Genomic DNA, 63,254 nt, shown 5'->3' with positions numbered 1-63,254 from the left:
CAAACTTTTGTTTAAAAACATACAAATGTACACGGCCTGTTGTAGTGGAACATGTGTAAATCCAATAACGACAATAAAGGCATATGTTATGTGCACTGAACAATTTTAGCTAATATATGTAATTATCTCTATATAAACGATCTTCTACACATATCACAATCGGTAATTTAGTTGAAGTATACGCATTCCTATCACCATGAATACAAAAGCAAATTGCTATAATAAGCATGAACAAATAAATAACAGAGACATCAATATTGCAGAGGGAGATATTTCTTGAACTCTCTGTATCCAGTACTCATAATAACATGATGATTAATAATGCAAACTTGATTTGTACAAAGTTGTATATGCCAGATTAGAATGCAAACACTAAGCAAAATCAGAAACAGAGATACACCCATGAAATGAAAGTCTGAACTGGCTAACATGTAAAGTCATTTGCCCAGCAATAGGCTAATAGCTGTATTTTAATTGCAAAGTAGACTGATATCAAAAAAATAAATCTACATAAAACAAGATAAAGTAATCCATAATATGAAAATGAAGGGTTACATATAACAATTCTTAGCAGTAAAAAATCAAAAACCATGCCCTTGGTTATTTAATCTCAGGCTCAACAAAAGAACAATAATCAATGCCACTTTCCAAAGTAAATTTTGAAAACTAATCCGAGCATACACAGCAATATAATCAGAGCATTGCTGGTGGTGATCCTGGCATCTATAACAGATCAGTACTTGGAGAAACATTTACATTTCATATCTTTGATGATAAGTGGACCTCTACCACTCGGGAAGGGACAGTTTACTGCCCCTGTTGTAGTAATATATGCACTGCACAATTTTACCATACAAGTATAGTAAGGGGCAATTATACATTATCTGGGTTGTCTGTGCTTTTGGTGGTTTTTATTCAAAATTAATTCCAATTAAGTTTATCCTGCAACAATATGAACATTATGATTCTGATTGGTGATAATAACTTACATTACTGTTAGTGTGAATTCTCTCGAGAATTTTTCCTTTTGCTTTTGGCTAGAATATCTTAACCAGGAGTCTCAGTTACCTGCCCTCACATTCTGATCTCTCACTTATCTTCAGGGGCAGGATAACAACCCAAATGACCTTTCTTATTCTTTTGCTCTCTCGTTAACTTAAAGTATTGTTTCACAAAATAAAACTTAATGCCTACTGTTGAGTTTTTAATCTCTTCAATTGCATGCCTCTTTTATCATATCCTGCCAAACCAAATCAGTTACCATGAACCTTTTATGTCTTCAAAACATGCTTAAAAATTTATGTCTTCAAAACATGCTTAAAAATTTGGATTTGTTTTCTCTTCATGGGACGAGCTTGTTTTTTCTTGATGGGACGATCTAGTGGTTGACACAATGGGATATATTATCCCCTTTATCCAGTTTCAAAATTTCAAATCCTCTTTTCAGTGGTTGGCACAATGGGATGTTATCCTCTCCACCCGATTTCAAATCACACAGGGGCATCTTTAGCTCCTTGTGATAAGGCTCAAAGAGTAGGCTCCCCCACTGTCGTGGAGTCTCAAATCTTGCTAAATCAAAAATTCCTGGTATATTTGGCTATTGAATATACCCTTGGCATTATAATGGCAATCCCTAGATTTGATCTTAGGCCTCACCTAGAAATTGTACTCACTTTTGAAAAATCATCATTTCAATTAAATCTGTAAATTAAGTGATTATTAATTTGCAGAAACTGGCCACTCAATTGAGAGGAAAACCAGTGTTACCGAAAATTGACAACAGATTGGTGCTGTTCATGTCTACCATTGAAACTGATCTCTGATTTAATGTGTATACCGTCATCTCAAACTGATGTTCCATTCAACAGTTTTCTTTAATGGAGCACACCCTCTTGAAATCTCCTCCAATGTGCTTCCAACAATTTGTTTTGAGAAACTGACTGATGCTTCTTCCTTTTGCGTTCCATTCAGTTATTTTAATTAGATGGGATTTATATTCCCTCCATACAACGAGAAATATTAGTACCCAGGGAATAACCAAATGTCACATATAGTGAAAATTGAAATGATTCAAGAACAGGTGAGTTTTTCATCAACGTGAATCAGCCATTTACTGTGTGTCAGTTCAACTGAAATTCAGAACTTTAATCATGGTTCTTTTTGGATCTATGACAATTTTATATTCGACCATGTCCCAAGGGTTTTCAGGGTCTCTGGAAGAACCAATATGACATAAATGGTTAAACGAGCTGTGATAATCATGTCCATTGATGCACAACAATGGGAAGCCCGTTCACTTTGTATGCCTCTGAATGTTTCAAAGATCCCACTGTCCTCATTTCATATAGCATTGGGAAGCACAATTTCTTTGGTCATTCTGGAACCTTGCAAAAATTCTGTTACAGTGATTCAGACTTCCAATAGAATGTCAGAGTTGCCATAATACACTAGTTCTTATCACACCAATATGACACTGGTATCGTTAAGTTGTTTCCTGCAACATCATATGCAGAGATGCATAGACTTTCTAGTCAACCAAGAGATTAATGATGCCAATCATTTTACAGTGCTGGATTGTAGTTTATATTGCTGATGGTTGTGCCTACCGAGAGTTTCATAGCATGAGGGTACTGTCAAGGAAGCATTATCTTCCTCAATAATTACAAAATTACTTCCTTATCAACAATTCCAGAGTTTATTAGGTTTTGTAATATATTGTCTGCCTTGACAGCTTCAAATGCTATATTTTAGACATTTCTGTGCCTCTCAATCTCCACCTGAATTATGGTGTGCTATCAATCCACACTTCTTTTAAGGCCTGAAAATATGGATGGAAAAAGAGGTTTGATATAGATTTGACGACAATGCTGACAGAATAGACTAGAAACAGTGCAGTACTCCTAGAAACTTGCTTGGAGAATCACAGGTCATCAGCAGCCAAAGTTCAGGAACAAGTGGGAATTGTGTATAATTAATGAAAACAAGAAAAACTCAGAATTTGAAATAATTAAGAGTTCATGAATTTTTCCCTTAATAATATTAACAGAACTGTTTCAATGGTCGCAAAAATGCAGAGCTTTTGATATTACAAAGACCAAGTTGGTTTGTGCCTGCAAAGGAACCACAAGCATAGTTAAACATACAAATAGAAGGAAACCAGTTTCAATGCCCTAACTAGCCAACAAATTTCACCAACCACTAAGAAGTTCAAGTTATTCAAAACTGTCCCAAGAGATTCACACATAATTATGTTCCCTGTCAACCTTTTAAATGCTCAATAAATCAAAGCTGGAGGGCCAAATCAGGCTGTGAATCAACCAGCATTCCAGAAGACTGCCTAACTGGAGACCTTGGAGACTGTTTTTCTACATTCAAATCTGGTGGAATCGAATTTGAAAATTCAGATGTCTGTTGAGAAGGCTGTTTTGAAGGTAAAGACTTCCATAGTTGTTTTTGAGATTGGGATGTATCAGCTCCCATTGGTATCTGCCTGCAATTAAAAGGACTCTGTGTGGTTGAATTCGGCAATTCTAACATCGAGTTTACACCTCCCTGAGAAGTGGCATGAGATGACAGATTCTGAGGATGCATCCAGCTCAGCTGTGAACGCATATACAGAGGCATGTCCATGGGTGCCTGCTGTTGAATAAATTGAGGAACACTACTAGAAATGCCTGATAGTTTTGTATCACCATATGGTTCCCTGGCCACACAATTGGAATTACCATCCAACCTTCTATCAAAACCAGTGCTGCCAGAAGTTGTCGTCTAGACACTTGAAACAGGTTGCACATGTTCAGCTGGTTTGGCAGATGCCCATTGCATAAGTCGGTTACTTCTGGAGACAATCTCAAGCAATTTTGACTGGGATACATTTGAGGTAAATTTTGCACCTGCCAGATTGACTTCACTGGATTTAGCAATTGATGAAGCTGATTTCAACTCACTCTGTTTGACTCCTTGCAAAGGCGTTTGAAAATTTATATTGTTGGCTGACTGTGAACTCATAGATAGAGGAACATGTAACCCAGTAGATTGAGACAGAGATACTAGTCCTGTAGATTGAGCAACTGTTGCAACTGTAGATTGAGCCAAGGTCTGTTGATCCTTGATCTCCTCACGCAATAACAAAGCACCAGGAGGAGCTTCAGCTGTAACAAAAAAGAAAAAAACACGTTGTTATGCAATCGCATACCCACCATGGCCTTATATAACAAAACGAGCCAATTATATATATATACTCTTTGTCAGCTCAAAATTTATAACCATATTGTGTATGTAATTGTGGTTATCCATATATCAGTTTAAGTTGAAGTAACCATTTTTCCTTTTTCTGTTACTAGTCTCATAATTCAAGAATGCTTACACAGCCTTGTGAATGATCCGCATTAAGTAGCCAGAACTTATTATTATTAAAAAATGTTAATGGAAACCTCTAATTTATTGCAGTGTAATAGAAAAGAGCATACAGTTTGTATATAGAGATTTATAAGCATACTGATGCACTTTTACTGTTCAGCTTTTACTGTGTATGTAATTGTGGTTATCCATATATCAGTTTAACTTGAAGTTTGTTTTATCATATGCAATTACAAGAATATAAGAAGTTAACAATGAATATGGGAGTGAATCCAATTAACATAAAGGCTATCAATATTCTCCTTCAAAACACATAAACAAAAATGCAGTCCTTGAGGAAAAAGTTGAAAATCCTAGGAATTGAACATGTACAAACAACAAAACTTTTACAAGTAGAAAAAGAAAAGGCGCAACTGCTAGAAGAGTTTATACGAAGAAACAATGAAATTGAATATCTGCAAGAGAAGATTTAGCATTTAGAACTATCTCAGAAGGCTCATGTCTGTGTTGCTTCCACTTCAAATGCCATATATACTTAGGATCTTGTAGAACAAATGTCCAAAGCATTATCAGATCTTAGATTATTTGAAATAGAATTGAGGAAACATGGGCACTCTAGTAGAGGCAAAAGTACAATTTAATATCAAAGAAAGGCATCTCAATTCATAAAATGAAAGAAATAAAAAATTGATACATGAAAAATAAGTCTCTCAAGAAGAAATCAATAAATTGAAGGCCAAATTGAAAGAAACTTCTCCCTGTTGGAAGCAAAGTGGAAAGTTTTGGAAGAAATCATACAGGTGATGCACTCAGTTTTGAAATATATTTGCATTGTGGAAGAACAAAAATATCTACTAGGAAAGTCATATACAGTCATCAAAATAATTAATAATGAGTTGGAAAACAAAGTCCTAACAACAAAATAAATGATAAAATATTTAAATGATAAAACTCCAAATGAGCTTAGGGCACTAGATGAAGTTGACAAAACATATTTCATAGTAGAAGTAAAAAAGGTTATCAAGAAAAACTTCTTTACATCTGTAATTGCATATGATTTTCCCTTCAATATAGCTATTTGTTTTATGATATTTCTGGAGTTCCTGTATTAAACTGTTTACTGAGATTGTAGCTTGTTTCCAGGGATTTTGATCATGTTGATTTCACGCTGCACTCCATTTTTTACGCCTACGGGTGGTTCTTCGTATTGGAGGAACCATGAATAGACTTTGAAGCTCTCAATCAGCAAAGCTTCAAATATTTCCTGTCAAATCAAGGGTACAGTTCCTCATGTCAAAGGATTAGTGCCATTGCAAAATTCTGCAAATCCTTTGATATCATCAGCAAGACTGCCTGCAAGATGAATAGTAGAGATGAAAAGTCACATCCTTGTCCTATATAAATATTTGTAAAGCTTATTTTCTGTTGGAAAGTCCAGTATCCTCAACTAAACTAACCATTTGAAATCATCTATAGTTTAGATGATCTCTTTTTATCTGTCATGATTTGTTGTTTATGGTTAATTCAATAACCAATATCTTTTTCCTCCTCCATTGCGGATGCAAGTATCATTAAGGGCTAATAGTAGTATTGTCAAAGAACTGAGCTATTACTGTCAAAGAACTGAATTCTAAATTTACAATGGCAGGTATGGGAAGTAAAGCTTTGGAAAATCTCTGCCTCGTTTTCCTCACAAATAGATCCTTCCAATTTGCCTGAGAAATCCCTTATGGCAGTTTCAAGGGTAACATTCTTATCTGGTATGCCGGTTCCAGAATCTGCACAAGGGGCTACTGATCATTCACATAAGTTTATGTGAAACCAAAATTTTATCTATTAAGTAGATGCTTATCCTCACTTTCAAGTTGACAATCCAGAATTTCGTTACAGGCAGATTTCTGAATGGAAAAATGCTTTTATTTTTTTCAGCATGTTTGTGAAGTCTGTGAAGAGATTGCGAGTAATGAAGAGTTCAGATGCTCGTCGTCTAGGTGAGAATTTTTCGTCTAAGCAAACAGGACCCAGTGATCCAACTGCCTAATGCTGCTGGAATCAAGAGGGGAACCCTAGCAAGTTTATCTCACAGTAACCCTAAGAAAGAAGATGAACCCAATGTTCCTTTTCTCTGAGAGAGTTCATGTGCCAGATTTCGCAGCAGACAAATAGCAGACTTGTCAAATGTAGTCAGAGAAATACCTGTGATCGCAGAGCAGTCGTAGAGCACGTAGCAGAGGACATGCGAAGCAGGATGCAGCGGTTGTTAGCAGCGGTTGTTAGCAACGGATGCGCAGAGCAGGTTGCAGAGCCATCGGCGTTCGAAAATCAATTTTAATGAAATGGGCGCGAGGGAAGAGTTTCATTTGAACATAGATCCCGTGCGCTGACGTGGATAGCGGGAACGGAGGGACGGGGCGGGCGGGCCCTCGTTGGTGGGTCCCGGGTATGTCACCGGAAACGGGAGGTCGCCGGCCGGAGTCATGTATGCATCCTATGCCATCCTGCCTGACGTGCTGCCCATACATAGCTGGTAAGGGCATTAATGGCACAATATATGGCTGGTTAGCCCTTGCCCTAATAGTAGTATTGTCAAAGAACTGAGCTATTACTGTCAAAGAACTGAATTCTAAATTTACAATGGCAGGTATGGGAAGTGAAGCTTTGGAAAATCTCTGCCTCGTTTTCCTCACAAATAGATCCTTCCAATTTGCCTGAGAAATCCCTTATGGCAGTTTCAAGGGTAACATTCTTATCTGGTATGCCGGTTCCAGAATCTGCACAAGGGGCTACTGATCATTCACATAAGTTTATGTGAAACCAAAATTTTATCTATTAAGTAGATGCTTATCCTCACTTTCAAGTTGACAATCCAGAATTTCGTTACAGGCAGATTTCTGAATGGAAAAATGCTTTTATTTTTTTCAGCATGTTTGTGAAGTCTGTGAAGAGATTGCGAGTAATGAAGAGTTCAGATGCTCGTCGTCTAGGTGAGAATTTTTCGTCTAAGCAAACAGGACCCAGTGATCCAACTGCCTAATGCTGCTGGAATCAAGAGGGGAACCCTAGCAAGTTTATCTCACAGTAACCCTAAGAAAGAAGATGAACCCAATGTTCCTTTTCTCTGAGAGAGTTCATGTGCCAGATTTCGCAGCAGACAAATAGCAGACTTGTCAAATGTAGTCAGAGAAATACCTGTGATCGCAGAGCAGTCGTAGAGCACGTAGCAGAGGACATGCGAAGCAGGATGCAGCGGTTGTTAGCAGCGGTTGTTAGCAACGGATGCGCAGAGCAGGTTGCAGAGCCATCGGCGTTCGAAAATCAATTTTAATGAAATGGGCGCGAGGGAAGAGTTTCATTTGAACATAGATCCCGTGCGCTGACGTGGATAGCGGGAACGGAGGGACGGGGCGGGCGGGCCCTCGTTGGTGGGTCCCGGGTATGTCACCGGAAACGGGAGGTCGCCGGCCGGAGTCATGTATGCATCCTATGCCATCCTGCCTGACGTGCTGCCCATACATAGCTGGCAAGGGCATTAATGGCACAATATATGGCTGGTTAGCCCTTGCCGTTAAACAATTCCAGCACGGGGAACGATAACAAACGAAAGAATAAACGCTTTGGGAATGTCCACTACGCTTTCGTTGGGAGCAACCGCTAAAGAATATGAGTGACTGAACAATTATTAAAAGCAACCGATCAATGGGCAATTTGGTTTATCCCAATCTCCAATTGCTTGAGATGATTCATGGATGCAGCTTAACGTACAGATATCAACTGGTATGAACAACCAGGTGTTAAAACCCAGAGATTAATGGTATGATACTTCAGCCATGTCGTGGAACCAAATTGGTAGCTCTCTGAAGGCGAGATGGTATGTCGCTTATCCAATTCTGCCCATCAATGAAACCGGTGGTCAAAAACGGTGCAACCTCCTGATCGCTTAGATCCCGTGACCATGAAACTCTTCCTTTATCTTTTGCTCCAGGTCCAGAGCATTTGTACATCCCATAGAACACAGTCCTACACAGAAAATAAATTAGAACAATAATGTTATTAGAATTGAACGCTAGCATTCCACCTATGGACGTGCGTTAAATTTTCTGGAGTGCGGAGAACAATAGCTTACGATTGTCTGGTGGGATCATTCCAATTATCCCAACCTTCTAGGAAGATGATGTCAACAATGTAAGTGTAAGCAAACACAACTCTCGAATAACTTCCCCATGCCCTGCCGAGGTACATTAATCCATTGCCCGTAATCTTGCAATTTAGAAAGACGTAGCCTGTGTCGTCACTAGGAGAGGATCTACTCTGAGCTGTAATTGCACCATTTAGCTTAGGGATTGTATGTAGATGGCATTTCTGCGAATAAACATTCAACCATTGTTGAAAATGTAATTTCAACGCAGCCGTACTGCGCTCCCCAAAACCGCCAGCATGAAACCACAAACCAGCTTGAGGGATATCGCACCGCCATCCAGCGAAAAGCAGTTTCCGTATTTTTGGCTCCGATGCGATTTGGTGAAGACGAGTGGCTCTCACCTGACATCAGCATCTCTGACATATCGAGAGGTAAAGCTCAGCATTAAAGTGGCTTCCGATATCGTTATCCACCGTCGGATTTACTCCATCGCTCTCCACCGTTGGTCCACCAAAGCTGCATACGAGGTGCATTAAAAGGCTTGCGTGGATTAAATTTTTGAGTTTGACCGCCAATAATAATGTAGTTAATGTGCCCGTAGAAGTATTGGTAGGTGATTTAAATTTTAATGTTTTTATATGTATCGGAGGTATGGTGCATTTAAAGAAAGGCATGGGTGTTAAAAATATTTACGGCACGTAAAAGTAATCGTGTTTTTTTTTATTTTGTTTTCAAAAAATGAAAAGGGCTCGTGCATTGACTATTGTAAAAGGAACGAAGGAGCAGTGAAAAACGTGCTCTGCATCTTTGTTTTGTTTGGCACATGGGACATAATGTTTTTGTGTTGGCCATCGTAAAATAGAGGTGTAGCGAAAAACATGTGTGGTTTTGCACAGCAGTGCATAAGGAAAATGGTGGAGCGCATTTGTATGCATATGTAAATTTTTATTACAGCAGTAAAGTGTTTTTCACTGCAGTGAATGTAAAAGGGGATTTACAGCAGTAAACCCAGCTCAGTGAATTCTCAGGTGAAAGTAGAGTAAATGTTTTTGTTGAATGTTTTTCTTGTGGTGAATCCCTCTCACAGGATGAATATGTATGAGGCAATATATTTTTGAATAGAAATGTTATTATGGTGGTGAAATCCTCTGTTCCTCAGTAATTTTTATAAAGCTTCCCTGTGCACAAAAGATCCTGGAAAGGTAGAAACAGAGCATTGCCTCTGTTGTGTTTTATATTGTTTGTTTTTGGTATTTTGCATCAAAAATACCCAACAGTGGTATCAGAGCAGGACCAGGCTCTTTAAAGAAGTTAAAGAAGCTGAAGGGAGAAGGTTGTTGCTGCAGCAAAACTTCTCAGGCAGACAGAAGACTCAGACATCAAAGGATTCAGGTATTTCAAAAGTTTTTTTTGTGTTGCTGAAGAAACAGTCAGTTGTTTTTAAACATACACAGTCAAGGAATGGCTAGCACAAGCACTGGTATGGGTATGTTTAACACCCAGCTCCCACAGTTTAATGGGAAGAACTATGACTACTGGTCAATAACTATGAGAGCCCTGTTTGCCTCTCAAGATTTATGGAAAATAGTTGAAGATGGTTTTGAAGAACCAGCAGATGAAACTGAGTTCAATGCATTAACTCAGGGAGAGAGAGATCTCCTGAAGAGCAATAGGAAGAAGGATGCAAAGACCATTTTATTGTTGCATCTAGCAGTAGACCAGAGTATATTTCCAAGGATAGCAGCAGCTAAAACATCAAATGAAGCATGGCAAACCCTCAAGACAGCCTATCAAGGCATGGAGAGAGTGAAGACAGCAAAACTACAATTGCTGAGAAAGAATTTTGAAAACTTGAACATGAAGGAATCAGACAACATTGAATCATTCTTCACTCATGTGATTGGTGTAATCACACAAATGAGAACTCATGGAGAAACAATTGAAGATAGAAGAATAGTGGAGAAAATATTGAGGGTCTTACCCTCAAGGTTTGATGCCATAGTCACCACCATTGAAGAGACAAAGGATCTCTCAAACTATTCAGTTGATGAGCTACATGCATCACTGATAACACATGAGCAGAGGTTGAGTAGGAATGAAAACTCATCTCTTGAGCAAGCCTTCAAGACCCAGATGTCCTTTGGAAGAGGAAGAGGTCAAGGCAGAGGAAACAAAAGAGGAAGAGGCAGAAGCCAGAACAGAGGTGGAAGGAACAGCCCATCAAATGCACAAGGAAGAGGCAGCAATCCAAATCAGAACCAAGGTCAAGGCAGCAGCCAACAAAGAGATCAGTATCAGGCTCAAGGACAAAGGTATGATAAATCTAATGTTCAGTGCTATTACTGCAAAAAGTATGGACATTATGCTAGTGATTGTAGAAAGAAACAACATGATAAGAACAACAGAAAAAATGCAAATGTTACAAGAGAAAACAACAGTCAAGAAAATGTCCTGTTAGCTTGTAACATGGCTGAAACACATAGTGAAGACATATGGTTTTTAGACTCAGGTTGCAGCAACCATATGACAGGAAACATTGCCCTCTTCTCAGCCTTAAATCAAAACTTGAAGTCAGAGGTCACACTAGGAACTGATAGTAAAGTGTCTGTTATGGGAAAAGGGGAGGTAAAAATATTTACAAAACAAGGAGAAAGGAAAACCATAGCAGATGTCTACTATGTCCCCAGAATGAGATGTAACCTCTTGAGTATTGGACAGCTTGTCCAAAAGGGTTACAATGTTTACTTTGTAAATGATGTGTGCACCATCATGGATATACCACCCAGCAAAAGATGCATTGCTGAAGTGAAGATGACAAGGAACAGGATGTTCCCTCTCCGGATCAGGGCAGACATGAAGAACAAAAGGGAAATGGCATCAGTCACCCAAGAGGCCTTCCAAAGCGTGCCAAAGGATGAGAACTGGTTATGGCACTTGAGATTCGGGCATCTAAATTTTGGAGGTCTAAACTTATTGAGCAGAAAAGGAATGGTAAAGGGATTACCATTGATAGAGAAACCGGACAGCCTATGTGAAGGCTGCATTTTGGGAAAACAACACAGAGAAAGTTTTCCATCAGGGAAGAGCATAAGGGCAAAGACACCCTTAGAGATTATCCATTCAGATTTGTGTGGACCAATGCAAGCTCCATCATTAGCTGACAGCCTATATTTCTTGACATTCATTGATGATTTTACAAGAAAGACTTTGATATATTTCCTCAAGAACAAAAGTGAAGTCTTTGAGAAATTCCAAAATTTCAAAGCACTTGTGGAGAACCAAAGCGGGCTGCACATAAAAGTATTGAGAACTGATAGAGGAGGTGAGTATATCTCAAATGAATTCCTAAAGTTTTGTAGAGAAAATGGAATACATAAACAGTTCACAACTCGGTACACTCCGCAGCAAAATGGAGTTGCTGAAAGGAAAAACAGAACCATCATGGAGATGGCAAATGAGTATTGGGCTGAAGCTGTACATTGTGCAGTTTATATTTTGAACAGGTGTCCTACAAAAGCAGTCATGAACAAAGTGCCAGAAGAGGCATGGAGTGGGAGAAAGCAAGGAGTCACCCACATGAGAGTTTTTGGGTGTGTGGCCTATGCACATATTCCGGATCAGCTAAGGAGGAAGTTGGACAGCAAATGGGAGAAATGCATCTTCATTGGATACAGTGATGAATCCAAAGCCTACAGGCTGTACATTCCATCGACCAAGAAGTTCTTTGTCAGCAGGGATGTTCAATTCATTGAAGAGGAAGCTTGGGATGGAAGCATAGAGAAAACAGTGAATGTTAAAAATTGTTTGTCTCATGATGAAGATGAAGAGGAGGTGGCTGAAATGAATCCCCAAACAGTAGCGCCAACACAAGGACAGCAAGGTACACCATTGAGGATCAATGAGAGTGCTTTTCCAAGCACACCACAAGGAGGAAATTCAAGTGCATCTTCAAGCACTTGCACACCAAGTGAAAGAGGTAAGAAGTTTAGAAATTTAAGTGACATTTATGATGAAGGAATGAATTCTTTGTTTGCCTTGTATTGTCATGTTGATGATCCTATTCATTTCGAAGATGCAATTAAAGATAGGAAATGGATAGAAGCTATGGATGAGGAGATGAATGCCATAGAGAGAAACAAAACATGGGATTTGGTTGAGCTACCAAAAGGGAAAGAAGTCATTGGTGTGAAATGGGTCTACAAGACCAAGAGCAATGCTGAAGGCAAGATAGAAAGGCACAAGGCAAGGCTGGTTGTCAAGGGGTACAAGCAGCAGTATGGGAGAGATTATGAGGAGACTTTCGCACCGGTTGCAAGGATGGAAACCGTGAGAGCAGTGTTGTCCATAGTAGCACAAAACAAATGGAAAGTCTACCAAATGGATGTGAAATCAACATTCCTAAATGGAGTGTTAATGGAAGAGGTCTATGTGGAACAGCCTCTCGGATATGAGAAGAAAGGTGAAGAGCACAAAGTGTGCAAATTGAAGAAAGCTCTTTATGGGCTGAAGCAAGCGCCAAGAGCATGGTACAGCAGAATAGATTCATATCTATTGGATAATGAATTTGACAAGTGTGAAGGAGAGCCCACAGTCTACATCAAGGAAAAAGATGGTAAAATTTTAATTGTTGTCTTGTATGTAGATGATGTTATTTTCACTGGAAATGATATTTATTTTATTGAGAATTTTAAATCAGTCATGAAGGATGAATTTGAAATGACTGACATGGGTTTGTTGAGATACTTCTTAGGCATAGAAGTAGATCAAAATGAAAAAGGAATTTTTATATCTCAAGCAAGATATGTAAATCAAGTTTTGGGCAGATTTAAGATGGAAGAATGCAAGGCAGCAATCACTCCCACGGTGATGGGATTAAAGCTCAGCAGAGAGAACAGCAGCAAGGATTTTGATCCTAGCCTGTACAAAAGCATAGTGGGCAGCCTTATGTATTTAACAGCGACTAGGCCTGATTTAATGTATGCTGTTAGTTTAATTTCTAGGTTCATGGAGAGGCCGAAGGAGACACATTGGCAGGCAGCAAAGAGAATTTTGAGGTATGTCAAAAGTACCAAAATGTTTGGAATTTTATATCATGCCTCAGAACATTCAGATTTGGTTGGATACACTGACAGTGATTGGGCTGGAAGTGTAGATGATCGGAAAAGCACTTCCGGTTATGTTTTTCATATGGGTTCAGGAGCCATTTCATGGGCTTCTAAGAAGCAGTCCATTGTAGCATTGTCTACAGCAGAGGCTGAATATGTGGCAGCTACAGCAGCAACATGTCAAGCAGTGTGGATGAGAAGAATGTTGAGAAGCTTAGGCCAAGAGCAGGCAAAAGCGACAGTGATCTTTTGTGACAATAGCTCAGCTATTGCATTGTCAAAGAATTCAGTGTTTCATAAGAGAACGAAACACATTGATACAAGGTTTCACTACATCAGAGAATTGGTGAACAATGGAGAAATTGTCTTAGAACATTGCAGGACTCAAGAACAGGTTGCAGACATCTTGACAAAGCCACTGGATCAGAAGAGCTTTGAATTTTTGAGGAAGTGTCTCGGTATGACCGAATGTCCAGCAGTTGAAATTAAAGGGGAGTGTTGAAAATGTAATTTCAACGCAGCTGTACTGCGCTCCCCAAAACCGCCAGCATGAAACCACAAACCAGCTTGAGGGATATCGCACCGCCATCCAGCGAAAAGCAGTTTCCGTATTTTTGGCTCCGATGCGATTTGGTGAAGACGCGTGGCTCTCACCTGACATCAGCATCTCTGACATATCGGGAGGTAAAGCTCAGCATTAAAGTGGCTTCCGATATCGTTATCCACCGTCGGATTTACTCCATCGCTCTCCACCGTTGGTCCACCAAAGCTGCATACGAGGTGCATTAAAAGGCTTGCGTGGATTAAATTTTTGAGTTTGACGGCCAATAATAATGTAGTTAATGTGCCCGTAGAAGTATTGGTAGGTGATTTAAATTTTAATGTTTTTATATGTATCGGAGGTATGGTGCATTTAAAGAAAGGCATGGGTGTTAAAAATATTTACGGCACGTAAAAGTAATCGTGTTTTTTTTATTTTGTTTTCAAAAAATGAAAAGGGCTCGTGCATTGACTATTGTAAAAGGAACGAAGGAGCAGTGAAAAACGTGCTCTGCATCTTTGTTTTGTTTGGCACATGGGACATAATGTTTTTGTGTTGGCCATCGTAAAATAGAGGTGTAGCGAAAAACCATGTGTGGTTTTGCACAGCAGTGCATAAGGAAAATGGTGGAGCGCATTTGTATGCATATGTAAATTTTTATTACAGCAGTAAAGTGTTTTTCACTGCAGTGAATGTAAAAGGGGATTTACAGCAGTAAACCCAGCTCAGTGAATTCTCAGGTGAATGTAGAATGTAGAGTAAATGTTTTTGTTGAATGTTTTTCTTGTGGTGAATCCCTCTCAGTAACAGAGGATGAATATGTATGAGGCAATATATTTTTGAATAGAAATGTTATTATGGTGGTGAAATCCTTTGTTCCTCAATAATTTTTATAAAGCTTCCTTGTGCACAAAAGATCCTGGAAAGGTAGAAACAGAGCATTGCCTCTGTTGTGTTTTATATTGTTTGTTTTTTGTATTTTGCATCAAAAATACCCAACAACCATCACAATCTTGATCAGTTATAAACTCTGAAACCAAAACAAATATGAAAATACTGTGCATAATTTCAATTTAGTTTACCTCATAAACAGATTGTCCGTGACCGCATATGAAATCCGTGGCGCCTTCAATAAAACAGTTTTTGAAGTAATGCCTCCCACTGTCATCCAACACAGTGTCTTGATAACCAAGAAATCTGCATCCGTAAAATGCAGAGCGATCTCCTGAAATCCTTAGCGCCACAGCTTGATCGCCGGGACCATATGAATTCTGCACCACACCGCCCTTCTTTTCAATAAATTGTGGTGACTATGATCTAATATACAGTAATTATTTTTTATTTAATAACGAAATACCTGGATTGTGATATATCTTGCCATGAAATCTGATGCAAATACGGACACCGTTGCGGAATAATATGTCCCTCCAGTCGATTTAGCACTATCATTCCAAGTGATGACGGTGTTGTTGGCAGTTGTCCCACTCAGAATTATGAAAGGTTTCTCTGCAGGAATCGTGACCTTCTCCCTGATCACATTAAGCCACTAACACTTCAGTTTCTCGCCGTTAAAGCATCGATTCTATGCATAATTTAGTATATGATTAATTTCATTTCATGAAAAAGGCATGCAAAGTTAGATGGCTGCTATCTGCGGTGAAATCTTGCAAATCCTTTCAGCTCTAATCATTATTCTTATTAAATACTGGGCATTCATTAATGACTCACTTATAAATGCCGGGTTTAACACGAATCAAGATGAGGTTCGTGTTGTTAACTGGTACTGCGTTGATGGCTTCCTGGACAGTTGTGAAATCGCCCATGCCCTTCTGCTTAGCTACTACTATAACTCTCGCTACATCAATAAGTTTTCGAGAAGCCAAGAAGCGGTTCTGTGCATGACTCCTACGCATCCTGCCCATAGAAAAGGCAGGTTGAAGAGAAAACGCCTGCAACACTGTAAGGAACATACAGAAAGAAGCTAATCTCTTAAGCTGAGCCATGGAAATAAAAACAACGCTAGATCTTGGTGAGATTTGTGATGAAATATTATTCCACAAAACACGGAGTTACATAGAAACCACACACTGTTACAGAATTCTTCAATCGTGTGTGTATATATATATATATACATATAGACGCGCAAATTAGGGTCATAGCAACCAGAATTGCGGACCTCCTTAAGGAATCCTTAGCCGCCGGGCACATGCTAGGATCTACCGACAGACGATCATAGTGCAAACCAGAGGTTGCTTTTGTTCAAAGCGTTTGACAGATAGGTGGGCGTGATGAATGTGAGCCACTTTAAAACTTCTCGTCGCCGCATGAAAGGGTCAATCGGCGAAGAGCGTGGCCAACAATTTTCCGATTAGGTAATGGATACAATCACGTAGACTTCAATCTCCCTTGTAGAATTTCTGGTTAATTATTTGGGGTTAATTTCGGGTTAACTGTTTGTTTTTTGTTTTTAAATATTTCTGAGACAGTCGAAAACGAACTCAATACGAATTTCTAGGTCGATTAAACATATTACACAAAACCTAAATGAATTTAACAAATTTATTGTTGATTTTATGGGGCTATGCATTGACTTTACCAACTTGGAACAGATCTAATCAAGTTCCGTAACTGCAATTCTTTTTCATTAAAATCTATGGAACTCTGCACTACCATCTGTACACGGGTTAAGAATTCTATCCACGTTCTGGAGTATGCTTACAATTTTCATTGTCGAGACCTTCACATCGTAATTTTGCTTAAATTCAGAACCATAGAATGGTTTAGATATAAAAGAGAGTACTGATATTTATATGTCAATTTTAAAGAGAATATATATAAAATAATATATAAAAATACAATTAAAGAGTATTGATATAAAGCACAATATGAAGCTTCACAACCTAGCTTCAGCCGTTGTCACAAACAATGCAGCCTGTAATAGTCAAACAAATGGGCTGTTACCAATACATGATGGTGCTTGGAGACCAACTTAACTATATGGTGAAGTAAATGAATTTTAAGTTAAATTTGTAATTTTTTTATTTGAAACTGATTTTTTTTTTTAAATATTTTTTTATATCATATCATATGGAGAATATTTTTTTGAAATCAAATTTTTTTCACTCATTTATTTAAAAATCAAAATGCTCACTCAATCAAAAACCTAAACTAATAAATATTACAAATATTTAGTCAAAATTATTTCAGAAACTGTATCTCGTTTATTGGAGATATTGGTCGTTGGAGTTGAGTAATTATCTCTATAGTGTAATATGTAGAGAATACACATCTCGATTATGAACTCATGCTATGGTGCCGCTGGAGGCCATCACAATACTCCTACGTTTACCGTGAGATCCTATACAATTTGAAGAAGGGATGCTAATAAAGTTGGGATAAAATAACAAAAAATCATTTAGAGGTTATTTATATATTTTTTGAAATCAATTATATATTAATCATGCTTTTTATATGGGCTACCAATTATGTTTTTCATGTGTAAATGAGAAAGTAGTTTTTAATAGTAGTTTTTCATTTAATTAGAATTATTCAAATATGTTAAGCTATATGTATGTCTAATTTAGAATGGATCATTATATAATTCGTCATTTATTTTACAATTTAATGGGTGAAAATTTTAGAGGAATTGGCTAGTTTAGGTTCTAAAAACCTCTTAAGTCATTTTGAAGTATTAAACAACATTTTCTGGGGACAAAAATATGTGACTGTAGCACTTAGGTTCTTGATGTTATTCTGCACACCAACACCTCTCCAATTGTGTAAAAACCACACTCAATAAAAGCTCATTGGAAGGCTCTTAGGTTCTTGATGTTATTCTGCACACCAACACCTCTCCAATTGTGTAAAAACCACACTCAATAAAAGCTCATTGGAAGGCTCTTAGGTTCTTGATGTTATTCTACACACCAACACCTCTCCAATCGTGTAAAAATCACACTCAATCAAAGCTCATTGGAACTTATGTCACCTGTAAGTTGTGTACCTTGTTAACCACCATGGTATTATATGGATGCCACATCATCTCCTACTACTTATACAGGTAAGGATATCCACATCTAAACTATGTTAAATATTGAGGCACTAGCAAGAAAGGGGATTTCATTACTTTAGCTTTATACTTGTTTCACAATTGAATAGAGTGTTTAAGACTGGAATTTAAGAACATAACCATGTAGGTTTTAACCTTGTAGAGTCAATTGTTGTAAACAATTCTTAGTCAAAATAGAAAATTTCGCATGGTGCACACATAAATTAAAACAAAGATTGTACCCTTAAAACTCAAACTCGGAGAACTAGAAGAATTTTTAGTATATTACTCTTCGCAATGTTACAATAGAATATGTATATCCTAAGACATCCATAAAATTCCAATCCATTTACCCTATATTATAGTATGAAAGTAATTTTTAACTAGAATTACAAAACCATGGAATAAACCACCATGCTCCACAAAAATACTAAAAAGGAAAATCATGCAATGAAAACCACTTAAAATGGACACAAAAATTTTTCCAATTATTTATATTTTGTGGGCACTACCCCTAAACCCCATGCAGGGGATATCCTGCCACTTTGTGCCCCCTAAATTTTCTCAAACAAATGGATCATGCATGAGGATAGACATGCAAAGAATATAACACATACCTAGTGTTCTCCCACTTTTTGTTATCTTTGCATACAAGGGGCCGCAACAGTACATGATCAATAATCCAAATTAGCAATCCAAATTGATTTTCCAAACCAAGAGAACTCCTTAGTTTTCATAGATTTTGTTAATGAATCTACAACATCTCTAAAATATACATCTCTACTAGTAGCACTTTCTTGTCTTTAATCATATCTTTCACAATGTGATATAGACATCAATATGCTTTCTCATAAAATGACATTCTCAGTTATATGAATAATATTGCATGATGATTGTCACAATCTATCCTTACAACTTGTTGTACCAATCCAATCCATGAACACAATCTCTATAACCATACTTCCTCCTTTCTTACATGAGGGGATTCCATTTATTTACCATTTGTAGTTGAGAGTGCCACTAGAAATTACCTCTTATTCATACAATTTATTAGTCCTCAAATAATGTTCAACAGGTACCCACTTGTAGATCTTCTATAATCCATATCACTAGCCTAATCTATGTGCACAAACTCATGTATTTCTAACACTCTATCGCTTCCTGGCCTTCCTTGGTAACACAATCCACAACAAATAGTGCTACACAAATATCTTCAAACTATCTTTACTGTTGTCCATTAATCCCTCCTTAGTTTTGACATTTACCTACTCAATACTCCCACTCCTCCACAATGTCTGGTCTAATATAAACCATTGCATACATCACTGCCCAATTATACTAGCATATTGAACATGGGACATATCCTCTTACACTTCCCATGTCTTAGTACATTGATCTATATAATATAATTTTAAGCCTATAGGAATATGTACTTTTACCAATTTACTTTCCCACACCTTAGCAATATTTTCCTGACCTACTTCTATTGATTTATCCAAACTTTCTTATTTTCTCAATTTCTTTTAATTTCCATTCCCAAAATGAAATCAATAACATCCTTAGTGTAAAATTTAGAAGACATGTAAATTTTCATACCCTGAATGATTTCCTTACAACTTTCAATGAACAACACATAATCCACATACAAGACCAAGAAACTGATACAATTACCAACTAATTTGAAATACACATACTAATCCTCTTTATTCCTTGTGAAAGTGGTCCTAAAATATAAGTATCAACTTTTTTATACAACATCTTTGGTGATTTCTTTGAACAAATGCCCAAACTCGTTATTTATTACCTAGGATAGTTAGGAGAGTTATTAACTATTTGAGATCGCTACAGTAGTTAGTATTCTAAGCCATGACATTGTAACAAAACTTATTTATAGAATAAGAATCTTCATAGAATCTTGTTATATATATATATATATATATATATATATATATATATATATATATATATATATATATATATATATATATTCTAAATTTATAGATGAAATTACTTCTTTTCATACCATTTTTTCTGGTTAGTTTCACCTAAAATTGGGCAGATATTTTTAAAAATTTGAGTTTAATCTTTAAAACTAGAGTGCCCCAAGGGTTTCTCACGGCGCTGAATCTATTTATGCATTAAAAAAATGTATTTTAGATAACAAAAAATCACAATCTTACTTAAAATTGTATAGTGAAATTCTGTTAAAAAATACTACGATATTTATAAATTAAACTCTCTCTCTATATATATATTTTCTATATATTATCTTTTTATAATTAATAATATTTTTAATTAAAATTATAATTTAATTAATTTTTATATTTTCTAATTTTAACAATTTCAAATAAATATATATATATATATATATATATATATATATATATATAACCCTTTTGATATTTATTTTAAAAGGATAATTATCGGCATTTAACAACCATATACTGCCCCAGGTTACTTTCCAACTGTCCCACTTTAGCTCCCAAAAAAAAAGCATAACAATAGTTTGGTCGCAAAATTATTTCCGATCACGTAATTTGTTTGCCCAAAATGACGGATATCCTAATATTCTATTCCCAAAAGTAAGATTTCACGGTCGTAATGGATTAAAAAAAAATCTATTTCTGTAACTATCGATCGAGGCGATGTCAAATGACGGCAAGGGCTAACCAGCCATATATTGTGCCATTAATGCCTTTGCCAGCTATGTATGGGCAGCACGTCAGGTATGATGGCATAGGATGCATACATGACTCCGGCCGGCGACCTCGCGTTTCCGGTGACATACCCGGGACCCACCAACGAGGGCCCGCCCGCCCCGTCCCTCCGTTCCCGCTATCCACGTCAGCGCATGGGATCTATGTTCAAATGAAACTCTTCCCTCGCGCCCATTTCATTAAAATTGATTTTCGAACGCCGATGGCTCTGCAACCTGCTCTGCGCATCCGTTGCTAACAATCGCTGCATCCTGCTTCGCATGTCCTCTGCTACGTGCTCTACGACTGCTCTGCGATCACAGGTATTTCTCTGACTACATTTGACAAGTCTGCTATTTGTCTGCTGCGAAATCTGGCACATGAACTCTCTCAGAGAAAAGGAACATTGGGTTCATCTTCTTTCTTAGGGTTACTGTGAGATAAACTTGCTAGGGTTCCCCTCTTGATTCCAGCAGCATTAGGCAGTTGGATCACTGGGTCCTGTTTGCTTAGACGAAAAATTCTCACCTAGACGACGAGCGTCTGAACTCTTCATTACTCGCAATCTCTTCACAGACTTCACAAACATGCTGAAAAAAATAAAAGCATTTTTCCATTCAGAAATCTGCCTGTAACGATGATAAAACAAGAGACTCGCCTGGTTATTATTATTTTCAGGTAAAGGATTTGCATCCGATGTTTGAGCTGCAAATAGAACTAGCGAAATATTCAGAACACTTCTATGTCTATTTCAAGCGAAAGATTCAGAAAACTTGTATGTTTATTTCAAGCGAAAGATTCAGAATACTTCTATCATAATTTCTGTGCAAGATTGAGAGATTAGGAAACAAACCATTTATGGCGACTCGGAACATTTCATCCAGAGCAGCAGTGAGCTTTTCGTAACTGTCATAGGCCTTCAAGTCAATTTTGCGGCCTATAGGCACGCCATCCACATTTACTTTGACGAACATGGTGTTGATTTTCTTTTCCCCTGGATCTGCTGCTGGAGGTGGAGGTGGAGGACGATTACAAGAGGGGGCCGCGGCTACTTTGGGTTGCGCAGCCAAATTCTTTCTGAAGCTCCAGATAGGAGGCCATCCTACCACCGGCGGTGCTCTGTAACAGCCAAAAAATTAAACGCACTCATGAAAAATGCATTCTACCCAAAATCTCAAAAGAAAAAACACAAAGAAATTGAAGGAAAGATAAATTAAAGACCAAAAATTTAAGAAAATAAAAACAATAAGTTGTACAGACCTGGAAGGGGTTACACTTTGGTTCGGAGCACGATCAGTCTCAGCTGGGGTTTGTATCTTTTCAGAGGCAGCAACAGGCGCCGGCGGTCTCTGGCTCTCCTGAGAAGCTTTAACTACAGATTGGGTATTTTGGGTGGATATAGCACCCTCCCCAAATCGATTGTTCGTTTTATCATCTGGAATCCCGCTGGGCGCTAAAGCCTTGGAATAGTGTTGCAAATTCTGCTTGCTTTTCTGCTCCCAAGTGAGCCAAGCGTTTGCAAGGCCATACTGCTGCGGAACAGCCCAAGGAAATATGAAATTCCTTGGCTGTAACTGATTCAACAACTTTGAGTCCGACTCTGGTAATCCAAACCCAAAATCACGCATCAAATTCACTCCCAGAGCATCAGAGAAACCTCGCTTTGCTCCTGAAGCAAACTTAGTAGAAAATCCATGACTCCTAATTCTTGTTGTGGCTGCCCTGGTTGAAGCTGTTGGTTCCAGCATGTGATAGTCGATGTTAATTTCAAGTATAAATGATAAATCAAACAGTAGTAAATGACATTTAATCAGGATTGTTCATGATGAGTGCAATCCTATGAGCAGATACTACCTGAAATTATTCAACAGCAGATCTCTTGGATCAGGAAGAATACCAGAGCTAACTGATGAGTTAAGGAGAATCCAAAACCATGGCTAACATCCAAAGTCAGGGAGACAAACACTCTTTAGACTGCATCACATTTCATGCAAAAATTAGTTAATCTACCGAAGGATAAACCAAACAAAATTAACCTGAAGAGCTTTCAAGCCAAATTGTGGTAGAGGACTCATCCTCTGACACTTGCTGATGCTGAGGATGTGCATCCTCTAAGTCTTATCACTGATATGGTATTTTCTGTTATGTTTCAAGGATGTGCATTCAGACTTGAGGTAGCATAACAATAATCAATTTCAATCAGGATATTTTGTCATGTTAAAGTATTCTAACATGAATCTATTTTGTTGTTGTCACTATGCAGTGCTTCTAAGCCCACGGAATGGTGGAAAAGTGGACACTATGCATTGAAGTATCATGCCGCCCCAATCCTGGTCCAGCATCTTTAAAAATTGTCCTTCACAATGGGGCAAAAAATCATGTGATTTATAGAATATGGGAAGTGCAGGGAAAGACAACCAATAACGAAGAATACTACATTACACTTGTTGCAGGTTTAAAAGAGGCAAAACACAATGGGGTGAATAACATAACAGTGCTGACAAACTCAGAATTAATCTGTAATCACATGGAAGGCATCTACAATGTTCGCGCAGACAATTTGAGGCCCCTCTACAGAGAGGCAAAAATCTGGAGTGCTCGATTTAATTCTTTTTCGATAAAACACGTTGCGGAGATCCATAAAATCTCTACTCATCTAATGGTTGGAGCAATCTCAAGTGTAGATGTAGGTGCCAGAGATGATTCAGGATCATCGTTCATTCCACTGGCAAACATTGATCAGCATCAATATAGGTCTCGACTATGTGTATACACCATGGTTGTCATTTTTATTGGGATTCTCATACCGTGGTTCTTTCAGTAAAGTACTCGTGGATGTACTTTTTTTTGGTTTTGTAATATCATTCACCTTGGATGTCCAATCATGTTATAACTGAATTCATGTGTCCAATTATGTACATTATATTTGAGGTGAACTAATTATTCTTAACCTACTGGTGATTCTAAAGGCCATCCACAAGTTGGCAAATGTGTGGATCATTGCTTTCAGTGCATATGAATATGTGAATGTTTGATTGGTTTTAATTATGTCCATTTAATATTTTTCAAACTTGACTAGACTACTATTGGACATGGAATTATAACTCCTCAGCTTAATAATATGTATGCACAATCTTCTTCAAGCATCATTCATGATTGCCTATTAATACTTGGAGGGTACCAAAGGCTCATAGTTACCTTGTTATCTACACCTGTTAATTCCATCCACATACTTGCAGCTGCTCCATAAAACAACACAACTATCTGCACAAGCAATCTGATTTCCTTCATTTGAAGCATTTTTGTTGAGTAGGGTTTGCAACACACAAGCAATTCTAGGTAATAAATCCTTTCTTTTCCTTGCTTTCCATACTATATGCACTCACCACATATTTATTTCCTTCAACTTCTTGCTTGACACGAAGTTGGAATCCTTAACACCTACATATAAACTTAGAATGCTGATCACTTGGAACATGTAAGTATTAATTCTCTTTTTGTTTCTTTAAGAAACACTGTTTTATAGCCAGGTTCAAGCATGTTTGCAAACCTCTGGTCGTCTGATGATAACCATTCTTCGACATTTGGGTGAGACAACCGTCACAACTGAACTTTAGTAACATTCATGTTAGACCTCTTATTTCTTGTAGGTTAATCAACCTCCATGCATAATTACGCTACACTCTCAGTGCATGGATGCTCACATTATCATGGAATAGCATTAATGATCCACAACTTCGTTAGAATAAATTTCTGCAAGAATACATTTCATACATAGAGCAGAGCAGACGACTTAAAGGAAAAAAAGGATGAAAATAGTCAACTGAGAGACCACGTTCCTCTTGAATAATGTGCCAACGACCAGGAATCAACCAGAAAGTAGTTATGGAAAAACCATCTGCCATCTCAATCCTTTCCCTATACTCATGTTGAAAAGAGATTGGTTGTGATGAACTCGACTTAAAATGGATCTTTAACAGTTTTGGAAAGACCCTCTGTCATCTCAATCCTTTTCCTGTTACACATGTTGAAAAAAGATGGTAAAATTGTTTTGTGATGAACTAGACTTCCTCAAAATCGATCTTAACATTTGTCTTTCCATAGTGCATGCACTCTTCATCTAGTTTATTACCATTTATGAATCACATAAATTTGGATGTTGTTTACACATTTTTCCATCAGCAAGAATGAGAGTCAACTTTAAGGTCACGAGCTTTGAAAATTTGTTAATTAAACTCTGAAATTTGTTAATGGTTAGTTCTTTCTCTAGACCGGCTTTAGACTGAAAAAATAAGCACCTCTTAAAGAAAATTATTCCACCAGCTCCACTGAATTGAGGTTGTCCCTGAGCAGCATCATCAAAAAAAATTCCTAAGCCATTGATTTATCAATTAGTTGCACAACAATCTATCTTGGGTAAAATATCTGGGGGGTTTGTTATCTTTCAACTGTTTGAAAAAACTAAGATTGTTCAGTCCTTGCTATGTAGATTGGATTATTAGCCATTCATGCCACCAAAGGCTGAGAATGACAAAGAATGACATAATGGGGTTTGGGTTCTTTTTGAGGCTGAGCTGCTTTAGCTGGGCTTTAATTTTTAGCTTCCTCACTTCTTTTGCATCATCAATCAGAAGCTCTTGCAATAATATTATTGATGTGCTGGATGGCATTGCCCAAGTAGCTAGAAGTTTTCTCCTTAATTCTGTTGGTATTAATCTTGTTTAGTTACATGCTTTGATAGGTAAGTGATACGAACAAAACTATTTTTCTTCTGTATTTCAAGCTAAAGCAAACTTTTGTTTAAAAACATACAAATGTACACGGCCTGTTGTAGTGGAACATGTGTAAATCCAATAACGACAATAAAGGCATATGTTATGTGCACTGAACAATTTTAGCTAATATATGTAATTATCTCTATATAAACGATCTTCTACACATATCACAGTCGGTAATTTAGTTGAAGTATACGCATTCCTATCACCATGAATACAAAAGAAAATTGCTATAATAAGCATGAACAAATAAATAACAGAGACATCAATATTGCAGAGGGAGATATTTCTTGAACTCTCTGTATCCAGTACTCATAATAACATGATGATTAATAATGCAAACTTGATTTGTACAAAGTTGTATATGCCAGATTAGAATGCAAACACTAAGCAAAATCAGAAACAGAGATACACCCATGAAATGAAAGTCTGAACTGGCTAACATGTAAAGTCATTTGCCCAGCAATAGGCTAATAGCTGTATTTTAATTGCAAAGTAGACTGATATCAAAAAAATAAATCTACATAAAACAAGATAAAGTAATCCATAATATGAAAATGAAGGGTTACATATAACAATTCTTAGCAGTAAAAAATCAAAAACCATGCCCTTGGTTATTTAATCTCAGGCTCAACAAAAGAACAATAATCAATGCCACTTTCCAAAGTAAATTTTGAAAACTAATCCGAGCATACACAGCAATATAATCAGAGCATTGCTGGTGGTGATCCTGGCATCTATAACAGATCAGTACTTGGAGAAACATTTACATTTCATATCTTTGATGATAAGTGGACCTCTACCACTCGGGAAGGGACAGTTTACTGCCCCTGTTGTAGTAATATATGCACTGCACAATTTTACCATACAAGTATAGTAAAGGGGCAATTATACATTATCTGGGTTGTCTGTGCTTTTGGTGGTTTTTATTCAAAATTAATTCCAATTAAGTTTATCCTGCAACAATATGAACATTATGATTCTGATTGGTGATAATAACTTACATTACTGTTAGTGTGAATTCTCTCGAGAATTTTTCCTTTTGCTTTTGGCTAGAATATCTTAACCAGGAGTCTCAGTCACCTGCCCTCACATTCTGATCTCTCACTTATCTTCAGGGGCAGGATAACAACCCAAATGACCTTTCTTATTCTTTTGCTCTCTCGTTAACTTAAAGTATTGTTTCACAAAATAAAACTTAATGCCTGCTGTTGAGTTTTTAATCTCTTCAATTGCATGCCTCTTTTATCATATCCTGCCAAACCAAATCAGTTACCATGAACCTTTTATGTCTTCAAAACATGCTTAAAAATTTATGTCTTCAAAACATGCTTAAAAATTTGGATTTGTTTTCTCTTCATGGGACGAGCTTGTTTTTTCTTGATGGGACGATCTAGTGGTTGACACAATGGGATATATTATCCCCTTTATCCAGTTTCAAAATTTCAAATCCTCTTTTCAGTGGTTGGCACAATGGGATGTTATCCTCTCCACCCGATTTCAAATCACACAGGGGCATCTTTAGCTCCTTGTGATAAGGCTCAAAGAGTAGGCTCCCCCACTGTCGTGGAGTCTCAAATCTTGCTAAATCAAAAATTCCTGGTATATTTGGCTATTGAATATACCCTTGGCATTATAATGGCAATCCCTAGATTTGATCTTAGGCCTCACCTAGAAATTGTACTCACTTTTGAAAAATCATCATTTCAATTAAATCTGTAAATTAAGTGATTATTAATTTGCAGAAACTGGCCACTCAATTGAGAGGAAAACCAGTGTTACCGAAAATTGACAACAGATTGGTGTTGTTCATGTCTACCATTGAAACTGATCTCTGATTTAATGTGTATACCGTCATCTCAAACTGATGTTCCATTCAACAGTTTTCTTTAATGGAGCACACCCTCTTGAAATCTCCTCCAATGTGCTTCCAACAATTTGTTTTGAGAAACTGACTGATGCTTCTTCCTTTTGCGTTCCATTCAGTTATTTTAATTAGATGGGATTTATATTCCCTCCATACAACGAGAAATATTAGTACCCAGGGAATAACCAAATGTCACATATAGTGAAAATTGAAATGATTCAAGAACAGGTGAGTTTTTCATCAACGTGAATCAGCCATTTACTGTGTGTCAGTTCAACTGAAATTCAGAACTTTAATCATGGTTCTTTTTGGATCTATGACAATTTTATATTCGACCATGTCCCAAGGGTTTTCAGGGTCTCTGGAAGAACCAATATGACATAAATGGTTAAACGAGCTGTGATAATCATGTCCATTGATGCACAACAATGGGAAGCCCGTTCACTTTGTATGCCTCTGAATGTTTCAAAGATCCCACTGTCCTCATTTCATATAGCATTGGGAAGCACAATTTCTTTGGTCATTCTGGAACCTTGCAAAAATTCTGTTACAGTGATTCAGACTTCCAATAGAGTGTCAGAGTTGCCATAATACACTAGTTCTTATCACACCAATATGACACTGGTATCGTTAAGTTGTTTCCTGCAACATCATATGCAGAGATGCATAGACTTTCTAGTCAACCAAGAGATTAATGATGCCAATCATTTTACAGTGCTGGATTGTAGTTTATATTGCTGATGGTTGTGCCTACCGAGAGTTTCATAGCATGAGGGTACTGTCAAGGAAGCATTATCTTCCTCAATAATTACAAAATTACTTCCTTATCAACAATTCCAGAGTTTATTAGGTTTTGTAATATATTGTCTGCCTTGACAGCTTCAAATGCTATATTTTAGACATTTCTGTGCCTCTCAATCTCCACCTGAATTATGGTGTGCTATCAATCCACACTTCTTTTAAGGCCTGAAAATATGGATGGAAAAAGAGGTTTGATATAGATTTGACGACAATGCTGACAGAATAGACTAGAAACAGTGCAGTACTCCTAGAAACTTGCTTGGAGAATCACAGGTCATCAGCAGCCAAAGTTCAGGAACAAGTGGGAATTGTGTATAATTAATGAAAACAAGAAAAACTCAGAATTTGAAATAATTAAGAGTTCATGAATTTTTCCCTTAATAATATTAACAGAACTGTTTCAATGGTCGCAAAAATGCAGAGCTTTTGATATTACAAAGACCAAGTTGGTTTGTGCCTGCAAAGGAACCACAAGCATAGTTAAACATACAAATAGAAGGAAACCAGTTTCAATGCCCTAACTAGCCAACAAATTTCACCAACCACTAAGAAGTTCAAGTTATTCAAAACTGTCCCAAGAGATTCACACATAATTATGTTCCCTGTCAACCTTTTAAATGCTCAATAAATCAAAGCTGGAGGGCCAAATCAGGCTGTGAATCAACCAGCATTCCAGAAGACTGCCTAACTGGAGACCTTGGAGACTGTTTTTCTACATTCAAATCTGGTGGAATCGAATTTGAAAATTCAGATGTCTGTTGAGAAGGCTGTTTTGAAGGTAAAGACTTCCATAGTTGTTTTTGAGATTGGGATGTATCAGCTCCCATTGGTATCTGCCTGCAATTAAAAGGACTCTGTGTGGTTGAATTCGGCAATTCTAACATCGAGTTTACACCTCCCTGAGAAGTGGCATGAGATGACAGATTCTGAGGATGCATCCAGCTCAGCTGTGAACGCATATACAGAGGCATGTCCATGGGTCCCTGCTGTTGAATAAATTGAGGAACACTACTAGAAATGCCTGATAGTTTTGTATCACCATATGGTTCCCTGGCCACACAATTGGAATTACCATCCAACCTTCTATCAAAACCAGTGCTGCCAGAAGTTGTCGTCTAGACACTTGAAACAGGTTGCACATGTTCAGCTGGTTTGGCAGATGCCCATTGCATAAGTCGGTTACTTCTGGAGACAATCTCAAGCAATTTTGACTGGGATACATTTGAGGTAAATTTTGCACCTGCCAGATTGACTTCACTGGATTTAGCAATTGATGAAGCTGATTTCAACTCACTCTGTTTGACTCCTTGCAAAGGCGTTTGAAAATTTATATTGTTGGCTGACTGTGAACTCATAGATAGAGGAACATGTAACCCAGTAGATTGAGATAGAGATACTAGTCCTGTAGATTGAGCAACTGTTGCAACTGTAGATTGAGCCAAGGTCTGTTGATCCTTGATCTCCTCACGCAATAACAAAGCACCAGGAGGAGCTTCAGCTGTAACAAAAAAGAAAAAAACACGTTGTTATGCAATCGCATACCCACCATGGCCTTATATAACAAAACGAGCCAATTATATATATATACTCTTTGTCAGCTCAAAATTTATAACCATATTGTGTATGTAATTGTGGTTATCCATATATCAGTTTAAGTTGAAGTAACCATTTTTCCTTTTTCTGTTACTAGTCTCATAATTCAAGAATGCTTACACAGCCTTGTGAATGATCCGCATTAAGTAGCCAGAACTTATTATTATTAAAAAATGTTAATGGAAACCTCTAATTTATTGCAGTGTAATAGAAAAGAGCATACAGTTTGTATATAGAGATTTATAAGCATACTGATGCACTTTTACTGTTCAGCTTTTACTGTGTATGTAATTTTGGTTATCCATATATCAGTTTAACTTGAAGTTTGTTTTATCATATGCAATTACAAGAATATAAGAAGTTAACAATGAATATGGGAGTGAATCCAATTAACATAAAGGCTATCAATATTCTCCTTCAAAACACATAAACAAAAATGCAGTCCTTGAGGAAAAAGTTGAAAATCCTAGGAATTGAACATGTACAAACAACAAAACTTTTACAAGTAGAAAAAGAAAAGGCGCAACTGCTAGAAGAGTTTATACGAAGAAACAATGAAATTGAATATCTGCAAGAGAAGATTTAGCATTTAGAACTATCTCAGAAGGCTCATGTCTGTGTTGCTTCCACTTCAAATGCCATATATACTTAGGATCTTGTAGAACAAATGTCCAAAGCATTATCAGATCTTAGATTATTTGAAATAGAATTGAGGAAACATGGGCACTCTAGTAGAGGCAAAAGTACAATTTAATATCAAAGAAAGGCATCTCAATTCATAAAATGAAAGAAACAAAAAACTGATACATGAAAAATAAGTCTCTCAAGAAGAAATCAATAAATTGAAGGCCAAATTGAAAGAAACTTCTCCCTGTTGGAAGCAAAGTGGAAAGTTTTGGAAGAAATCATACAGGTGATGCACTCAGTTTTGAAATATATTTGCATTGTGGAAGAACAAAAATATCTACTAGGAAAGTCATATACAGTCATCAAAATAATTAATAATGAGTTGGAAAACAAAGTCCTAACAACAAAATAAATGATAAAATATTTAAATGATAAAACTCCAAATGAGCTTAGGGCACTAGATGAAGTTGACAAAACATATTTCATAGTAGAAGTAAAAAAGGTTATCAAGAAAAACTTCTTTACATCTGTAATTGCATATGATTTTCCCTTCAATATAGCTGTTTGTTTTATGATATTTCTGGAGTTCCTGTATTAAACTGTTTACTGAGATTGTAGCTTGTTTCCAGGGATTTTGATCATGTTGATTTCACGCTGCACTCCATTTTTTACGCCTACGGGTGGTTCTTCGTATTGGAGGAACCATGAATAGACTTTGAAGCTCTCAATCAGCAAAGCTTCAAATATTTCCTGTCAAATCAAGGGTACAGTTCCTCATGTCAAAGGATTAGTGCCATTGCAAAATTCTGCAAATCCTTTGATATCATCAGCAAGACTGCCTGCAAGATGAATAGTAGAGATGAAAAGTCACATCCTTGTCCTATATAAATATTTGTAAAGCTTATTTTCTGTTGGAAAGTCCAGTATCCTCAACTAAACTAACCATTTTAAATCATCTATAGTTTAGATGATCTCTTTTTATCTGTCATGATTTGTTGTTTATGGTTAATTCAATAACCAATATCTTTTTCCTCCTCCATTGCGGATGCAAGTATCATTAAGGGCTAATAGTAGTATTGTCAAAGAACTGAGCTATTACTGTCAAAGAACTGAATTCTAAATTTACAATGGCAGGTATGGGAAGTGAAGCTTTGGAAAATCTCTGCCTCGTTTTCCTCACAAATAGATCCTTCCAATTTGCCTGAGAAATCCCTTATGGCAGTTTCAAGGGTAACATTCTTATCTGGTATGCCGGTTCCAGAATCTGCACAAGGGGCTACTGATCATTCACATAAGTTTATGTGAAACCAAAATTTTATCTATTAAGTAGATGCTTATCCTCACTTTCAAGTTGACAATCCAGAATTTCGTTACAGGCAGATTTCTGAATGGAAAAATGCTTTTATTTTTTTTAGCATGTTTGTGAAGTCTGTGAAGAGATTGCGAGTAATGAAGAGTTCAGATGCTCGTCGTCTAGGTGAGAATTTTTCGTCTAAGCAAACAGGACCCAGTGATCCAACTGCCTAATGCTGCTGGAATCAAGAGGGGAACCCTAGCAAGTTTATCTCACAGTAACCCTAAGAAAGAAGATGAACCCAATGTTCCTTTTCTCTGAGAGAGTTCATGTGCCAGATTTCGCAGCAGACAAATAGCAGACTTGTCAAATGTAGTCAGAGAAATACCTGTGATCGCAGAGCAGTCGTAGAGCACGTAGCAGAGGACATGCGAAGCAGGATGCAGCGGTTGTTAGCAGCGGTTGTTAGCAACGGATGCGCAGAGCAGGTTGCAGAGCCATCGGCGTTCGAAAATCAATTTTAATGAAATGGGCGCGAGGGAAGAGTTTCATTTGAACATAGATCCCGTGCGCTGACGTGGATAGCGGGAACGGAGGGACGGGGCGGGCGGGCCCTCGTTGGTGGGTCCCGGGTATGTCACCGGAAACGGGAGGTCGCCGGCCGGAGTCATGTATGCATCCTATGCCATCCTGCCTGACGTGCTGCCCATACATAGCTGGCAAGGGCATTAATGGCACAATATATGGCTGGTTAGCCCTTGCCACCACTCATAATGGTTTCTGGAAAGTACAAGTTGTGATGTCGGGATGGATATTAACGGTCAATCTCCTTGATGGCCAGTTTGGATGAATCCACCTCCGGGACCACTTCTTTGCATAAGCTCCATGCAATTTATGCTATTGGGATTCAGCTGGTCTAGCGTGCCATTTTTATTTGGTGTCAACCTGTCAGGTAGCTGCAAGAAATATAAATTCTAACTTCCCGCGCCATACTAAACTACTTTGTCTATTGGCGCGGCCATTTTTTATAAACAGTACTATTCTAAATAAAATGATACAATTTCCCGATCCATGAACCCGCTAGTTGATATTCATTGGCTGATGCCCCAGTAATATTTTGAATATCATAAACATGAGCATATTCATCATAATCACCAATAACTAAACAATTTGGATTATTAAAATTTCTCTCAAAATATATTAAGCCTCACAATAGTATAATGTCTTGACTGGTTTGTACTGAAAGCATGGAAAGTAAATAGCTTGGTTGGATTCTTGGTTCCTCCCTTGATTTGGAACCTTACGTGCAGAGCCAACCGTCATTTCCATGCTAGCAACCATGACATCTCCTCTAGCAGAAAATAAAATGGCCAACTCTCACGATGTCACGTATGGAGGAATAAAGGGGCGCCACATAGACTTACTTTTCGACATTCTGGTGTGCATTACCAAGCCTAGCAGCCTTTTCAACGTAGATAATGAAACTATCAGCCGCGTTGGCATCCAGAGTCCAACTGTGATCAATTTTCTCCATTTTGACAACAGTAATTGATAATTCAGATCACGTGTAGATGATTCCTATCGCTATTAATGCCATTATCACTAGAACTCTCTTGTTATGATTCACAATGACATCTTGCGATTTGTGCAGATGGACATCTATTTCACGAACAATGTTTAAATCTGAATCTAAATTCAGGGTTGGGTACATTTACTGCTCATCAATTGGTTCCCTTGCTTTGCATAAAAATGAAGACATGTCTGCTAATAGAGAGGAACTCGGTGTTCAAAAGAATTTCTAGAGATTCACGACTCCTTTTTGTCCTTATAATTTTCATCGCAAATGGATGTTAGTTGCAAGTAGATTTCACGAACACTAGTTTTAATCAGAGCCTTCATCAATATGCCAAGGAGAATGAGATACTCGCATCTTCTTATCATGAATCCAAGATTTGCAGTTCCATGTTAGACGTAGTATAGTCAAATTGTCACAAAATTTTGATTTGCCCTTGTACACTTTGTGATTACAACTTTATCAGTATATCCAGGACCTCGATTTCGATATGCACTTCTCTACACACACATTGGATGATTCCATTTTGGCATGATCAATATTCGGATAAGTCGTTCGTATCCATTACAAATAAAGTACCTGCACATTTCACTTGCTTCCTCCTTGAAATCTACTAGTTGGTTGGCTTAGAATCTTTCAAACGACAGAGATTTTACTTTACCATTATTGGAAGGCACCCCAAAAATATTGTTCTCTTTTCACATTCATTTTATCACCCCATTGGAAACAAACATCCATATAAAATCTACCTTAATATGTAATACCAACCTGCCTGCACTCGTATGGAAGAAAACATTAATCGTTTATGTTCTCTGTTATTTCCTTGTCTGGATGCAATATTGTCGGCCTCTCTAGCCATATTATCAGTTTTGTTGAGCTTCCGGGTTGTGTAACCTCCACATAATTCAGGCTCCAAACCCCTTCCTGCAAAGTAGTTAAAAGAATCAACGTGCGGTGTAACAAGGTCCTGCAATGTCTCAAAGTTAAGTTGTGCCATTGTGTCTTCCATACTGAAAAAGGTAAAAGGGAGAACAACCGATAGTCACTACACAAGATTCTTTTGAGAGCAACTTTATTGAGTTACAACTTCATAGGTTTCAGAAGGGTTTCGTCATTTCTTCAGTAAAGCCGCTCTATAATTCTTTGAAGAGTTTTGTAGTATGTCTTCCTATGATTTTTAAAATATATGAAGCATAGATCCTTTTGCTCGAAATTTAATTCTCTGCTATAATTAAAATAAAAAATATATATTTGATTTTTTAGCATTGGAAGATTATGCTACAACACCATCTATGGCTTTTGTCATGAATCATTAGTTATTGATTGATTGATGAATGTATGGATTAATGAGTGTGGTTGTAGCTATGTGGAGAGGGCATAGAGCCTTCTTGGTGATTCTCGGGTGAATCTCAAACTTCTATGATACACATTCATGACCTGTATCTTACATGGTTTCCATGTGTTTGACGAAATGTCTACTGTGTTCTAGGTAGTCTAGATCAATTTCTTGATTCAGGTTTAAATGTTTTTCCTTCCCCTCATGTCAATAATGATTCTGGAAAGTCTCAAATAGTTGTAAGTAGTGGTTTGGATGTTGGCCTAGAATTACGGCTCATATCTCATGACCGCACCCTTTAAACTGGAGATTTTGGGCTATAACCACATGGAAGCAATGCTGTGTGTATGATTGGAGCCTGATAACCGCACTCTTGCCTTGTTGTGCATGTGGTTTGGGCTTAAGATCTGAGAAAGGTATCCCTAGCTCAAGGTTTGGTCACCTCGAGTAGTCCTTTGTCCCTGAGTGTCCTGTAGCCCTAAGTGATGTTTGTGAGAAGTTAGTTTTCAAGCCCACTTTCATAAATGAAGCTTGGAGGTCGGGTCATGTCATAGTAACTCTTCGTCTCATGATTTCCCTGGTAGGCTTGTGAATTGGGTAAATGTGGGAGGGGGTGGTTAGACAGGCATGGGCGTCTGTAACCATGTGATCACTAGGCTTCCCAAGGTCTTTCTCTCTCCACAACACCACCCTGCGAGTACATGATTCATAAGGTTTGATAAAAAATAACACTCAAAAACACCAAATTTTCTAGTTTAAGTGACCCTTGTTCATATTTGATAAACAGTTGCAAGGGGTGTATGATTTTTACTCAAATAGTAATGATCTGTCTCACACCTATTCCATTAATAGGTGTGAGGCGTCTCACATTGTTTGTTCCATGGTCACATCCACTATCACTGTCGTATCTCCCTATATTGTGGGGCCCCTGCAAGCAAGTATCACACTTATTTCTCATGCATCCATGATATTATCTTGGTTGTATATTTTGTAGCCCCGATGTCATTGGGATGTATCACCCTAACCCATGATGTCTCACGTGACTCTAATCCAGTCACCCATACAATCTTAGGGATAATTTCCCTAAAAGGTCCATACACAACACCTTTCGTACCCTATTTAACCCAAAACTATTGAATTGACAAAGGGGGTTTGATGATCACTAAGCTAACTCTCCTCACATCAAAAAAAGGTACTCTAGCTTACCACAAACTCAAAGAAAATGTCTGGCCTACACACAATTGACAACATTAGAAAGTACAAATGAGGTGGCAACATGGGCCTTGCCGCCCTTATATATCATCTTTTCACCATTCTTAAAGAGGCCATTATGGGAGCCCATGAGCTCCTTTCACCAAATTTTCAATTGCATTGGGATCAAGATATTCTCATCTACACCATGGTACCCTCCTTTCAATTCATCAAAATTTTTCATTTTATTCTTGTTTCACACTCAAAGTACTCATCAAGTGTGCCTTCCTATCTTGTTGGTTACATCTTCTTCAGTATTTCTAGTATACTTTTTTATTTTATGAAGATGTTTTCACTTTGGGTATTATTCTGTAAGATGCAGGTCATTAGCATATTCCATGTTAAATCAAGACTCTCAGTGCTACAATTGGTAATCAAGGTATCATTCTTCACTAGCATGATAGATTTATTTAGAAGTTGTGCATATCTTGACATAATTTCCATGAAATTAACCATAAGGTCCACCATCTCGACCATTTTTACTATCACCTTCCACTTGTACTCATTAAACATTCACATTGGTCGATAGAGCTTTCACCCACATGCATTACCCCAATTAGTAGTTCCCATAACACTATCAATATCCATGACCATTCTCTTTGGCCTGGGAGCCATTCATCTGAATGCCAATGAAGATAAGCTTCATCTCTCTTCTTCACCATCTTTATTACAACCTCATCCCAGGCTACCATTCTTTCTTGACCATCATGAATGCACCACCACATTTCTCAATTGGACCACCATTCCCCCATATCATATTAGACCATTTGTGTTATGACATCCTTTTTCACTCACCTCACATCTACACCAACCAATGGGGTCTCCACCCTCTGTAGATACCCACCTTCATCATTAAGAAAATCATTGTACTCTTGGGGAACCCATCTCCATTTATGTACATCCAAAACCACTTTTAAATTATTTTGGTGAGTGTACAAATATTTTTTTGGAAAAGGTTTCTCACTCATATTTTTGTGTCAATCACCTGGTAGCAATCCCTAGTCACCCTTGGTTCGAGCTTTCTTTCTTCACTCATACACTATGAGAGTCAAAACATGCACATATCTCTGATGGATGTCGTCTTGACCCTAGGGGTCTAACCCTCACAGTTTTTGTTTTGACTATTGCCACTCATATTATAGCTCCAACCTTGGGCAATTTTTTGTATCCCTCTTATACTATCAATGTCCATTATGTTTCCATTGACACATCATGTTACAATACCTATCTCAGCTTCATATGGATTTCTCATAACTGTTTCTAGATAATTTGTGCTTCTTTTCTATCAACTCTAACCCCCATATTCTAGAATAGAAGCAATACCTTAGTTGCCCCCCCGCTTTTTAGTACAATCTCTAGTGGTACATTGGGAACAATTATTTCCCAATTATTTCACCAATCCTCGTGATGTTCGACGCTAGCACAAGTTTTCACATCAATGGTGTATCATACATCATGATCACTACAATTCTCTCATTTAGTCGAAGACCCATGTATCCAGATCACGCCTCTTTTTATCTGATATGTGGGGGTACCCAGTTCAGTCTATTTTCAAGAGACGCCCTTGAGGGTGAAAATACTTATCTTCATCAAGTGATAGCACATTATCCACTTCAACACTAATTTTACAAAAATTTCCTTTGTATTTGTAATATTTCAGTGCAAGTCATCATAATGAGCATGGGACAAGCCTGCCTCGTATAGAAACTTTTGTATAAGTATTTGTTTACAACATGATTTTCCTTAAATTCTCAGTCAAGTTCTTTTCCCTTAATCATCTCCAAAAAAAGTTTCTCTCTCTCACTAATTCGATAAGACTCATCATCGAGAGCAACAAAATGTGATGTATTTCGGCTATACACTTGCTCCTAACCTTGCACATAAGGGGAAATTGTTATTATGAAAAAATGGTACTCTAATTTGTACACAGTAAAAGGCACTCAAAGTCAGTAATAAAAATGTACAGAGGACACATTTTGAGTTGAAAACATTATGAAAGGTAAAAATTGAGAGGTATTCCTAAATTTGGTTCAAAAAAGAAACCCTCGTGGGTGCTCTAGAGACATTTGATTGCACCCTCATGAATTTTTCTTTGATAGCCATGAGGGATAAAAAAAGCCCATTTAACACCTCTAGAGGTGCATTCCTTGAAGAACACTCAAAATCTTCACCTGATAGGGTTAATATTTCGAACCTTGAGGAGAAAGAAGCCTTAATTGAAGGAGGATGGTATCTCTCATCTCATTTATGAGCCAAAAAACCTCATTGGTGAGTCAAGGCAGGGAGAGCGTGCTCAAAATTTTTATAAATACAAGAGCATGGAGAGCCAAAAAATAAGAAGAAGTTCTTCATTGTTATGATGCCAAATATGCTCCAAAGGAATCAAGCATACCTATGCTAAGAGGATTCCACCACTAAGATAGTTTTCTTTGCTTCTTTGAGAGAGAAAGAGCTTGAAAAATTAATTGAGAAGGGTAAATCATTGTTGAGATATATTGAGCACCATTGCTCAATAAAATCTCTTCAAGTGTCTTTGAAATTCATTTGTCACTCTTCCACTAAGGGCAATCAATAAAGAGGACTCTTCTCCCATTCCCTTGTTCATTTTTTTAGCTTCATTGCCTTGCTTTAAGTTGTTTAGTTTTTTTTATTTTTAGTTTTTTTTATGCATTTTTTTCACTTAATTCAATGCTTTGTTATTCCATGCTTAACCACTAATGTTATCCATTTTTTGTATACCTTCTTGTAGGAAGCAAATAGCTAAAATAGAGGTGGATTTGGGACTCATGTGCTACCCAATACACCATACACTCCTTTTCCAAGGCTTCTGTAAAAATATCCATAAACTGGTCTTTCGATATTCAAAATCCCAAGCAAATTTCATTAGTTTTCACTAATTCTCAAATCAAATGATACTGCCTATCCATATTCTTACTCATTTTATGTATAATACGGTTTCTTGATAAAGCAATGGAATATGTTTTGTCGCAAAAAATCTGAATTAGTTCTTGTTCTTCATGCAACAACTCAATCAATTTTTTTTGCATCCATACAATTTTACAAGTTGTTGCGGCAACATACTTTACCTCAATAGATGATAAATTCACAATTGATTTCTTCTGTGATGACCATGCTACTGCACTTGATCCAAAACATACGACATACCCATATGTGTTCTTCCTATCATCATAATTGCCTACAAAATGATTGTCTATATATCGAATGAACTTAAAATATCGATATGATGTATATAGGATACCATATTTTGTTTTTCTAGGAATATATCTTAAGATCCTTTTGCAAATTTCCAATGGGTACACATTGGAGATTGCATAAATTTGAAATTAAACTTATATCAAAAAATAATATACTAGGCCTTATTATAGTCAAATACATGAGACTTCAAACCAATATACTGTGCAAAATTGGAGCAACACTTGACCTTTGATCCTGGTTGTAATTTATGTTACAAGTTGCTTACAATTCACCATCTATATTGACAAATAAAAACTCCATATTTAGATTGACTTATTTGAATACCAAGAAAATATTTCATCAAACCCTAAAGAAATCATCTCAAACTCTATTTTAATGGTTGTTTTAAAATCATCTATTGAAAGGTGTCAAATGAAAATAAAATCATCAATATACAAGAAAACTATCAAAAATTTTACCTTCCTAATTTACCTTTGTCTATAGGGTTGACTCACTTGGACTTATGTTGAATCCTTTGTTATTCAATTATTCATCAATCCTATTGTACCATGATTGAGGTGTATTTTTTAGTACATATAATGATTTCTTTAATGTGTATACATTATCTGCTTTTCCACCAATTTCATATCCTTGAGGTTGTTTCACATAAACCTATTCTTCCAAAAATATATTTACAAATTTATATTTAACATCCATCTGATACACTTCCATTTATTTTAGTAGCTAACATCATCCTTACTATGTCAATTCTAGCTATACGTGTAGAAGCTTCATTATAATCAATGTCAAGTCGCTAAAAAAACACATAAGCTACAAGTCTTGTTTTATGTTTCTCAACTTCACCTTTAGCATTCAATTTAGTCTTGTAAATCCATTTAACACCTATACTATTTTTCCCTCCAAGTATATCTACAAGATCCCACATATTATTTGTTTACATGACATCAATCTCTTCATCCATAACCTTTCTTTGAACCCCTTATTTAATAAATTCTTCAAAATTTATAGTATAATGCAAAATTTCAAACCTGATCTATTTCATCGTTCTTCTCATATAATTCTCTTAAGGTTGTAGCATTTTGAAATTTAATTATTTTCCTTAATGTAGCTAATGTAGGATTTGATTCATCACTCACCTTTGATCGTGTTGTGTTTTTCCACAATAAATTGACGGTTCATCACATTCTTGAGTTATGAGTGTTTTGAACTATGATGGGTTAAATCCTAGTGATTTTCATGCTTAAGTACTTTCAGCATGTGTATGTACATATTTAATCAATCGTTTACCATCTCCATCATCATCTCCACAAGAGAATACAAATCCCTCAGCAACAGATTTATCTATGCTTCCATCTAAAGCCTCTTCTTCCTTCAATTCAATGTCTCTTCTAATAATATACATCTCGGTGATGGGATTATAGAGTCTATATTCCTCAGAATCCTCACAATATCGATTAAATAGACTTCTCACTCCTGTCATCCAAATTCCTTCTCATCTCCTTAGGTATATGTGCATAAGCAACACAAACAAAAATACTCAAATGAGATACATTGCAACTATACCACTCCAACCTTATTTAGGAACGTGGTCCTTCACACTCTTAGTCAGATAACTACTTATCCCTAATATTCATTTGGTAGATGCTATTGCTTTAGCATGATTTGAGCCATATTTTTAATGGTTCAATTCTTCATTTCAACCACTCTATTTTGCTATGGATTATAACATGTAGTAAACTTCCTCTTCAGTCGATGATACAGAAAAAACTCCATAAATTCATATATTATATATTCACCACCTATTTCGGGTCTTAAAACTTCAATAAATTTTCCACTTTCCTTTTTTACCATGACTAAACCTTTTTAATACTCTAAAAGCTTTAGACTTTTGTTTTAGAAGAAAAATGTAAGTTTTTCGACTATAATCATCAATCTAAGTTAAAAAATAAACATTACCAGTGAATGGAGGTGTTTTCATTGGTCCACACAAATTTGTGCCTACAATCTCCAATGGACCTTTTTCCCTATAGGAAACTCTGCATACAAATTCATCCCTATAATGCTTCGCAAGTATACAAATTTAACATGAGTAACTGGTTGTTGGATATTAGGCAACCCTTTTTCTATTTGCTTCTTCTACAACAAATCTAGACCACCAAAATATAAATGACCATATCTTAAATTCCATAACCAAGATTTGTCCAAACCATTATTTTTATAAGTGTTAAAATCACCAATTAATTTATTTCTCATTATAAGTGGAAACATCCTATTCTTTGTCATCTCCACCCTTGCTATCAGTTGCTTACTTGGATACTTATCAATAATTGTACATAACTCGTTGTTGAAAAACACTATAACTTTTATCTATTATTTTTCTAATGCCCAACACATTTCATTTTAAACTAGGTAGGTAATACACATTATTGATCATTTTCTTTCACCATTTCTAGTGTATACAACAATTATTCCTTTACCTTTAACGTGTACCTTATTGTCATTTCCTAATTTTAGCTCATATTAAATACTAGTGTCTAGAGAAGCAAACAAATTTATGTTTTAGGTCATGTGATTACAACACCTTCTATCCAAAATAAAAAATCATTTGAACTTTCTTAAGTCACATTACAACTCAAAAACAATGTTTATGGTTGTCTTCAAACTCCTTTGTAATGTGTGCAAATTTTTTGTTAGCATCTACATGATTCTTTTAGTACTTGTTAGAAAAATGACTATACTTTTTGCAATAATAACATTGTAACTCAAACTTATCATGCCTCTGATTTCCTTGCTTCTGGGTTCTGTTGTTACTCCCCCTTACATTAAAAGGGTGTTGTTGATATTTCTACTCAAATTCAAAACAAAAACAAAAAATCTTTTAATTAGCTATTCTTCCTCGTCTTCATTTTTTATTTGACCTTCCTCTACCTCTTCCTTTAGTAAGTTGCACTTGGGTTTTGAAGGCATTCTCCAATGGATTATTATCATATCTCATCATCTTGGATTAATGTGCAACTAGAACCAATCAACTCATTAATTTTCATTTGACTAGTGTCTTTAAACTCTTCTATTGATACAACCACAACTTCAAATTTCTTTGGAAAACTTTGAAGGAATTTCTCAATCACTCTCTTATTTCAGATATCATCACCATATTATCTCCATTGATTAACAACGCTCATGACCTAGGTCATAAAATTGTCTACAATCTTAGTATTTTCACTTTTAGATTCTCAAAATCACTCCTCAAGTTTTGTGACATTACATTCTTTGCACTTGACACCTATGGAAATATGATGTCATTCAAGCCTTGTTGAATAATACCAAGACCTTTATTTTCCTTGTTTGTGTTCTCCTTCAGCGGAGTTCGCTAAGCATTCATTAGAGCTAATTATGCTATCACTAGGCTCTAGATATCCATTAGTGAAAAATCCCCAAAGGTCATGAGAACAAAATAATGTTCACATTCTAATAAAATAAGAATCATAATTTTTCGTATCAAAATAGGAACTTGTGACAAAGCCATACTGGTGATTGACGTCATTTCAATTGAACATCAAGATGGATGAAATCTTCCAACGGAGGGAAAGAGCATTTTCTAGCTATGGTACCAAATTAAAAGAGAGGACACAACGAAATATGCTAACTACTACCTCACAAACATATTTTGAATATAGAAATAAAAACCACAAAATAGTTGTACAATTGAAATATATAAAACATAAGATTTCATTAATTAAATTAAACTTTGTGAAAAAAATACAATACTCTAAAACTACAATAAAGTTACAATAACAATAATAAAAAAACAATACTTTGTTTCCAGCAAGAAACTACCAGAGAGTTACAACAACAATACAATAAAACAATAAATAATTATAACTACCACAGAGTTGCAACAACTAAGAGAGCTCCAACAATAATAACAACCAAAAAAAAGTTTAGCAACTATAACATAGAAGTTGCACCAACAAATAGCTACGGTAAATGAAGTTGCGACAATTACAGCTAAACAAGAAATACTCTATCACTACACTCGTGAGTTATGACTAAACAAAATTACTCTCTCACTACTTTGTCTATGTGTTCTTTTTGTCCCATTTATCCATATTTTTACAGAAAAAAGTTAATCTAGATTTAAAAAATTAAATTGTCGCTTGCCCAATAACCCTTCGAATCTTAATTGGGTAAAATAATCAAAGATGAAATAAATTTTCTATTGATGTACTCCTCCAAATTTCAATGAAGTTGAGGCGGTGGTAGCTCCACTATTTCATGCCACCCTTTGAATTTCAACAAAGTGAGTTTCGACCACCCGGAAAATAATTACTGACACCACTGATTTCAACTAAATTCACATCCAAGAAAGCAAAAGTCAACAAATCTATTAGGAACCCAACTGATTGACTTAGAGCAAATGGCCAAGTCACGCAATCGTAGCGATGCACAAAGGTGGTAGGCTCCAACCGTCTAGCCCATAAAGCATGGATCATGATCTTTGGGAGATAGATTGGAGCGTACGTCTAACTGAACGCCGCGTCTTATTTTAAGATTCAGCAACGTTGCATGATTGGATAACGTGGATAAGGATTGACAACGTTGCATGATAGGACAACGTGGATAAGGATTGATGTCATGAAATTCTCATCAATCAATTAGCCTAATCTCTGCGTTTATATATATATATATATATATAACTAACTTAGTTATATATATATATATATATATAACTTAGTTGTCAATTAGTTATTTATAAATGTGAGTATATTTATCATTATAAATGAGTTAACATTATCTTGCTTAAACACTTTTATGTATGATCAATACAAATTTTACTTATATAAGAGTTATTAAATTTTAATTCTTTACTGGTTTTAGTAAATTTGAAGTCTTACTACATAACATAAAAACATATACTAAAATGAACTTAGATAAAATTATAAATAAATCCAACATTTAGGATAATGATATATACGTAAATAACAAATGTTACTCAATTATAAAATTAAATTACAAATACCGCCCCACTACAAAATTACAAGTTGAGGTCCTATTAGAGTTGATATGTCCCAAACAATTAACCCGAAATTCTACAAGGGAGATCGAAGTCTCTGTGATTGTATTCATTGCCTAATCAGAAAACTGTTGGCCACGCTCTTCGCCGATTGACCTTTTCATGCGGGAGACGAGAAGTTTTAAAGTATGTCACATTCATCCCGCCCACTCTATTTGTCAGACGCTTTGAACAAAAGCAACCTATCGTTTGTACTATGATCGTCTGTCGGTAGACTCCTAGCATGTGCCCGGCGGCTAAGGATTCCTTAAGGAGGTCCGCAATTCTGGCGGCTATGAACTTAATTTGCGTGTCTATATGTATATATATATATACACGATTGAAGAGTTTTGTAACAGTGTGTGGTTTCTATCTAGCTCCGTGTTTTGTGGAATAATATATTTTCTCACAAATCTCACCAAGATCTAGCGCTGTTGTTATTTCCATGGCACAGCTTAAGAGATTAGCTTCTTTCTGTATGTTCCTTACAGTGTTGCAGGCGTTTTCTCTTCAACCTGCCTTTTCTATGGGCAGGATGCGTAGGAGTCATGCACAGAACGGCTTCTTGGCTTCTCGAAAACTTATTGATGTAGCGAGAGTTATAGTAGTAGCTAAGCAGAAAGGCATGGGCGATTTCACAACGGTCCAGGAAGCCATCAACGCAGTACCAGTTAACAACACGAACCTCATCTTAATTCGTGTTAAACCCGGCATTTATAAGTGAGTCATTAATGAATGCCCCGTGTTTCATAAGAATAATGATTAGAACTGAAAAGGATTTGCAGAATAGACTTCACCGCAGATATCAGCCATCTATCTTCGCTTCCCTTAATGGATAGCTTCTGGATTTTTTCTGGATAATCGTTTTTCGTGCAACGTTTTGTGAAATGAAATTAGACATAGACAAAATTATGAATAGAATTGATGCGTTAACGACGAGAAACTGAACTGTTAGTGGCTTAATGTGAGCAGGGAGAAGGTCACGATTCCTGCAGAGAAACCGTTCATAATTCTGAGTGGCACAACTGCCAACAACACCGTCATCACTTGGAATGATAATGCTAAATCGACCGGAGGGACATATTATTCCGCAACGGTGTCCGTATTTGCATCAGATTTCATGGCGAGATATATCACAATCCAGGTATTTCGTTATTAAATAAAAAATACTTACTGTATATTAGATCATAGTCACCACAGTTTATTGAAAAGAACGGAGGTGTGGTGCAGAATTCATATGGTCCCGGCGATCAAGCTGTGGCGCTAAGGATATCCGGAGATCGCTCTGCATTTTACGGATGCAGATTTCTTGGTTATCAAGACACTGTGTTGGATGACAGCGGGAGGCATTACTTCAAAAACTGTTTTATTGAAGGCGCCACAGATTTCATATGCGGTGACGGACAATCTCTTTATGAGGTAAACTAAATTGAAATCATGCACAGTATTTTCATATTTGTTTTGGTTTCAGAGTTTATAGCTGATCAAGATTCTGATGGTTGAATGTTTAATCGCAGAAATGTCATCTGCATACAATCCCTAAGCTAAATGGTGCAATTACAGCTCAGAGCAGATCCTCTCCTAGTAACGGCACGGGCTACGTCTTTCTAAATTGCAAGATTACGGGCAATGGATTAATGTACCTCGGCAGAGCATGGGGAAGTTATTCGAGAGTTGTGTTTGCTTACACTTACATTGCTGACATCATCTTCCCAGAAGGTTGGGATAATTGGAATGATCCCACCAGACAATCGTAAGCTACTGTTCTCCCAACTCCAGAAAATTTAATGCACGTCAATAGGTGGACTGTTAGCGTTCAATTCTAATAACATTATTGTTCTTTATTTTCTGTGTAGGACTGTGTTCTATGGGATGTACAAATGCTCTGGACCGGGAGCAAAAGATAAAGGAAGAGTTTCATGGTCACGGAATCTAAGCGATCAGGAGGTTGCACCGTTTTTGACCACCGGTTTCATTGATGGGCAGAATTGGATAAGCAACATACCATCTCGCCTTCAGAGAGCTACCAATTTGGTTCCACGACATGGCTGAAGTATCAAACCATTGATCATTCCAGTTGATATTTGTACGTTAAGCAGCATCCATGGATCATCTCAACCAATTGGATATTGTGATAATCGAAATTCCCCATTGGTCGGTTGCTTTGAATAATTGTTCAGTCACTCATATTCTTTAGCGGTTGCTCCCAACGAAACCGTAGTGGACATTCCCAGAGCGTTTATTCTTTCGTTTGTTATCGTTCCCCGTGATGGAATTGTTTAACCATTGCTCCATCCACAATTTGTTCATAAAGAATCTTGTATTTTCAATGGTATCCACATCGGCATTCGTGTATTTTTAAAAGTATCCACATCACCATTGATGTAATAACACAATTTATTGGATTATATTTCTCGACATGCGTCCACTTCTAATCCAGGCGGCCTGAATGGATTCTTGTCTAAAGTTTGTTTCAGACGATTCTTGCTTTCTTAGGCGACAATCCAACGGCGATATATAAGGATACTTTATCCTTTTTTTTGGGATGTCTTATCTACCCGACAAATTGTAATGTGTTTCATTCTTAAACTTCTTTTATGTTACCGAACTTAATTATAGAAATGTGCATTGGATTTTCATAGAGGACACCCAAAAAAAACATATGATTACTAATCATAGATCCAAATAATACCAAACAAAGTCTAAAAATCAAACATATGATAACAAAATCATAGATCCAAATAATACAAGACAAAGTCTACAAATCATAAGGCACGAAGTTTAATCATAAACACTACGATATACTTAATATTGATTATTGATTGGATTAATCATGAATTACGATGCGGCTCAAACCAATCATTATGGAACCCTCATTAGTGCATTTCTCTTTAAATAAATTGTTTTCGTTAGGATTGCTGTGTTAAATGGTTAATGGAAATGTGAAAAATTATTTTCGCTCTTCCTTGAGGTGGGAGCAGACTACATCAACTCTCTTGTCTATTTTGAACCTACTTTACTTTCCCATTATATGATTTGTTACAGCTTTAATGGAATTTTTCTTACTGGGGCTAAGGTTTATTGCAAATGCTCCTTTCATTTAAAATTTACATACTTGTAATTAATATGTGAAGGTACATTGACACAAGGGTTCATCCAGGACTATATTATGAGAAAGTTTGAATTTATTCTTTTTATTATTAAGTAATATTTCATCCATAAAATATGAATTGTTTTAATATAAATATTAAAATATTTTTTAGTTAAAATTTCGAGTCACATAATTATTTTAATTATTTTTATAATTCCATATCTAATGTTTTCTACATAACTTATTTTTTAACTATGACACTTATTATTGTTCTTTATCAAACTTTTGACTTTGCTTTTTTCATGGATTAAACTTATCAAAACAAGAATCATATGAACCTAATAATGATTTGACTCCTAAAATGTCATCAATGGTTTTCCTTTGCTTCTTTCATGGGACAAACTTATCAATACAAAAACCATATGAACCTAATAATGATTTGACTCCTAAATGTCACATATGGGTTTTCTTTTAGAGATGGGAGAATATCCTAATCTAATCCTTATTAGGCTTTCCCTCCTAAAAAATGTTTTTTTCCTATGGGATTTTCACCCCATTTATTGTTATCAACAATCGTGAAAAGGAATGAAGAAATATTGTTGGGTGTTTCCACACATGCCACATATATAACAACTACAAACCATATGTTGCAATGTTTAGATATGTTTAAGAACATGTTTGAATAATCTATATTCTTTCCTATGTGATGATAAGCGGTCTCTTCTTCATGATTTTTCTTCATACTTTGGTTGTCTACACAAATACATTTAGGAAGAAATGGAGTTCCTAGACATCTCCTCGGTCAGTGAAACATATCAATATGCTGCCAAGATTGAACAAAAATATAAACAAAATAAGCGCGACTTTGAATTTGTGAATCAGAAGCAGGGTAAGAGCACCCCCAAACCACACAACAAGGGACATAACTAAGGTGGAGCAACCTAGGAAAACCCATCGAAGCCGCAAGAAAAGAATGGCACCACGAAGACAAAGAAGGATACAAGAAAGTGGTGTGAGTTCCACAAGAGCCCCACTCACAACACAAATGAGTGTCACGTGAAGTAGTCATTGGTGACCGAGCTGAAAGCTTCAGAGTCTGATGGATTTTCTGATTATGAGCCAGAACCTAACAAGGGGAATCAGATTATTGACATAGAACATAGTTCCATTGTTTCCACCACAAGGTCCAGAAGATTGAGCCCAAAGATCTAGAGGAGGGGGAGCATCTCTTCCACTCACAGATGTGGGTGAAGGGTTCATTGTTGTAGTTCATTTTCGACAGTGGGAGCCAAAAGAACCTCATTTCAACATAGGTCATGAATCATTTGGGCCAACAGAACACACCACACCCATAGTCGTACACCATCGGGTGGCTTAAGCAAGGATGAGATCTTTGCATTAGCCAATAGTGTCACCTTCCCTACAACATCAAGCCCTTCACAGATGAGGTACTATGTGATGTTTCTCCTCTAGATGTTTTTGATTTGTTATTAGGCCAACCATACTTATGGAAGCATCATGCTCTGTATGAGTCCAGACCTTGCACTGCTATTATTACTTTGTGTGATAAGTTATACATGATACCATAGGTATCCCTGCTTACTGCCATCTCTTTGATCTATGATAACCAATGTAGTAAGATCATATCCCAAATTGGGAAATTTATTTTCTTTTCGATTCGCTCTCAAAGTAAGGAGAAGATAGTCGCCACATCCATGGCCCCCAAGAAGGGTTCCCTATGCAGAAAAATCAGGTGGATAATGTCATGGAATAATACATGGATATATTCTGCTCACCCATAGGGGTACCTTTTGCTGTCAAGTCAAGAATTCAATCGATTTGACCCCTAGAGCACCTCTACCCAATGGGATGATATATCACCACTCCATTCTAGAAAATGAAGAAACTAAGAGGCATATCTAAGAGTTGTGGAGAAATTGGCACATCTCACCAAGTTCCTCATGTTGTGGGATCTCGATTGTACTTGTATGGAAGAAACATAGAACTTGAAGACTTTGCATTGATTATTGAGCACTAAACAAAATCATTGTTAGGGATAGGTATCCAATCCCACTAATTGATGATATTCTTGACCACCTCAAGGGAGCCAAGTATTTTAGTAAGATCGATTTGAAGTATGATTATCATGAGCTATTAATAGAACTCATAGATATATTGAATAATTCCTTTAAATCTAAGGAGGGCCTTTTTGAGAGGTGGGTCATGCATTTCGGGTTAACAAATGCCTTTGCAACTTTTATGAGGTTGACATATGACATCTTGCAACCCTTCACCCACTCGTTCATGGTTGTATATCTAGATGTCATCATCATCTTCATCAAGAGTTGGGAAGAGCACCTACAACACATTCGATAAGTCCTTCAAACCTTGCAACAACATAAACTATGTGCTAACTTGGAGAAATGCACATTTGGCATGAGTCAGGTCCAATATCTGGGCTACGTCATTGATGAGAAAGGCATGCACATGGATCCAGATAAGATCCAAGTCAATTGGCATTGGTCAACCTCAACCACTCTAACAGAACTTTGCATTTTTTTTGGCCTTGCCAATTTTTATCGGATTTTCGCATTGGGATTCTCTCATATTACTTGGCCTTTTAGTAAGGTTACCAAGGTCATCGTGAAAAAAAAAAATTCCTAGTCTGAGTCCCAACAGAAGGCGTTTGTTGAGCTAAAGCACCACCTCTGCTCTACACCTATACTCACATTGCCCAACCTAAAATAACCATTTGAAATTGAGACAGACGCCTTCTACTATGTTATTGGTGCAATTCTCACCCAACAGGGGCATCCAGTGGCCTATCAAAGTGGGACACTTTCCTATAGAATTTGAAAATACCATATTATAAAGAGATTTATTCCATCATGCAAGCATGCCAACAATGGAAACATTATATTCTAGCGAAGGACATGGTCATCCACACAGATCATTGACCTCTTCAATTTATCCAAACACAACGGAAGTCACAGAATGATCAACATCAAAAGTGGGCTACATATATGCAAGAATTCCACTTGAACATTAAATACAAGAAGGGCAACACCAATCATATTGCAGATTACCTCAGTCGGCCCCTAGTTGAAACACTGACTACCATTCTCAACTCTTGAGGCCACGAGACCTCTAAATGGACACAATTGTTCAAAAATCATCTAGAGTTCACCACCACATACCAAATCTAGTGGATGGAAAGAAAATTCCATATTTCCACCTCTAGGATGCATTACTATGCTACCTAGGCCACCTTTTCATTCCTTAAAACGAGAGTGCAAAGTTGATTTGGGAGCCACGCTATAGTTGGGTCACAGGACACTTTGGTGTGGAGAAAATTATGACCATACTACGAAAGTATTTTGATTGGATAAAAATCTGATAGGACACTGGAAAATATATTATATTCTACACTCCCTATGCGATAACCAAACATGGTAATGACTATTGTTTTTTGTCGTGGATAAAATCTCTAAGATGGCTATATTAGCGACTTGCAAGAAGAGTATCACAATAATGGACATTGCCAAACTCTTGTTTGAATGAGTATGGTAACATTTTGGAATCCCTTGGACCATTATATCATATAGGGATAGCAAGTTCCTGTGTACATTCTTGTCAAGCCTCTAGACATCATTGGACACTATGCTCACTAAGTCGATTGCATTCCATCCCCACACTGATGGCCAGACATAGGTCATCTACAAGATGATAGTGCACATACTACGCATGTACAATTCCAAGCATCCACTAACCTAGGATGAAAGCCTTCCTTTTGTGTTGCACAATTATAATAGAGCTCTCCATATTTCGACTGATCAGAGACCTTTTCAAGTGGGTTTGAGTTTTCAGCCATTGTGTCTGATTGATGTTTCCATGCCTCATGCAACTACATAGACATAATTCAGACATGTGGAATATGAGGCTGATAAAGAAACTTGGTTTATTGAACGCATCCAGACCATCTGCCAGGAAGTGCATGACATCTTGGATATGTCCAATTCCAAGTACAAGAAGTGACATGATCAACATCAGGTGTCAAACAAGTTTTAGATCGAAAAAAAATGTTTGGTTGCATCTATGGAAATAATGTCTTACTGAAGCCCATCGAAACCTCAGGCCACTCTGATATGGGCCTTACACCATTACCAAGGTTTTACGAGAAAATGCTTTTGAGCTCAACATTCTCCCATTCCTTGGCCTACATCTAGTCCTCAATGTGGATCGTCTTCGGTCATACTTTCCATCATTACTAGACAAATCAAACATCGCAGAATAACTAACCAATAAAGCTAAACCCAGACTTCATGGAACAAGCCACAACTGATAAAATCATGGACGCGCATATCAATAATAGTCATGAACAGAAGATCCAACTATATTGGGTTGTCAAAGCTTACCAACTCCTACACCAAGGCAAGTGCACCACGAGGGATCAAGTTCAGCAAAAGTTTTCCCATCTCATGGAGGCACTCAAGGCAATGGGGACCATTAATTCCTAAGGGGGGAGGACTAATCCATGTGGATATTGGTGACCACCTGCTTATTCTAGTTTGACCCCTAGCATTGTTTCTTCTAGTTTCCTTAATTATAGCACAATTTACTATTTTTAGCACACCCACCTATTCCACTTGGAACCCCACCATTGTTTCTTTCAATTTACTTAATTATAGCATAATTTCCTATTTTTGGTAGTTTTTCAGGTCTTAAACTTCCAATGTTGTTTTGAGACCCTAAACAATGTTATTTTGGAAAATGGGCACACCCACATCTTGCATTTGGGTTTTCGGTCAAGAGTTGTATTCCTCGGATATATCATTCTAACAAAGTATCATACGCATGAAACAAAGTTCATATGCCAAAGTTACAACCCAAGGAAGTTGATGTACCAATTCATCCCAACAGGGCCCACAAATGTTTTGCCCTTCATCTCCTAGGGTTAGGTTTTTGGATGTTCAGGGTTTTCCATTGTTTCTCAATAACAAATATGTCTATGAGCCTCATTGTAACATAGCTGAGAGGCATCTAGCTACCACATATCTTCTCAGAGATAAGCTACCATCCCCTGAGCTAGTTTATTTCCATTCTGCATGTAAACAATTTTCAGTAATTCGTTATTAATGAATTGAAGTATCCTTTTCGTTGTATCTATGTGTTTCTATTTATATCTATATTTTATTTCTTTCCTTCATAAATCTGGATCAATATTAATGCCAACATCTGTCACTTCCGGGCTAGGAGTGTCAAAAGAGTGCTCAACCACAAATCTCAGGCTTGAAAGAGCATTAAAATTTAGAGAGCTTGAGCCAGGCATGAGAGATTCGTTAAAAGACATGGACTTAGTAGCAGAAGGAGCCCCCCCCCCTTGGTTCCCCCTTACAGCACTGTAACAAGGGAGATTGAAGTCTCATTTATGATGCCATAATCACTGAGAAGTAATTCCACTTTTACTATCCTGCATTTGTATTGAAGCCTTGAAAGCACAACTGAAATTCTCATACATTCCTTGAGTTTGGTAGCGTGATTTGCTACCAGTTTAGTTATTGACATTTACATACAAATGGTCCCTTCTGAAAGATATTTTACAAATATGGTGAAAAGGGGCTGGTCTGAAGCTAAAGAGCCATGCTTCACAAGTTCTTTCTGCACGGAGTGAGGGATAGATGCATGCCTACGCTCTTCTTCCTAGTGAAGCATTTTGACAAACATATCCCGAACAGCCACAACACTACCCCACCTATCTCATTTAGGCATTTTTGCAAACACTTTGCGAACAACCAAAAAACCCTCGTGTTTAAGCTGAAGTTGCTTTCCAATACTGACAATGAGCACTTTGTTTTCCATCAATGCCTTCACCTGATCCACCTTTGCATTTTCTGATAGGCAGAAACATTGAAGAAATTTATGATGAGAGTGCTCAATTAAGTGAGAGGTTTCCTTCCATCAAGGTAGCTGTTGGCTATGACTTTTGTATCATTCCTTGCATGTTTCCCTATGTCTCCAATAAATGGAGAACTCCCAGATTCAAAAGGATCTCATAAGTCCAGTAAGAAGGGATCGAAGACGTTGGATCGTCCAAAGAAGAGAGGAACGAGCAACATGTTTGAGTGAGAGGTTCATAAAAAAATATGTTTTAAAATAAAGAATATGTAGAGCATTTTAACTGTACTTATTCTATAAACAACATAAGATCATTAAAATAACTAAATATGAAATTACTAAATCTTAACTCTAAACTCTCTCTCATTTCTATTTCTGTGTATAGATAACATAAGTTGTTAATAGTATTTAATATTAACTATGAGTTTATGCTGATTTTTATTTAAAGTGAAATGCACTTTACTATTAAAATGAACGAGACACTGTGTATAACATATTTATTAAAAATTAATTTTTATGTTGTAGTTTGCTTGTTATATGTTTTGGAGTATTTTTGTGTATATTTTCTAGTTGAATTCCCTCTAAATCCAGTAAGGATTTATTGGAATCACGAGTTTGATTTGTGAACTCTCCACATTTTTAATGCATATAATTTTTCGGGCTGAATCCATATATATAGTAAAATACACATTTAAATAACAAAAAATCATTATTTGCTCAAAAATTATTTTACCAAATTCCAATAAAAAACTCTCAAATATATAATATTTAAACAATACCTTTATTAACATATAAATAAAATAATATAATAATTATAATAATAACAAATATACAACTCTTTTTTAATATATAAAATAAAATAAAATAATAATTATAATAATAATAACTATACAATCTATTTTTTTTTTAAGAATCATTGATGTTACTTACACCCAAAAATGTGTATAAAAACAAGACTTTGTTGGGCAGATAAATAGTACAAGTTGTCTTCAGTGCAACTTTTTGGAAGCTTTTCGAATGGGTTCTTCTGGGCTAATTTCTATAAAATCTGGTAGGAATTTATTGAAATTAGAAATTTATTGAAATCACAAGATTGAAAGTTGTCTTTAGTGGGACTTTTTGGAAGTTTTTCCAGTGGGTTTTTCCTGTACAATTTCTATAAAATCTCGTAGAAATTTATTGAAATCAGAAGTTTGATGGGTAATCCATGTACAATCTAAGTGCCCTAAAAGTTATTGAGGGTGTTGAATCCATAGATTTAGTCAAAAAACCCAGTTGAAATAACACAAATCAAGATTTCACCTCAAAATTTTCTGCTAGATTCCTATATTGGAAAATCCAAAATTTCACCCAAAAACTCTTTAAAAATATACTAAACCGTACATTAAAATTCACCAAGAAAATTAAAAATTGTCAACCTGTTGCAATGTAAGTCCAATATTTCGTGCTTCCATATATTAAAACACAATTAATCCTATGTCCCCAAACGATCTTTGGATTATTAGGTGTCCCATACAGACCGTAGAAAGGAACCCATGTAAGGTGTTACTTATTTTCCAACCTTTTTTTTCAGAGAGTACTTATTTTCTAACCTTTATGGCATTCGAAAGCTGCACAAAAAAATGTAGTTATCAATTTAAATGTTATACAAAGAGGTAAGGTCAAGAAAATTCTAGATATGTCCCACTCACATTAACAATATTATATTGACCGCAAACTAAATGAATATTAAGTCGGGCCAGAGAGAAAATGCAAAATTTAAAGTGAATGGGGACTATCATATTGGATTCAACGCCCAGCCCCAAGATTATAGGTCACGCTGTTCTGTGGAGAGAGTACAACCCGCGTCCAGCACATGTCAAACTATTTCTTAGAAAGCGATCTCCGCCATTTGCCATCCACCTACGAAGAGCTGTCAGTTTGGTTCCACGAAATGGCTGAAAATCAGTTTTTGTTTTAACAGCGCTGCCAACCGCCATAATTATATGTCGTTTGACGTCGCCTCGTTCGATGGTCACAGAAATAGCTTTTTCTTTTAACCCATTACGACGGTGAAATCTCACTTTTCGGAATAGAATATGAGGATATCCCTCATTTTGGGCAAACAAATTACGTGATCCGAAATGATTTTGCGACCAAACTATTGTTATGCTTTTTTTTTTTGGGAGCTAAAGTGGGACAGTTGGAAAGTAAACTGGGGCAGTATATGGTTGTTAAATGCCGATAATTATCATTTTAAAATAAATATCAAAAGGTTTACATATATATATATATATATATATATATATATATATATATATATTTAAAATTGTTAAAATTAGAAAATATAAAAATTAATTAAATTATAATTTTAATTAAAAATATTATTAATGATAAAAAGATAATATATAGAAAATGTATATATATATCTATATATAGTTTAATTTATAAATAGAATAGTATTTTTCAACAGAATCTTACTATTTTAAGTAAGATTGTGATTTTTTGTTATCTAAAATACATTTTTTAATGCATAAATAGATTCAGCGCCTTGAAAATCTCTTGGGGCACTTAAAACTTTTAAAAATATCGCCGAATTTTAGGTGAAATTAACGAGAAAAAATGGTATGAAAAAAAGTCATTTCATCTATAAATTTAGATATATAAAACAAGATTCTATGAAGATTCTTATTCTATAAATAAGTTTTGTTACAATGTCATGACTTAGAATACTAACTACTGTAGCGATCTCAAATAGTTAATAACTCTCCTAACTATCCTAGGTAATAAATAACGAGTCTCGGGCATTTGTTCAAAGAAATCATCAAAGATGTTGTATAAAAAAATTGATACTTATATTTTAGGACCACTTTCCCAAGGAATAAAGAGGATTAGTATGTGTTTTTCAAATTAGTTGGTAATTGTATCAATTTCTTGGTTTTGTATGTGGATGATGTGTTGTTCATTGAAAGTTGTAAGGAAATCATCCAGGGTATGAAAATTTACATGTCTTCTAAATTTTACACCAAGGATGTTATTGATTTCATTTTGGGAATGGAAATTAAAAGAGATTGGGAAAATAAGAAAGTTTGGATAAATCAATAGAAGTAGGTCAGGAAAATATTGCTAAGGTGCGGGAAAGTAAATTGGTAAAAGTACATATTCCTATAGGCTTATATTATATAGATCAATGTACTAAGACATGGGAAGTGTAAGAGGATATGTCCCATGTTCTATATGCTAGTGTAATTGGGCGACTGATGTATGCAATGGTTTATATTAGACCACACATTCTCGAGGAGTGGGAGTATTGAGTAGGTAAATGTCAAAACTAAGGAGGGATTAATGGACGACAGTAAAGATAGTTTGAAGATATTTGTGTAGCACTATTTGTTGTGGATTGTGTTACCAAGGAAGGCCAGGAAGGGACAGAGTGTTAGAAATACATGGGTTTGTTCACATAGATTAGGCTAGTGATATGGATTATAGAAGATCTACAAGTGGGTACGTGTTGAACATTATTGGAGGACTAATAAATTGTATGAATAAGAGCTAATTTTTAGTGGCACTCTCAACTACAAATGGTAAATAAATGGAATCCCCTCATGTAAGAAAGGAGGAAGTATGGTTATAGAGATTGTGTTCATGGATTGGATTGGTACAACAAGTTGTAAGGATAGATTGTGACAATCATAGTGCAATATTATTCATGAATAACCGAGTTTGTCATTTTATGAGAAAGCATATTGATGTCTATATCACATTGTGCAAGATATGATTAAAGACAAGAAAGTGCTACTAGTAGAGATGTATATTTTAGAGATGTTGTAGATTCATTAACAAAATCTATGAAAACTAAGGAGTTCTCTTGGTTTGGAAAATCAATTTACATTGCTACTTTGGATTATTGATCATGTACTCTTGCGGCCCCTTGTATGCAAAGATAACAACAAGTGGGAGAACACTAGGTATGTGTTATATTCTTTGCATGTCTATCCTCATGCATGATCCATTTGTTTGAGAAAATTTAGGGGGCCACAAAGTGGCAGGATATCCCCTGCATGGGGTTTAGCGGTAGTGCCACAAAAAATAAATAATTGGAATTTTTTTTGTGTCCATTTTAAGTGGTTTTCATTGCATGATTTTCCTTTTTAGTATTTTTGTGGAGCATGGTGGTTTATTCCATGTTTTTGTAATTCTAGTTAAAAATTACTTTCATACTATAATCTAAGGTAAATGGATTGGAATTTTATGGATGTCGTAGGATATACATATTCTATTGTAACATTGCAAAGAGTAATATACTAAAAATTCTTCTAGTTCTCCCAGTTTGAGTTTTAAGGATACAATCTTTGTTTTAATTTATGTGTGCACCATGCTAAATTTTCTATTTTGACAAAGAATTGTTTACAACAATTGACTCTACAAGGTTAAAACCTACATGGTTATGTTCTTAAATTCCAGTCTTAAACACTCTATTCAACTGTGAAACAAGTATAATGCTAAAGTAATGAAATCCCCTTTCTTGCTAGTGCCTCAATATTTAACATAGTTTAGATGTGGATATCCTTACTTGTATAAGTAGTAGGAGATGATGTGGCATCCATATAATACCATGGTGGTTAACAAGGTACACAACTTACAGGTGACATAAGTTCCAATGAGCTTTGATTGAGTGTGATTTTTACACAATTGGAGAGGTGTTGGTGTGTAGAATAACATCAAGAACCTAAGAGCGTTCCAATGAGCTTTTATTGAGTGTGGTTTTTACACAATTGGAGAGGTGTTGGTGTGTAGAATAACGTCAAGAACCTAAGTGCTACAGTCACATATTTTTGTCCCCAGAAAATGTTGTTTAATACTTCAAAATGAATTTAGCAGTTTTTAGACCCTAAACATTCCTCTAAAATTTTCACCCATTAAATTGTAAAATAAATGACCAATTATATAATGATCCATTCTAAATTAGACATGCATATAGCTTAACATATTTGAATAATTCTACATAAATGAAAAACTACTATTAACAACTACTTTCTCATCTGCACATAAAAAACATAATTAATATAAAAAACATGTTTAATATATAATTGATTTCAAAAAATATATAAATAACCTCTAAATGATTTTTTTTAGTTTATCCCAACTTTATTAGCATCCCTTCTTCAAATTGTATAGGATCTCAGGGTAAACGTAGGAGTATTGTGATGGCCTCCAGCGGCACCATAGCATGAGTTTATAATCGAGATGTGTAATCTCTACATATTACACTATAGTGGTAAGTACTCAACTCCAACGACCAATATCTCCAATAAATGAGATACAGTTTCTGAAATAATTCTGACTAAATATTTGTAATATTTATTAGTTTATGTTTTTGAGTGAGTGTAGATTACATAGGAATTTCGATTTTTAAATAAATGAGTGAAAAAAATCTGATTTCAAAAAAATATTCTCTAATACATGATATGATATAAAAAAATATTTAAAAAAGTCAGTTTCAAATAAAAAAAATTACAAATTTAACTTAAAATTCATTTACTTCACCATATAGTTAAGTTGGTCTCCAAGCACCATCATGTATTGGTAACAGCCCATTTGTTTGACTATTACAGGCTGCATTGTTTGTGACAACGGCTGAAGCTAGGTTGTGAAGCTTCATATTGTGCTTTATATCAATACTCTTTAATTATATTTTTATATATTATTTTATATATATTCTCTTTAAAATTGACATATAAATATCAGTACTCTCTTTTATATCTAAACCATTCTATTCTTGACCATGGTTCAAAATTCTATTCTTGAGTATGGTTCTGAATTTAAGCAAAATTACGATGTGAAGTTCTCGACAATGAAAATTGTAAGCATACTCCAGAACGTGGATAGAATTCTTAACCCGTGTACAGATGGTAGTGCAGAGTTCCATAGATTTTAATGAAAAAGAATTGCAATTACGGAACTTGATAAGATCTGTTCCAAGTTGGGAAAGTCAATGCATAGCCCCATAAACTCAACAATAAATTTGTTAAATTCATTTAGGTTTTGTGTAATATGTTTAATCGACCTAGAAATTCGTATTGAGTTCGTTTTCGATTGTCTCAGAAATTATTTAAAAATAAAAAACAAACAGTTAACCCGAAATTAACCCCAAACAATTAACCAGAAATTCTACAAGGGAGATTGAAGTCTACGTGATTGTATCCATTGCCTAATCGGAAAATTGTTGGCCACGCTCTGTTGAAAATGTAATTTCAACGCCCTACGTACGCAGCCCAAAACCGCCAGCATGAAACCACAAACCGGCCAGGGCATATCGCACCGCTATCAAACGAAAAGCTGTTTCCGTACTATCTGCTCCGATGCAATTTGGTGCTGGCACGTGGCTCTTGCCTGACGTAGGCAACTTTGACCCATCGGAAGGTAAAGCTCAGCAGTTAAGCGCCTTCCGATATCCTCTCCATCGTCCGATCCGGTTGTGTGTTCTCCACCGTCGATCTCCGAAGTTGCAGCCCGTCCGCGTCAAGTCAATTCAATGCATTGCGTGGATTGAAAGTTTTGTGGTTGACCGCCGTGGAGGAAACGACATGGCTTTAATGCATTTACGTATATTTTTGGTGGAGGCCTTTAATAAGGTAATGGGCATACGTAGAATTTGGTGAGGACAATTAATATGGTTATGGGCCACGTTATTTTTTATATATGTTTTTTATATATGGCTATGTAAGCCCGCGTGGTAAATTTTTTTTGTGGGTCTGCGCGTTAATTTTTTTTTGGTAGTTTTTGTATTGTGCCTTCGCACAATGTATATATGTGCCATAGTTTTTTTTTATAAAAAAAAAAGTGAGTGGTGGCTGCGTAGCGTTGTGTGGGTTAATTTTTAAATGCACAGCAGTGCGAGAGCTCATGGGATTGTAATGAACGCACAGCAGTGCGAGATATCATTGGAATGGTGCTGCAGTTGACAATGTAATGTGTGTGTGTAGTAGGTCATGGAAATGAATAGAACGCACAGCAGTGTGAATAGAGTTTGAAGGCTGTAATGTTTTGTTTTTAGCCATTGAAGAACAGAGGACAATTTATGTAATATCCACAGCAGTGAAAATCTGTGAGAGCAGCAGAGTTTTATTTTGTGAATCCCTCTTTGCACAGAGGATGGAATTTGTATCAGTCTTTCAGTTTTAAATTAATAGAAATGTGTTGTGACTGTGTAATGCTGTGTTCTGAGTTAATTTTTTATTAAAGAGGTTCTCTGCAAATGATCCTGGAACAGTAGAAACAGAGCATTGCCTCTGTGGTATTTGCTTGAATGGTTTTTGGTATTTTCCCATTGAAAAATATCCAACAGTGGTATCAGAGCTAGTCCAGGCTCTTTGAAGGCTCAAAGATGCTGAAGGAAGGACTCTTGTTGCAGCAGTGAAGGCTCTCCAGCAGTGTGAAGTTTCAGCCAAAGGGATTCAGGTATTTCTCAAGTTTTTTTTTCTGTTACTGTGAAAGAAACAGTCAGTGTTTTAAAAACACAGTCAAGTATTTTGGAGTATAGTTAAGAATGGCAAGGTCAAAGAAGAAAGCCTCCAGGGCTGTTAAAAATGTGTCTCCCTCCTCTACTAAACTAGAAGGGAATCTATTTGAAAGCATTGTATTTGAGGTTCCAAAGTTTGATGGAAACTTTGATGTATGGGAAATAATGATGAGGGCTTTCCTAATGTCTGAGGGGATTGAAGTCTGGGAGTCAGTGATTGATGACAGCCAGAAGGATAAAGAATCCATGGAGTATGATGCACAAGCAGTAAAACTAATCTTGGATGGACTGCCTGATTCTGTGAAGAGGAATCTAGGAAAATATACATCAGCAAAGGATATATGGGACAGACTGCATGATCTTCATGCAAAGGGAGCACTGACCATGACAATGAGTCAAGAAGAAAGTTATGAACCCATCATAGAAGCTGAGAATGAGAAGGTTGACCTCATCAAGCTTCAAGTAAAAGAAAGGGATGAAGAGCTTGCCAAGCTCAAGAAGGAGCTTGATCAATGCAAGAGGAAACAGCATGAAGAAGTCATATCAATGACAAATCAGCTGAATAGTGCAAAGAAGCAGGCAGATGCCTTGACAAGTCAACTTGAACAAAGAAACAAGAGAGTGAATAAGCTTGTGGAAGAGATTGGACAGTACAAGGTAGAGGTCTCCTCCCTTAAGTCCGAACTACAAGAAGCCAGGAAGCAGGCACAAGAAGCTGAAAAGAAAATGAAGAGCAGTCAAGCAAAAGATGAAGAAATCTCCAAAATGAAGACAGACATCATCTCTCTTAAAGTAGCAGCAGCTGAAGCTACTTGTAGCAAGGAAGAAACTGAGGGACAACTAGCAAAGAAAAATAATGAATGTGAAAAGTTAGAAGAAGAGATTGTCCTCCTTAGGAAGAAGGTTGAAGGGATGAACAAGATCATGAAGAGCTCTCAAGCTCTGGATGACATGCTCAGCTATCACAGATCTCCATTTGATAAATCAGGACTTGGGTATGTAGGTGAACCCTCAAACAAGGATGAGGATGCTTTAAGCAAAGGAGATGTGAAGAAGCCAGAAAGAGATGGTGATGCTCCTAGTTCCAGCAAAGGCAAGGAGAAAAATGAAGGCTGCAGTAGAAAAGATCCTGCTCCAAGTAGAAAACTAGCTCCAAGAAGAAATGTAGCTGATGGCAAAGAGGCAAGAGGCAATGATGATCGTCAAAGGATCTCAAGGCTGCAAGGCTTCAGAAGTGCATCAAGGAAACCTCCATCTCACAGGTACCAAAGTTCATTTTATGGTTATTGTTACTCTTGTTCAAACTTTGGTCATATGGCAAAGGACTGTAGAGCATTTCATAAAGATAAATGTTGTGGTCTCCGAAAACCTCCAAGAGACAATTTTAGAAGAAATCATGAAATGTCATTTATGAATAGTGTTGAATGTTTCAAGTGTCATAACATTGGGCATATGGCACGAGACTGTAACTTAAGATGGGCTTCTATGCAAGCTAGACCCATGCAAAAGAAGAAAGTTACACAAGTATGGAGAAGGAAGGAAAGGCAACCTGAAAACCCCTTGAACTCCCCAGTGGATCAAAATTTGTTTTGAGAAGAGTCTGCCAAAAGAAGACAAGCATACACTAAAGGGGAGCTTGAATTTTTTTTGTTTGCTGAACTGTATTAACAGTCATTTGCTGATGGAGGATGTATTGCAGCGCAGCAGTTGCAAATGAAATCTTTGTTAATCCCTCTAGAAGGAAATATGCAGCAGTGATGAAATCAGCAATGTTTTTGCTTTGTGTTTATGCAATATGCACAGAAATGCATAAAGAAGAAAAGATGGCAGCGCTCAAATGTAAAGAGCAGCAGTATGCAAGGCAATGAAACCCTCACAGCAGTGGGAAGATAGAACACAAAACAGCAGTTTGGAAAATTTTTTTTGTGGTGCACATGCATTGAAATGCATAGCAATGGAAGGTAGTTTCCCTTCTATGAAAAGTGAGAGAATATACTCACAGCAGAATGAGTGTAATGCACAGCAGATGAAATGTTTTGTATTGGGAATGAAAATGCAAAGCAATGAGAAGAAAATGAGAAGAAGGCAAAACGCAGCAGAGCGTAAATGCCCAGTGGCTGAGAATGCAATGAAATTTTTGTTACACAGCAGTAAAAAAAATGTGATGTTTTTCTTCATATGCAATGCAGCATGCAAAGAAACGCATAAAGAAAAACAAGGACAGCAGATTTTTAATGCACACTGGATGTATAAGAATGTGTGTGGCAGCAGAAAGCCAAAGGAATTGCACAGTAGTGCATTGTGTAAAAAAAATGAAGACTAAGATTGTGTGAAGCAAGGGTGCATAAGAAAAGGTAGCAGCCTATTTTTTTTGAGGAGAATGAAGTGCCAAGAGTATGGGCACACAGCAGTATGATGAAATAAAAGGCAGCGACAGTGCAAATTGCAGAGGAAATGCAGCAGCAAGAGGTTATGGACAGCAGCATGATGGCAA

General features: G+C 36.5%; 3 protein-coding genes and 3 long non-coding RNA genes across 6 annotated transcripts; 2 read left to right on the top strand and 4 right to left on the bottom strand.

The window, feature by feature from the left end:
- Positions 1-2,997: 2,997 nt before the first annotated feature.
- Positions 2,998-6,866, bottom strand: LOC149235485 (uncharacterized). Its single transcript, XR_016246171.1, has 2 exons — positions 6,556-6,866; positions 2,998-4,151 (listed from the first exon to the last, which is right to left on the bottom strand). It is a non-coding gene; the product is annotated as an uncharacterized LOC149235485 (long non-coding RNA).
- Positions 6,867-8,180: 1,314 nt separating this feature from the next.
- On the bottom strand, positions 8,181-16,146 carry LOC149235484 (putative pectinesterase 11). The gene is made up of 5 exons (XM_089368558.1): positions 15,872-16,146; positions 15,501-15,672; positions 15,226-15,414; positions 8,483-8,718; positions 8,181-8,376 (listed from the first exon to the last, which is right to left on the bottom strand). Exons 1-5 carry the CDS (start codon positions 16,144-16,146, stop codon positions 8,181-8,183), a joined length of 1,068 nt encoding a protein of 355 aa, XP_089224684.1.
- A 4,813-nt stretch (positions 16,147-20,959) lies between these two features.
- LOC149235482 (uncharacterized) lies at positions 20,960-23,837 on the top strand. Its single transcript, XR_016268292.1, has 2 exons — positions 20,960-21,210; positions 23,151-23,837. It is a non-coding gene; the product is annotated as an uncharacterized LOC149235482 (long non-coding RNA).
- On the bottom strand, positions 21,284-22,650 carry LOC149235483 (auxin-induced protein 22B-like). Its single transcript, XM_089461407.1, has 3 exons — positions 22,148-22,650; positions 21,741-22,006; positions 21,284-21,592 (listed from the first exon to the last, which is right to left on the bottom strand). Exons 1-3 carry the CDS (start codon positions 22,633-22,635, stop codon positions 21,366-21,368), a joined length of 981 nt encoding a protein of 326 aa, XP_089317533.1. The 5' UTR covers positions 22,636-22,650; the 3' UTR covers positions 21,284-21,365.
- Positions 23,838-28,674: 4,837 nt separating the features above from the next.
- LOC149235481 (uncharacterized) lies at positions 28,675-32,607 on the bottom strand. Its single transcript, XR_016246170.1, has 2 exons — positions 32,233-32,607; positions 28,675-29,828 (listed from the first exon to the last, which is right to left on the bottom strand). It is a non-coding gene; the product is annotated as an uncharacterized LOC149235481 (long non-coding RNA).
- A 12,111-nt stretch (positions 32,608-44,718) lies between these two features.
- LOC149235480 (putative pectinesterase 11) lies at positions 44,719-46,325 on the top strand. The gene is made up of 5 exons (XM_089368557.1): positions 44,719-44,993; positions 45,246-45,417; positions 45,504-45,692; positions 45,791-46,026; positions 46,130-46,325. The coding sequence occupies exons 1-5, from the start codon at positions 44,719-44,721 to the stop codon at positions 46,323-46,325; spliced, it is 1,068 nt and encodes a 355-aa protein (XP_089224683.1).
- Positions 46,326-63,254: the final 16,929 nt, after the last annotated feature.

This window comes from Pinus tabuliformis, chromosome 8 (assembly GCF_031772625.1).
Source record: "Pinus tabuliformis cultivar Carrire ecotype Pingquan chromosome 8, CPIR1, whole genome shotgun sequence".
In the NCBI taxonomy this organism is placed as follows: domain Eukaryota; kingdom Viridiplantae; phylum Streptophyta; class Pinopsida; order Pinales; family Pinaceae; genus Pinus; species Pinus tabuliformis.
The sequence above is the reverse complement of the archived record's forward strand: the minus strand, read 5'-3'. Positions and strand labels throughout refer to the sequence as shown.

What these genes read in the sequence shown, in the direction of transcription:
- LOC149235484 (XM_089368558.1), bottom strand. Translation starts at nt 16,146, where the DNA reads ATGGCTCAGCTTAAGAGATTAGCTTCTTTCTGTATGTTCCTTACAGTG. An exon ending in GTTAAACCCGGCATTTATAA is followed by an intron (nt 15,673 to 15,871) that starts GTGAGTCATTAA and finishes TAATGTGATCAG; the next exon opens with GGAGAAGGTCACGATTCCTG. An exon ending in ACGGACAATCTGTTTATGAG is followed by an intron (nt 8,719 to 15,225) that starts GTAAACTAAATT and finishes GTTTATTCGCAG; the next exon opens with AAATGCCATCTACATACAAT.
- LOC149235483 (XM_089461407.1), bottom strand. Translation starts at nt 22,635, where the DNA reads ATGCTGGAACCAACAGCTTCAACCAGGGCAGCCACAACAAGAATTAGG. An exon ending in CAAAGTGTAACCCCTTCCAG is followed by an intron (nt 22,007 to 22,147) that starts GTCTGTACAACT and finishes TGGCTGTTACAG; the next exon opens with AGCACCGCCGGTGGTAGGAT. An exon ending in GTTCCGAGTCGCCATAAATG is followed by an intron (nt 21,593 to 21,740) that starts GTTTGTTTCCTA and finishes TTCTATTTGCAG; the next exon opens with CTCAAACATCGGATGCAAAT.
- LOC149235480 (XM_089368557.1), top strand. Translation starts at nt 44,719, where the DNA reads ATGGCACAGCTTAAGAGATTAGCTTCTTTCTGTATGTTCCTTACAGTG. An exon ending in GTTAAACCCGGCATTTATAA is followed by an intron (nt 44,994 to 45,245) that starts GTGAGTCATTAA and finishes TAATGTGAGCAG; the next exon opens with GGAGAAGGTCACGATTCCTG. An exon ending in ACGGACAATCTCTTTATGAG is followed by an intron (nt 45,693 to 45,790) that starts GTAAACTAAATT and finishes GTTTAATCGCAG; the next exon opens with AAATGTCATCTGCATACAAT.